Genomic DNA, 70,113 nt, shown 5'->3' with positions numbered 1-70,113 from the left:
CTCCAATGCCAACCCAAATGTCAACTGTCGATGGTTCTAGAGAGCTCTCCATGCCCCTGCCACAGCCTCAGCCATAGCTCTGAAGACAGTCGGTGTGGGACTTAACAACTCCTGTTCTAGGCTGAACGTGAGGAGAGGGTTTTCTTTGACAACCTATATGGGGGAATTGAGGCTCCCATCCTCTGGCCCCAGATCTTCTCAAGATCTAAAGCCCCTTGGGGCACCTGAGTGGCTCAGTGGTTGAGCATCTGCCTTTGGCTCAGGGTGTGATCCAGGGGACCTGGGATCAAGTCCCGCATCGGGCTCCCTGTAGGGAGCCTGCCTCTCTCTCTGCTTGTGTCTCTGCCTCTCTCTCTGGGTGTCTCTCATAAATCAATAAATAAATCTTAAAATTAAAAAAAAAAAAAAAAAAGGATCTAAAGCCCCCTGAACCTTCCATCCTTCTCTGACAAATCCAGGGACAATTTCCAAAAAGGTCATCTGAGGCAGAGTCCCTTCTTTGCCGGGGCTATAAGTTCTTCTTCGAGTCTAACCTTGGTCCCTTTGCGGAGGGGTGGAAGGGGGCAGAGATGAATCGCAGTTTCTTATAAACGTGGTGGCTTCTTGTTCCCCGACGACAATATAGCGGAGGAGCTCTGTGGTTCTGGCTCTGAGTCAGGCCCCAGCGCCTGGGCGTCCCCAGTGCCATCTCCCTCCGCCCCGCCCCAGACTGGAAAATCAGGCTCATGCCTCTGCCCGAGTCAGTGCTTCCCCTGCTTCCCCTCACGATCTCGCTTTCCCCTAAAGGGAGGTATTTCCTCGAAGCTGGGAAAAGTCAAGGGGGCAGAGAACTCACCCGGATGGGGGGGGGGGGGAGATGGGGAGGCGGACAGTGGGCAGGGGGCAGGGGTGGGGCTCCCCTGCTTCCCTGCCCTCCCCCTCCCCCATTCAGCCCAACTCCCCAGTCCTGCTCTTCTAGCTCAGGATGTGTGTGCACCAGAGTGCAGAGCTTGGTGTATGTGTGTGTGTGTGTGTGTGTGTGTGTGTGTGTATTCACACACTTAACACACATGTATGGTTGGTATTGGGGGTTGGCCCCCCAAGCCCCCAACGGTGAGAATGGGGTGGAGGAGGGGATGTGTCACACTTCTGGTGTGTGTATGAGTGGCACATATTTTTTCCACATGTGTGTTCTTTCTATGTTCCTTGTCCACATGTGCTCTGCATCCCTCCCAGGATCACAGGTCTGGTGGGTACCCACCTCCCCACCTTGCAGCCTGGCTCAGTAAACAATTCCCTTCCCCTCCTTAAGAGAGAAGAAGCCCCCTGCCTTGGGCCACCCAGAAGGTTGGGGGATTCAGGAGTCAGTGAAGAGGTAGGCACTTCCCATCTCAGAAACCCGACTCCTCCGCTACCCATGGTGGGGGGGGGGCCACCCCCAGCCCTCAGCCCTCAGCCACTGGGGCAGTTCGCTTCACGGACAGGTGGGCAGCTTCTGCAGAGCCTCCACCTTCCCACCTGCACAAAGGCTTAAACAGATGCCAGTCCTGACACCTGTTCCCAGACCCTAGGGGAAGGCAGGGGAGTTTGGGGAAAGCGAATCCCGGGGACAGTGTGGTTAGATGGCCTGAGTCAGCAATCTAGAACTCACGTGTGCCCACCCCCAGCCCGGGGCAGGCGGGGGTAATGCGGGCACCGAAACAGAAAGAAAGATGGGGAGACAGAATGAGAGCAGGAGAGAGAGAAACTGAGACAATGGCCAGTCAGAAGGAGAGTGAGGGGCAGAACAGGGACGAGGCTGGGCACGCGGGGTGGGGGGTGGGAGGGGGGTGCTGCGAAAACCCAGGTGATGGGGGTGTGGGCAGAGGGTCAAGGGTGCGGATGCCCTTTCTCTTTCTTCACTAGCAGCACAGAGGCGCCAAAGGTCAGCACTTAAAGAATCTCAAGAAGGGGAAAGGAGGCTTAATGATAAAGTCACCCAAAGGGTAAGCCAAACAGGGGTAGGACCCACCCTCTTTCCTCCCAGAGCCGGCTCCTTTTCTAAGCCCAGGAATCAGGGAATCAAATGTGGGGAGGGGGAGACCAGGCAGGGAGGGTGCTCAGTTTCAGCCTTCTCGATGAGATGAGTGAGGCTGGAGGGAGGGGACTGGAGACTTGTCATGACATGTACTTGCATGGCAAGTGCTCTTCTTCCTTTGAGATGTTACAGATCAATAAAAATAGCTAAACTTTCTAAAGGATGCTTTTAGCCCACTTTATATAATATTGAGATGAAGGGATGTGACCTCCTCCCTTGTGGATGCACAGGAAGGAGGAAGGAGGAGAGGGGGCCAGGAATGTTTTATTATCGAAAAGAAAAAAAGACGGGATGCTCTTATCCAGGCACCAGCTGGGCTGCCCAGCTGACAGGCCCTGCCCAGGGGACCCGTGGTGCCCAGTCCCACCCACAGCAGCCGCTGGGCTCCTTCCTGGCTCCCTTGAGAATTGGAGCTGGAAGAGCAGATTGAGAGGAAACCCTCTGGGGCACCTGGGAGTCCTCATCCTTGGCGCCCCCCTGCCCTAAGGGGTTGGACGAGGCAGTCCAGGAAGGGTATTACCCCTCACCTTGGTGATCCCCCAAAGCCCGGGGCCCAGGGACAGGCTGAGACACAGTGCCTGCAACCCACACCATGTGGGATCTCAGATCCCATCCGAAACAAACCACTTTTCCATCTCTGCCTCCGACTTCTCTGAAAATTTGGGGGGCTACTATGAGGGGCTCCCAACCCCTTTAGTCATCCTAAGAGGCCAAGCTGAATAGCAGTGACTGATACTCACCCAACCACAAGCCAATTTTGTGGTTTGAGTTGTTTTCAGAGGAGCAGCAATGCAGCAGCGGGAGGCCCGGGGAAGAGGGAAGGGGGTGACTCCTGGACGCCCCCCTCCTGAGGGCCCTGCCCCCACCCCACAGATGCTTGAGGAAGGCTTTGTAGCCACCAAGAACATCTCGCTCCCTCATTCCCCCCCATGCCTGCCCGGCACCTTGACTGGAACTTGACTGGTTCGGTTGGCTGCTCCCTGCATCTAGGATGAACACTTCTCTTCCCTTTTCATTTCCTTTCACTTCAGGGTGTTCTCCCTTTCTTTCCTTCCCTTATCCTTTTCCTTTCTTCCCTCCCTCCCCCTTCCTCCCCCTGTTTCCTCTTATATGTGTGTGGCAGGAATTATTAAGGAGCCATAGCGAACAGAGCGGAGGCTGCTAGAAGGTATCCCAAACGTACATGGCCTGCCAGGCCCCCAAACCAAACCTACAGACGCCCAGGCCCAGCCTCCAGCTCCTGCAGCTGTGGTACCCACTGCCCCCCAGTTCTGAGCAACATCTGTTCGCCTCCCTCAAGTGCTGAGGAAAGATCAACATTAGCAACAAGGGATACTTCCCACAGAATAGATTTTCGAAGACTCTCAGAAATAGAGAAAGCGAAAATGTCAGAGCCAAGAAGGAAATTAAAACCACCTGGTCCAGACCCTTCTTTTTCTTTTCTTTTTTCTTTAGATTGAGAAGCAGAAGCCCTGAGAAGTGATGCAACGTTCGTTCCCAGACCATGGTTAGAACTGGAGGTCCTCACTCTCAGAACGCGCTCTAACCGTCTCCCCTCACCGCCCTGCAAGCCGTAGCTTCTCTTGCCTGCAGTCCACAGTGTGGATCAGACTCTGTCCTGATGACCAGGGAGAAAGAATGAGCTAAGCAGGGCCAGGCAAGGCACAAGGAGGCAGAGGTTTATGGTTTTTTCTGGAAATACGCGGGCTTTCTCTTTGTCCTCTTCCTCCTGGAAGCCTGCCTAGATTAGCTATGGGCCTGTCACCCTCCACACCTGGTGGCCACTGCCACAGTAGGGCTGCAAGGGTGAAAAAAAGATGGGCCTGTGTACCAAAAGCAGCTCTAAGCTCTGAGTGACGGGGAAGGAGGAGAAGTGAGAGGGGAGGAAGTGGATCTGGAGGGGAGGCGGGGTAGTGAGAGAAGGTAGGGAAAGGAGGCACCCCATGGGGAAAGAAGCTGCTCAAATGAGTCACAGCTGCTCAGGTGCAGCCCTCCTGGGGGTGTCCATTTTCGTTTAAACTTTATCATGTGATTTCTACAAAGGATCATGGAGTGGCGGGCTGGAGCCATCTCAGACCAGTTTGAAAGAGCAGATCATACTCCCCTCTTTCCAGGGCTCGGTGCCACCATGATGGCAGCTCAAACTGGAGGGCCAGTTGTTAGACATTTACTGGCACACCACCGGATAATGGGGTTGACTTCCAAACCAGGAGCATACGCCTGTGTGTGCATGTTGGACTTCGTGCCTGTGTCGGTACACACCGTTCCCAAGGTCCACATGGGGTCATACGTGAATGGGAGGCAGTGCGTGACTCTATCCCCGTGGCACCTGGACATACCCGTGTGTCACTGTGTTCCCAGTTCTGTGAGATTCTGTGTGTGTATGCCGTGTGTGTCGGGAGGAGTGTGTCTCTGCAGGTGGGTACCACTGGGAGCCTGGTAAGTGAGGAAGGGTGTGCGGTGTGTGTGTGTAACTAGGCCTGTCGTGTGCCTTGTGCGTCTGGGACTGAGTGTGACAGAATGAGTCTGCTGGACGGTGGGGAAGAGGACCACATGTGCCTGCTGTGGGGGACTAGGACAGTGCCTGAGACCAGAGATGCATAAATCTCAGAGTTCTGACGATTCATGGTGAGTGGTGGCTGACCCCTCTGCCAGGTCCCCCTCGATCCTCTGCCTCTGTCGCTACCAGTCCTGGAGAGAGGGCGATGCAAGGCAGGTGAGGAACTCTGAGCCCAGGAGGGAACTGTCCCCTTCCCTGCCCCTCACCTGTTTTGCCGGGTGAACTATCCCCTTCACACCGTCCCCTGTCCCCTGATCTTTTCTGTCACCTCCCAGTCACAGTTTGCTTCTGCCATTTGGGGAGCAGGAGGGGTCAGGGCCTGCAGCATCCCCAAGGCCAAGGGTCCCCGGAAGGGGGTGGGGCAAGATGGGGTGGGGGCAGGCACAATCAGCCCCATCCACCTACCTCTCTTTGGGCTGAAAGACAGGGCTAGGTGTCCTGGAGCAGGGGCTCTGGCTGGAATGACACGGGCTCCCTGCATCCCTCAGGCCCTCTGCGGAGCATCTCCACTCAGCCCCTCTGCTCCAGGGAATGTGGGTGGGTTCCCACTCCCCCACCCCCCTTGGGAGGGTGCCGGGTCACCACAGCTGCTCCCCCTCCTCCCATCCCTCCCAGGTCTGAGGTCGGAAGAAGGAAAGCAAGACAAGACAATGGGAGGAGGGCTGAGAGGAGAGACCCTGTTCTCACCTGTGGCTTTCTAACTCAATTCCCATACCCATTGCATGGCTTGGGAACATATGTCTCCTGCCCCTGAGCCTGCCCTTCTCCCTCCCCCACCTCCCTGGAGTCTTCAGACCCCCCACCTCCTGCAGCAGCAGTCGGTGACCACCTGTACTGCCCCATGTGGCCCAAAACCCCAAGCCTTCCAAGGGAGGGAGGCATCTACCGTGGAAAGCATCCAAGGAACCAGGTCCCTCTGTTCACCTGGGAACTGTGCCCCCAGTGTCTTCACAGGAAGTTCTTCCTAAAGTATACCCTCACATGCCCTCTATGTGCCCTGCACTGTACTGGCGGGAAATCGGGCCTTCTTTCCATCCCAGCCAGCCCTGCTCTTTCAGGTGAAGCTGGATTGTCAGCCAGAAAAGGATCAAGACTCCAAAAACGAAAACAAAATTGTCCGCTCATCCCTGGCGCTTACCTTCTCTATACACTCCATTGGCCCCCTGCCCCCAGCCACCACAGAAACCCACAGGGCATTGGAGCCTTCATCCCAAAATGAGTCAAGGCCCCTCAGAGGGGTTGAAGTGGGGCACAGGAATTTCCCTTCATGTCAAGCGAGGGCTCTACTTAACACCAACCTCTGTCCAGCCTTCTTGGCTTGTGGGGCCAAGGTTGGCTTCTCTACCTGGAGGGGTCAGATCTCCCGCAGGCAAACCTGGCTAGTCCTGGAAACACCTTCCACCCTGGCCTCTGTGAACACCAGATTTACTCCCTAAGTTTGGTGTTAAGGCAGGAGGAGAGGATCGTAAGTATGGGGCAGCGGGGGGGGGGGGGGGGGGGGGGCAAGAAGCGCTGAGGCCCTCTGAGCTGTCCTTGGCACCTGCCTCACCGCCATGTCCCACTGTACCCTCCACATCTTCTTTCCAAGGAAGCAAAGGAAATAGAAGCTTCTCCCTCTGAGGCCTCAGAGGACTCAAAGGGGTGCTAAGAGGCCAGCTGCAAATCTCCTAGCTCTTTCTTTCTCCCCTTGTGCTCAAGAGAGCAAGAAGATTTTTTCCAACAGGGAGGGAAGTGCTTGGAGCGGGGTAGAGGCTCCAGGGCCTGTGGGGATGGCTGGCAGGAGTGGAGGCAGCAGGCGGTCCGGCTGACCCCTGTGGGAGCTGGCATTTCCCCCCCTACCCTGCCCCCTGCACTGCATATATTCTCTCCCTCCAAAATAGCATCTCTGGAGGGGGGAAGTGGGGGGGAGTTCTCAGTTCACTGTTCGCTCCTTCCCACATTGTGTTCACAGCTCTCTGGGCTGTCTCTCGCGACCTGGTTTCCCTGCCAGGCCCTTCTGCTCTGCTCCACCCTCACCACTTGGCTCCTCCAGGTCCCAGGACCCCTCTGGCCCAGAGAGAGCCGCCTCTCCTAACTCAGCCCATCTCCTGCCAGCAGGCTATGGCTGCACGGCATTCCTTATCTCATCTGAGACCGAAGTGAATTCCATGCACATAGATGAGCACCACATGCATTTGCAGGAGTCCGTTTGGTAGTCACCGGGGCCAGGAAGAAATACGCCTAAATGGCACAGTCCTGGTCCTCTTCTCCAAGGAGCTCGCAAAGGAGAGGTCTGGCATGGGAACCACCTCCAAGTGAAGGCGGACCACAGGCCTTTCACAGAGCTGGAGGTCCCCTCCCTCAACCTGACCTTGCCATCGACCAAGGGCCAGAGTCTCACACTGGACCCTGGTCCACCTCATGCCACTTCTAGAATCCACTCGCAACCTCCCCTGCTATGGTTTGGACTATTTCTCATGCAGAACCTTCCCTTGAGCAGCTCCCAGGTTGGGAAATGGCCAGTCTGACAGAGCAGCAGGACACAGCCTGGAGAGAACAATGTTGGCCAGAGCTGGGGTCATGAGACCCCATGAGAGCTGTGAGAGGGCCCCCAGGGAGAGGGTTTCCCAGAGGAGGGAAGGGTGAGGGGACTCAGTTCCGAAGAAGGATTGAAGTAGCACCTGGCATCTGAGGTGTCTGAGCCAAAGGATGTGGGACGTTGGGAAGGGGTGTCGACCCCAATCTGAGGAAGGAGGAGCGACCTTGGGTGCATTGCCCCTGCTGGGGGGCCAGCTGTGCGGCTGGCAAAGACCTGAACTCCTGCGTCCCTCCTCGCACTATGGGAGTGTTGGAGGCAAGGAAAGAACCTCCAAGAGCCCCCCAGGGAACCACCTTCCCCCCTTGTTATTTCTGGCTCCATTTTCTTGGTCAAGAAGGGTGTCAGTGGTAATGCAAATTAGGAGGTGTTGGCCAACACCCATCCTGTCCCCACTCCCAGCCTCTCCCCTCCCTCCCCCCATGCCCACACTCACACAGCCAACTGGAACATCTGCAAGGCACGCCTGGTGCCCTTGCCCTTGGCTGAACTGGCACAGAGGGTGGGTGGAGCTGTGGGTTCTCAGGGGTTTCTGCCTCTGCCACAAGGACAGGGCAGCCAGCAGATACCAGAGTCACCCCCACCTTCCTGTGCCAGCTCCTTCCAGCCCTGGACTTGGCCAGGCCTCACTGGGTCATTACCATCTCTATAGACAGTCAATGCCCCCAACCAAAGGCATCTCTGGGGCTGCCACAGACAGTCTGCGCTGCAGCAGCGCAGCGCACAGACTGGCACACTGGTGTATCCTCACCAGCACCCTCCCAGCCCTGAAGGTGTGGTTAGACCTTAAAGGCACTTGGGCAATCCAGGGGCACAGTCTCGAGAGCCTAGAATTTCTCTGGAATCAATACAGAGAAATCGGAGGAAGGGCAGGAACAGGAGCAGGGCACTGGAGGATCTATCACGGTTCCCCGACAGGAGCTGGCTCCTACCCCCAGACACCTTGTCCCCCCTCCTCCCCATTAGGACTCTCCTGGTTCTCAACGCTTCATACTTGCGGCTGACCTCAATTCTTCCTGGGGAAGCCAAAGTTGCTCTGTTCTTGTCCTTGCTGAGGGAGAGGTGGGCCTGAGGGAGTTGTCCTGCTCCCCCCTACCCTATATAAAGATGTCACCCCCTCTGTTTTTCTTCATTAGTCCTCATCAGCAGGGTGAGTTGTTTCTCATTAACACGGCTGACTCACCCACACACCCCTCCTCTTTGTTAGCGATCAGCTTCTCCCCTGACACATACACACACACACATACACACACGGGCGCGTGCGCTCACATGCGTGAGCAACCCCCCCCCCAACTTATGAAAGGAGCTGTTTTGCTCCTCAGCGGATCACATGATGGACCCAGGAGAGGGGCAGAGGTCTCCATGGCCTGGAAGACCTGGCTGGAGATGCTGGCAGGAGAGGGGCAGGAATGCAGGGTCCCCAGAGATGAGGCAGCTCGTGGGTGAGGGAGAGACTGACGGCAGAGGAGCCAGAGCTGGAGAGAATGTGACTGGTGTTGACCCTTCACTGGACACTTGAAGATGGAACCATGACGGTTTGGTTCCTGTGAATCTCCTGACACCTACCTCATCTGCCCCTGGGCCTGTGCTGGCAAGAGCCAGTGGGTCCCTTGGGCGTCTTCTCCAGCCTCAACAGAGGTCTTCCCTCCACTTTGCTCCTGTGCAAGTTGTCCCAGCCTCATCTTTCCAGAAGCCTAGTGATCTGGATCCCTTTGCTCCCCACACTCTCTCAGGCCCTAGTGCCCCCCACTCCCATTACTCCCACAGATAAGTTGTAGCCCGAGTAGCCACCACCTTGTCTGATCACCATCTTCCTTGGCCGGAGGACAGGAGTGTTGCCAGGGCTCCCCAGCCCTCCTCCAGCTTACCCATCTCTCTTGTCCTCTCCTTTGTGTGTGGGGGGCATTAAATGAAAGGCTGAGGTTCTGGAGGACATCCCTTACCCCAACTTCCCTCCCAGCCCCCAGCCCCCAGCAACTTCCCGCCCTGCACCCAAGCCTCTTCCCAAGTCCCCAGAAATCAAGGAGACAAACTACCACAATATGCACCCTATGTCCCCACACACCTCTCACCCTGGTGACCGGAAAGTGTCCAGGCTATGGGATACCTGGATTCTCCCTACCTTCAGACATGCCGAGGACCAGAAGTGGCTACCCAGGTCATGTCCCTGCTTGTAGTTCATTCCTAGGTCATCCCTTGCCCTTTTCTTAATGACTGGGATTTCTCTTTGCTTCATGTCCCTGTACCACCCCCAATTCACGTGAATGCTAGCAAATGCGTCCCGAGATCCAAAGATGACCCAAACACAGAAACCCGGGTGCTGCCTTCTTCCCCATGAGTTGACTGGGATGGAAGAGCGCCAAGATGCACTGAGTGCCATGTTCCAGAACGTTCCAGAACCTTCTTTCGCATGGTTTATGAAGCCATGTCCCATAGGGATGGCTTTTCTCACCTTCCTTGGCACTCAGGATTTGGCTGCAGATGGAATCAAGGTTGGAAAAACTTTTAGAAGCCAGTTGTAGTTGTTAACTGCAAAAAAAAAGGAGCAGGGGAAGCTGGAACATCTCCCTGTTGGGGTTTGGACTTGGCACTGAATGGGGAGGAATGTTTGCCCTGGATCTGGAGCTGAACCTTGGCCTTCGATGAGCAATTGCCCCGTTTTAAGTGAATCCTTGGCCTGAAGGGGTCACGTGGAAATGAAAGGCACCCAGAGTTGGTGAACAGAGCTCAGGCCTTTTCTGCAGACAGAGGGCACAGCCCTGACTGGGGCAGAAGTCACAGGCTTATGACCTGGCTTTGACTTCCCAGGTTGTGGGGCTTTCAAGGCAGCTGCTGAGCCTGGAGCCCAGCCTCACCACTGCTCTCAGAGCAATAAGGACGTGGAACCCGGATTCTTCCTTTCTGAGGCCCAGCCTGGTTCCTGCCATGCAGAAATCACTGGATGAAGACTAGCTGCTACTGAATCCCCAAGGCTTCGGAACCTCTACCTATCTACCAGACCTGCTGGGAGGGAAAATTCAAGAGTCCCTGACACTTGCTCAGGGCTGGTTGGTGCTCTGTTACAAAGACACCATCTACTGCTCTATACCTGTTTTATTTTATTTTTATTTTTTTAAAAATATTTTTATTTAGTTATTCATGAGAGACACAGAGAGAGGCAGAGACACAGGCAGAGGGAGAAGCAGGCTCCATGCAGGGGGCCCGATGTGGGATTCAATCCCCGGACTCCAGGATCACACCCTGGGCCAAAGGCAGGCGCCAAACCGATGAGCCACCCAGGGATCCCTCTATACCTGTTTTAAATAAACTCCATGTCACAAGTCATTGGTGGCCACTTGCATACCCATGTCTCCACAATCACCCTAAAATATGGATGGATGGCCCATGCATCTCCTCCTTGTTCAGTGCCCACTTTGCTATGGTTGTGGTTCCTTGAGAGTTTGCAAAACCTCCTGCTACCAAGGGTTTTCTCCCCCACCCCCAACCCCCCACCTCAGCCATGGAGGGCACAGACCAAGAGCAGATGGAACAGGTAAGTTTTATTTGGATTTCAACTTGTTCAGAGAGCTCAGGGGCCCCCACCTCCCTCTCCAGGCCCCTTCCCCTTCCCCCACCCTAGGGGGACACTCAAGGTACAATGCCATGTGTCTCTGGAGTCCCTTGGCCCCTTCCTGCCTGACACACCTCTTCACTCCCCTGCACTGAGGAAGAAGGGAGGGGTGTGAGGAGGCGGGGGAGGGGGGCCTGGAAGTGTTGGATCAGAATGGGACATGCACTGACAGTAGCGCCCACTGCCACCGGCCCCGGGGCTGAGACCTGGGAGACGCTCGCAGTGGTGGTAGTGGTAGGGGGGAGGTTGGATTCATCGTGGGGCAGCAGGCTCTTGCCGCAGGAAGCTCCCCACCTCAGCCCTGGGGACCCCCTGGCCTCCTGCTTACCCATCCTTCTGAGGGTACAACTCTGAGGTAGATTTCACAGAGGGAATGTGGGTCACTGGGGGATGGAAAAGGGGTTAGCTCTTTTGAAGTTGATCTCCAACAGCACCCTGGGCCCATCCGCAGGTTCCGGCCTGGGAGGCAGGGCTGATGACACCCACCCAAATAACAGAGGCCGAGTCACACACGGGCTCCAGGGCACCCGTGGTGTCACCTGTGGTATCAGGGACCCGACTAGGGTAAGGGTGGAGGGGGGCATCTGTCTTAACAATCTGTGTCCTGGTGCTAGGGGGATGTGGGGACCTGGGAGGCTGGCACAGATACTGTCCTGGCCTGGGGGTCACGGTGCAGGGTGTCCCCTGTGCCCCCTGCCCTCAGGGCAGCCTCTGCAGGCTGAATCCTCCCAGTCCTGCAGGGTCCTCCCTCTCCACTCCCACCCTCCCTATTCCCCAGAGGAGCAGAGCATGAGGAGAACAGGACAGGCCTGCAGGCAATGGCCAGAAACAAGATGCCTCCTTCCCCCAAGGGGGCCCTGTGCCAAGAGCCCCAAGCTGGCCGTGGGATGGAGGAACCGGTATCAGTGTACAAGGCAGGCTCCGGGCCCCCACAGGGACTCCCTGGACAGAGCACAGCCTGAGGAAGATGGACATCTGGGGAGAGGCTGGGGGAGCGCCCAGAGTCCTATGACACCCTCCCCTTCCCCTGGGCCCAAGCACTAGACATCTTCTTGGATCCAACCCTGTCTTGAGAACGGAAAGGCAGAGGGAGAGGCTGGGTGGGGTAGGCCCCTCCCCATCCCAGCCCAGATCCCTACCTCCCCAGCAGAAGCCAGGGAGCTGGGGAGAGCCTCGGCTGGCCTTCCAGGAAGAGCCAGGGCTGAGTGGTGCCTAGACCAGGGAAGACGGCACACACATGGACTCAGTAGCTAGTGGAGGTATCTGGGGGTCGCAAGGGGCAGGGGCCCCCCACGAGATTCATGCAGCATTCAAAGTGAGTGTTTGGGGTGATGAGAGAAGATGGAGAAACAGCCAGTGGGTGGGCGAGGCACCCTAGATCTTGCTGTTCTCCAGGTGGGAGTCAATGTGTTTGATGAGGGCATCATCTGGGTACCCGACGGGGAAACCTAGCTGGCAGAGGGGGCAGCTGCGGATATCAGAGCCCACTGTCTCCATCAGCAGCTGTGGAGAGAAAGGGGAGTCACTTATGGTCCCCAATCCTCCCTCGTGGTCCCCACAGCCCAGCCTGCCCTTTCCTGAGACCCAGGGAAGGCAGGGCTGTCACATGCAGAAAAGGTCTGCTTACCCTTTGTTGGGCACCATCCCTCCTCCACCCCCCTCCCTGCACCTTCCACCAGTTCAGCATCCACTCCCCCAACCTAGGGCACAGGACCCCAGTAGGTGTGTATGCTCAGCCTGCCAGGGCATCTGCAATAATGAGGGAAGCCAAGACCCAGACATGCCCCCAGAATGACTAAGACACGGCTCCCAGATAACTCAAAGCAATGGATAATCCCAAACAATGTATAACCCAAAAATAATTTTCTATCTGGCTTTAGAATATATTTTGGTCCTTCCAGGTGGCAAGGGTTGGCTCTGACATTCAGGAAACTCATTATTTCAGTGAAATGATAGAGCCCTGAGACAGACTGTCTTCTAGGACAGCCGGGAAAGAGCAGCGGCTCTGAGGCCAGATGGAGGGAACTGGATGAGCAGGCCTGTCCTCGCGTGGGCCCAAGACCTGTGGCAGTCATCACGTCCTCCATCCCTAGTGTAACAGCAGAAGGCTTTCGGCTCACTGTCTCGCTCTCAGGAACCCTCTAACGGATTTAGGGCATATAATCACTGCCCTCATTTGGCAGATAAGAAAACCGAGGATCAGAGAGGGTCAGTAACTTGTGCGCGGTCTCGCAGCTTCTAAGGGGTGAGGCCCGGAGTGGAATCCAGGCCCACCGCTCTGAGGCCCAGGCCCCACCCATGCGGGCACCGCGGGCACAGACCGGCGCGGGCCCAAGGGAGGGAGCCCCTCGCGGGCGCCCCACTCACGTTGATGGACGGCCAGGACTGCGCGTGCTCGGCGTGGGCGTAGGCGGCGGCCGGCGCCTCGGGGATGGGGAAGCCCGCGCAGAAGGAGGCGCAGCGGATGGTGCCCGCCTCGGGGCTGGGCGGGCTGGCGGGCACGGCCCACTCCTCCTCCTCCGACGGCTGCTTCTCGAAGCGCAGCCGGATGCCCTCGAAGGCGCGCCGCGGGCTGAGCGGCCGGCCGGGCCCGTAGAGCTCGCCGCCGTAGGCCCGCGGCTTGGGCAGCGTGGCGGCCTCGGCCTGCAGCCAGGGCGGGGGGGCGCCCGCGTAGGCCGCGCCCTCCGCCAGCTCCGAGTAGCTGCGCCGGCCCTGGAAGCCCGCCTTCACGTGGTGGCTGGGCGGCTTGGCGTAGGCGCGCTCGGCCGGCGTGCGGTCGCCCGGCGGCGGGGGCGGCGGGGGCCGCGGCTGCGGGGCCGGGCAGGCGGGGGGCCCCGGGGAGCGGCGCTGCGGGCTGGGGGGCTGGCAGGGCGGCGGCACCGGCGAGCGGCGCTGCGGGACGGGCGACGGGCAGGAGGGCGAGGCGGGCGAGCGGCGCTGCTGGGGCGAGGGGCACGGGGGCCCGGGGGAGCGGCGCTGGGGGGCGGGGGACTGGCACGGGGGGCAGGGGGGCGCGGCGCGCGCGGGCGGGGAGGGCGAGGGGCACTGGGGGGCCGGGGAGTGGCGCTGCGACAGCGGCGAGTGCCTCTGGCCTGGAAGAGAAGCGGGACGGGGCGGGTGGGTGGACGGACGGTGGCGGGAGAGCGGGCGTCAGAGGCGGGAGCCGTGGCCGCCAGCGCCCCGCTGCCGCCCCCCTCGGACCCAGCTCCGGGCCTCCCCTGCCCCGCCCCAGCTCAGCCCCAGATCAGCCCCAGCTCAGCCCCATCTCACCGCCACTCCGGGCCTGCTCCTGCAGCAGAGTCCTCAAGATCCTCCCCTGCAAGGAACTCAGCTCCCGAAGCCGGCCCAGCTCCTCAGTCAGCTCCGTGTAAGCCAGCGCCAAATTCACCCTAAAAGGCATCCCCAGGCAAGGCTTGACTCTGAGGTCAGAGGGCAGGGAGTTGAGGAAGGGAAGGGAGGTGGCTTTACTGTCACCGCTGTGGAGGGAGAACTGGCTGTGCCCCAACCTCTGGCTCTCCTGGGGCCCTCCTACCCCAAGGGAGAAATCCTCTTGGGCTTTACCGTCTACCTCAAACACTGCCTCTTCCAGGGAGCCTCCCTCTCTTCCCAGTGAACCTTACCTTAGGCTAGGGCTGTGGCTCCCAGACCACAGGCTGGGGAGCTCAGTGATTCCAAGGGGTCCCTGAATCCATGTGTTCACCAAGCACTGCCTGTAGCCTGAGCACATCTGATACAGGTGTATGTGAATGTTTTTCTAATCTATGCAGAAACTGTGGTGACAGATTCACCAAAAAAACGGCACTGAATTTAGAGTGGCTTTTAGTTAACTGTGAATTTTCTCAAAGAGCGAATACTAAAAGTGTGAGTACAAACTGTGTGTTGGGGGCAGGGGTCCGTGAGGAGTCCTCACCATTGAAAGGCCGGGGACCCCAGTTTTGTACCGCCTAAGAAGACCCCCTTTCGTAAGTAAAGACATGGCCTTCTGGCTCGGCAGAGGAGCCAAGTGATAAGCTTAAACCCAAGTCCACCAAGTTCTCAGTCCACTGCCTCGCATCCATGTCAGAGCTGCCCCTAAGAGTGGTGCACCTCCCGGGATCTCCAGGGAGTCCTTCACACGGAGGTCTTTGTGAGCAGTGGCTACATACCGCACACCTCCAGAGGGTGCCACGCACAATAAGCACTTATCAGAAATTGCCCTGTTCTGGAACTGCATTGGCAGTTCTTCAAAAGGGAGCATTATATCACTGTATTTATATTCCCAGTACCTTGCCCAGGCCTGGCACCCAGAAGATGGTTGGGAAGTAAAGAATGAGTTAAGCCTCCCTATCCGTTTGCCTTTCTTCTTCCCTTTCTTCCTCCCACTGCCTCCTGGGCACCCACCTGCGTGGAGCTGGAACAGGCTCTGAACTTAGCAAAGACTTCACCCACTTCCTTTTCTCTTCCTTTCTCTTTGGGTCACTCTGACCCAGGACTACAGAAGGTTCTCTCTCTCAGCACTGACCCTCCCCTCTCCCAGCCTGGGCTCTACACCACCAGGGAGCCCTTCCTGACCTCACATGCCTCTCTGTGGTCGCCTTGTGTCACTGCTTTCATCTCTGTTTGGGGCTTGGACACACAGCCTGCGAGGTGGGGGCTTGGTTTCCTTGGATCTCCTTGCTCCCTCACCAAGTCCAGAAGGGACTCCTGAACTTTGTGGAAGGTAGGGCTGGAGGGAAGTGGCAGGGAGAGGCTCAGCCACTCCAGAGGATCTACTCCCAGGGGATGCCCTCTTGTTCCAAAACCTGAGGAGCCTGTCCCTATTCTGATGTAATGGTCATGGGAGAGAGGATGTATGTGCAAGGGAGGGAGTGAAGGCTGGAGTGAGGCCAGTTGAGTGTGAGGAACGGGGTGTGTGTGTGTGTGTGTGTGTGTGTGTCCCTGGAGGAGAGAAGGGGAAGTCTTGAGGTTAGGGCTTCAGAGGGCAGGAAAAGCTGAGGTGCAGAGGGTAGATAATGACTGAGCTCCTTCACTCTGCGCTCTCTGCTCACTGGCTGGTTCTCTCTTGCTAGTCCCCGGGGCAAGCTGGGTGATGGGGGAGGCAAAAGCCCCTCCCACAACAAAACTATTTTTAACCCATTTGGGCCAAAGCCAAATTATTGCAAAGAGGCTGGGATTCTGGGGGATAAGCCCACTTCCTAGGGAGAGGGCTCACTACCCATGTGGGGATGCACAGGGATGGAAGGGAGCAGAGAGGAGGAAGTCCTTTGGGGAACCCTGGCCGAGGTGCTGGAGGCTCAATCCCATCACGTCTCAGCCCTCATGTGATGTGTCCTGTGTTCCCTGACCTTAATCTCATGGGTCTTTGGGAAGAAATGGCATCTCCCCCATCAGACCAGAAGGTCCAGCCTGCGTGTCCCACGTTAAACTGGGGACTCCCCAAAGACAGGCTCCCCTCTGCAGACTGGGCAAGGAGCTCTGTCTCCCCATCAGACTGGGGGCTTTGGAGCACCATGCTGACCCCTCGGTGGTGGGAGCAGGAGGAGGCTCTGAGCAGGGCACTGATGGGAGCATCTCCCCTCTGACTAGCAGCCGCTAGTTTCTCTCCCCATCCGCCTATACTGCTGTATCTCAGTGACAGATACAGGTCGTTGCCTTCACACCCTGGTTTGGAGATCTCACCTGCCACACTCAGTTCCCGGGCTCCTATCTCTCCACTTGCCTTCCTCCCCTTGTCAGGAGCTACCCCAGTTCCTACTGCCCTGCTCCTGACACCCTCCTCACAGAAAAACAGACAGGCCAGCAGGAAGTAGAGGGAAGAAGCCCAGAGCCCCGAATGCCCAGCCCCCCCCCCCCATGCTCTGCCCAGGTACTGGGAGAGGGGGCTGGTGAGGGCAGGTGAGGATCTTCCTCCTGGAGCACCCGGCAGCCTCATGGGCAGCCTCACAAAGATGTCTAAGACTCCCCTGAGCAAGGTGGTGGGGCCTGACCTCCTGACATCCCCTGGCCCTTAGGAGCTTCAGGACCGCCCCTATCTTCAAGCATCTCTTCCCACCTCAAGATGCACAGGCCCAGGCTGCTAAATTCGCTAAGGACCTGAATGACTCACGTTAGAAAACACTGCCAATTCAGTGGAAAAAAAATCTCAACTTCACAACACAACCAAGGCTTGCGCACATGTACCTGAATACACATTCCATTTCCTGGCTTCCCGGCCCACACCTGAATGCTAGTTCCCACCATCACGACTGTTTGGGAAGCATGGGTCAGGTGAATGGCAGCCGATCGCTGCTCTGGAGCACCTTTTTATCGCTTAAAGTATGGGGGAAAGTTCTATCTACATCTCTAAGAACCTGGGAGGGACCTAGGGAGAAAAGAATGATAGATGATCTTTATGAGTGCTTGACACGGGCCTGGCATCATGCTAAACAACATTCCTGAATCTTGCCAACAACCCGACAGTGTTGCCACTCCTCTCTCATGTTACAGATGACAAAAGTGAGGCTTACAGAGTCATCAAGCTGAGGAGCAGTGGAGGTACTGAAACAGAGCTCTGGCCCCCAGGCCACTGACTGCTAAGCAATGTACTGCCTTCCAAGAGGATCAGGAAGGGGTGGGGGACAGGAAAGTGGCAGAAGGGAAAGATGAGGAGGCAGCGGCTGGGGAGTTCCACAATAGCCTGAGCATCACCACCCCTGCCCCCAGAGAGAAGAGGAAGGTGATAGACATTATGGGAAGATCAGGGCTATTAAGAAGCTGGCTCAAGGTCACAGAGCCGTGGTGGCACAAAACAGGGATTCAGACCTGCTCTTGGCACCTCAGCCTGCTGAGCTGGCACCTCAGAGGAGCCAGAGTGCAAATGACAGAGCTGGCAGGAAGGAGGACTCCCTCCGCTGCAGATCTTTCCATCCTTCATTGATTTATCCTTTCATTCATTCTTTCCACGAATAATTCAGGGATCTCAAAATTTCATCTAGAAATAATGATCTTTATGGTGATTGATTGAGCAATTGAGATGAGGACAGTCAGGAACCAGAACATACTTCTCTGCTGAGAGGCTTTTCTACCCCAAACCAACTGTGAGGCACATGGACTTGGTGGTGCCTTCCAGGGAAGTTCACTGAGTGCCCATGCTGGGTGGACCACCATGAGGGCCAGCGCGGGGCCATGGGATTGGAACTAGGGATGGACACGAAGCCACAAGCAAGGCTGGGGTCAGGCTCAGATGAGGGCTGGGGCTGACAGTTCCATTTTCCATCAGATCAGGACTGTGGACACAGCTGGGGTCAGGACGAGGGGCAGGGTTAAAGGCAGGGCTGGGATCAGCGTCGGGGTAGGACTGGGGTCAAGATCAGACCAGAGCTGGTCCTGGGGTTAGAATAAGCAGCTGACTCAGGCTCGGGAGGCCAACAGACATCCAGCATTCCCAGCCCTTCCAGCTTTGCCCAGAGCTGCCCCCCACCCCTGCCAGCTGCTCCCAGCCAGCTCAGCCTCGTGGGGGACTTTAGGGACCAAACTTTCCACCACCCACGGGCACACCCAGCATCAGTCTTCCCGCCCGACCCTCGGGGAGGGAACCACAGGCACCCGGCCGTGGAGCGGACTTGAGGTTGCGGGCCACGGGGAGGAGGAAGTCGCTCTGCAACAACCCAGTGCTCTACCACTTCCTTTTAGGCGCCTTGAGCCCCTCCACTCTCCTCAACCAGCTATGACTCGAGGTCCACAGAGCCCCTGGCTCTTCGTGGCAGCCCTGCCACCTTCCCAGCACAGCTCGATGTTCGCTGCATCTGGAAAGCCTCCCCAGCTACCACTCAGCCCAGCAGCTCGCACTGGGCTGGGAACCAGAGGGCCGGTGTGGGGAGGGGTGGGGCACATGCATCCCAATTTGCCCAGGACTCAGGACCATCCTGGCTCACACCACTTGCCCCAGCGTAATTACTAAGGTTTTGAAATGTTTACATGTTGAAAATTTCACTTTCAGAACTGATCAGGTTTGGTCAAAAAAATCATCTGATCATCCCTCGTCCGAGAGCCTCCTACCTGAGGAAGAACCTGAACCAGAAAGATACCACAGAGGTACTATCGGCTCATCTGCTCAGGACCCACTTTGTATTTTCACACTTAACTTCCTTGAACCTCAGTTTGCCCAGCAGTAGAAGGGGACAATGCCCCCGCCACATCCTCTGGGAGAGGATGAGTTTGTAGGTAAACTGCCTCACCTAAGGTCCTGCATGGACATGGACATGGACGAAGAATCAGGAGTGCCCAGGACACAGGTGGATGAAAACAGAAATTCAATTTGATTCTTTTTTGGAGGTACCAACCAACTCAATGACTCTGGCTTAAGAATGAAGGGAGTGTACACCACTTCCCATCCAGGAGACTGTGGGGAAGAGCTGCTCTCTGCCTTCCTGGCAAGGAAAGAGTCAGAGGCAGATTCAAAGCCCACCAATCCCTCAGACCACAATGAGAGCTGCTCCTCACCCTTGGGGAGTCCCAGGGCTGCAAGTGCTCAGGGGTTAATTCCTGTGAGCACCCTTGCCCTGGCTGAAGGAGATTTGAAAGAAAGGAAGTAGGGAGGGTGAGAAGCGTGAAGGGGGAGGCCCTGGGCCTGCTGGTTCTGGGGCATGAAACTAAGTTCAGGGTACATGGGGACGGGGGTCTCCGACTTCCGTCCTGACCCACCCCACACTGCCCTTGACCTCTGTGCAGAGTTTCCATCCTCTCTCTCCGAGTTCACACTTCTCCCCCACCACTAACCGCAGCCCACGCAGAGGCTTGTGGGCGGAGAGAGGGCTGTGGGGGGGGGGGGGTGGCGGAAAAGAGCCAGGGCTGCAGCACTGAGCCCCCAACATCGGGGGGGAAAGCAAGCCCTATGGTTCTCTCCCTCATCGCTCACAGTGAGCCCCCATCTTCTCTCTGGGAGTCCCCCTCCGTCACTGGGCCCTCACTGTCTTCACGGGCCTGCCTACTTGAGCCCCCAGCCCCCTCAACGAACCCCAACTCCACAATTTCCCCTCCGCCCTCAGCACTAGCCACGCCCTCAGAAGGGCCACACCAGGACCTATGACTGAGCTGGGCTCAGAGGGGAGGCAGCTGTGGGTTCTGCGCACCCACCTTGACTAAGACCCCCCCTCCTCCTAGGGTCTTTACCTCCCTGTGCATCCTAAGGAGTAGGCTGGTCTTCACTCTCACCCTCCCTCGTCATTGCCTTTGGTCCCTGACTGACCTCCAACACCTCTTCTTCTGGGACACTCTGTCCCTTGGGCACCAGCCACTAGGTGCTGGGCTGACCAAATAGCAGGGCAATCGTGACCGGAGGTCAGACCGGGAGGGTGGCAGAATGGCTTGGTCTGGTCTGGACAGCCACTTTCAGAGGTACACTAATGACCAGAGCTGGCGGACTGGGGACTGGGGACTGGGATGGGAAGGACTGGAAATCCTTGGGGCCCAGACTGCCTCACAAGCCTGTCTCTTCAGCATGGGTAGGACCACTGCAGGGAGAGTAGAGGGAATTAATCGCAGTGGCAGTATAAGGGAGGATATTTTAACAGGACTCCCAGAGTAAAACTGGCTGCCTTAGAGGTATCCAAACTGAGACAGGTAAGCATGTTGCAGGAACACACAAGGCTCCCACAGATGGGCAGCCTGGATCCAGGGATTTCCCTCGCCCCCCTGTGCGTAACCTAGCCCTGCAGTCCTCTCCTAAGAAAGTCCACAGGGACAGCTCCCACTAGCCTGGATGGTCTGGACGAAGTGGAAGGAAGAGGAGGGGCTGCTGGGGGAAAGTGAGCTGAGAGCAGGTGACTGAGGCTTCAGGTGGGAGGACAGGGGAGGGAGCACTCGGGAAGCAATTACCAAAAGGAGCTGAGTTTATAAGAAAATAAAACTGCTGGGGGAGTGAGGACTTCCTCTGAGAATTAACTCTTGCCAAGCTGGGGCTGTCCAGAAATGCTCTGCTTGCAAAAAAGTGTGAAGCTTGGCAGGCAGAGCCTGGCTGGCTCTGGGGTGAGAGGTCCAGAAGGCACCGATGCAGAGTCCCAACCGTCGGGATGGAGGGGAGGAGCCGGAGGTCACCTCTGGTAAGAGTGGCTCCGGCCAGCCCCTGGGCAAAGCCAAAGCGCAACTTCCTCAAGCCAAAGGGATGGGGTGGGAAGGGAAGGGAAGGGGCTGTGCTGGCCACAGGGGCAGGCAGCATGGACGCTCTGATCTCTACCAGCACCTTATGGGAGGAGTTCTTTCTTTCGCTCACTTACAGCCCTGGCCCCTTGGAATCCACCATTCCTTCTTTGGCCTCCCACCCTTATCACCTTCCTCTCACATCTCTCAGTAATGACTGACCTCTGAGTCTACAAGGGAAACCTGGGGTCACAGAGCTGAAGTCGGTAAAGCAAAGCCACTCAGCATCCCTGGGAGGATTCAGAGCCTGGCTGTTCAGATTCCAGCCCTGCCAAAAAAAGTCCTCTCTCTGGATTCCACCAGCTAGAGGAGCCTTCACTGCTGGTCTGCTAAGAGGGGGTTGGACTCACTGAGCCATAAAAGGCTCTGTGCTATAACTTTTGAGGCAAACTAGGCTTCTAGAATGTGTGTGTGTGTGTGTGTGTGTGTGTTCTGAGTTTGGGGACATGGGCTAGGATGGGCTCTGAGCCTCAGCCACAAGCTAGGGTGCACCCGCTGCACAGGCACCCCAACACCGCCTAGCAGCCTAGCTGAGGGATCCCACCTACCAGTCCCACAAATTAGGTTCTCACACCCCACTACTATCACAGCTCCACCCAGGCCCTTACCCCAGGGTGCAGAGAGAAGTGAGGGGTACCCCCAGGTGGCCAGAAGCTGGGAGGAAGGTGAGAAGGAAGCCTGCTGGAAGGAGGACCCCTGAGGTCCTGTAGCTGGGGATACTGTGGGATGGAGACTTCATTCCCATCCCTCTCTGGGCCCTGGCCCTCCCCTCCAATGAAAGTATGGAGCCTGTGCCACAGGACTGGTTTCAGGGGAGAAGGCTTAGGCGGAAGAAGGTTTGTGCTCTACTTCTCAGAAAGCGGGAGAGGATGAGTTCAGGGTGCGGATGTGAAAAGCATCAGGCTCACTATCAGGCTGCCATCGCCCTCTCTCTTGCTGCCCAGTGCTGCCCTAGAGGCCCCCACCATTCGACTCCCCACTGATGGAGCTCCATCCCTACTCCCTGCTGCCCTTCCCTCCCAGCTGGATTTCCAAGGGACACCCCAGCAGAACAGGCTCTCATTCCCCTCCCTGCAGCTACAGAACACAGTAAGCCCCTCTTCTCAGCCTCAGCTCTCTCCTGAAACAGGAAACAAGGCACCACAGATCCTGAAAGAGACCACCTTCTTCCTCCTCACCAGGGAGGGAACAGTTAACCCAACGAACTAGCCTTGTAACTGGGAGAGAAAATGGGGCCCCAGAGAGACCTAAAAACTCACCACGGGACACAGAACACAGCAGTAAAACTGCTGAAGAAATCTCTCAGCCCCTGATACCTCACGGAGACGTAAGTTTGGGTGCCAGAAGAAAGCAAAGGCAACATCCCAGAACTTCACCTCCTTCCTGTAAAGGATGCAAAGCCACACAAGCCAGCCAAACCCCACTGCCCTGATGCTAGAAAACAGGGCCTCTGAGCAACACAGAACAGGAGAAATGAACCAAAAGGGGGACCTGGGAAATGTCGTCCCCAGGGCACAGAGATTATTAAGAGAGAGAGGATTTCAGATGGGACTTACTGATCATCCCCGACTCTTTTCACCCATGCCATGTCCCGCTCTGTCTGATTGGAGGCAAGATCCTAGGAAGGAAGACTGAGGTCAGATGCCAGATGCCAACATAACCTTGCCCACCCCCCCCCACATACACACACACACCGCCGTTTACCATTCCCAGGGCCAGTCTATACCCAGTGAGGAAGTCCTCTAAAGGCTATTTGCTGCAGCCCCCAGGCCTCTATGGAGCTCTGGGCAGGGTCCTAGGTGCCAGTGCCCCTGCCCTTTACCTGGGCCCGGCTCTCTTGCAACTGCTTCAGCTCCCCCTGCAGCCGCTCGCACTCAGCCTGGAGCTGTTCCTCCCGAAGCTGAGCCCCCCGGGCCTCGCCCTGGGCCGCCTCCAGGGCCTCTTCCAGCCGCCGTCGCTCCAGCTCACTCACACTGGCTGTGGGGCCTGGCCAGCCTGCTACCAGGAGGGAGGATAAAGTCAGGCTAGGTCTGGCTGCTGGGACCCTCCACTGACTCCCAGAGCAGAAGAGATTGAAACAGGTGAGCGTGGCAGCATGAGAGATCCAAAGGGGCCAGCCAGAGGCCAGGTACCCCAAGATGCCTCTGCTGAGAGCCATAAAGAAGGAGGGCCTGAGCTGCTGCTTCTAATCTTCCTGGAGGCCAGGGACAAAATGATACTGTGGCCTCATATAGGGCTTCCCGGGCCACATTCAAATCTCCAAGCATCCTCTGGCCTCTGCTAATCAACACCTAGGACAGGATGGGGATTCTGAGTACAGGTGCCCTCTGCTGACACACACGAGAACTGCATGGGGGTAGCCAGGGACAGCCGGTGGTAAGGGAGGGGGTGTTGATGGGAGACACTGGGTAAAGGAACAGGTGGAAAAGAGGGATACGGTAATTAAGGGAGAAATTTAAGACATTATAGTGGGGTGTCAACTATCAATCCCAGAAGGGAGAGGTGTCCAATGATGCTGAAACGGGGGGGCAGGCTTGGGGACTCTAGGGCAGGAACATCGGGGGTCGTAGAGATCTCACCGTGACTCAAGCCAGATCCTCCTCTCAGTGCCAAGTAGTGCAGGTCCAGATCAGCACACGGTGGGCCAGGGGTGGGCGGGGGGCTGGGGCTGGGGAAGGCAGCGTCCCGGAGACTTTGCTGCTGTCGTAGCTGCTGTTCAAGGCCACAGATCTGCCGCAGGTGGGTCTCCACCAGGGCCCTCTGCGGGGAGAGACAAAGGGGTGGGGTCTGTGCGGGACCAGGGAACCCCTGAGGGCTTCACAAACCCAGGATTCCCCCACTTCTGGGAAGCCATCCCTCCTAAACTGAGCTGAGGCCCCAAGTCACACATCCCCACTGCACTCTAAGTGGCCACGAGTGTGAGGTCTTGTCTCCCAACAACTGCAATGCAGATGTTTCTGGCTGTTGCCCCTTTGCAAGGTCAGAGTTAATGCCTCTTCCCCGTCATGAACACACGGGACACTCAGAAGACCATAGGACCCCTCCGTCCAAACAGAGCCATCCCCTCAGAAGCGTAAGGACTTCTATTTCCAGATGTGACAACCATTCTGGACTTTACCTGTCTCATCTATAACACGGGGATAACCACACTTACCTCGTAATTTTGTTATAAGCATTAAAATTAGTAAATGCATTCTAAAGTGATCACATCAGTGCTTGGCACACACTAAAGGCCATGTAGAGTGTTTATGATTCTTAAGGCAGAGCATTTTTACACAGATGCCCCGGAACAACTCAGCAATGCTGTTACCATGTGCCCTTTTCAGGGGAGGGACAGAGGCTAAGCGACTGGATCCAGGTCACAGGCAGGAGTTGGCAGAGACCGTGCGCTCTGACTCTGACGCCTGCCCACCTGCTCACACACGTGGCCATCCCCCTACTCAGAATCGCACACCCTCGGAGACCCATCCCAGCAGTCACAGAGACCCAAAGACCTCTGCCCTCACTCACACAGCCTTTCAGGCACAGTGCCCCAGGCACAGAGTCAGCCCAGCACAAGACCCAAACATATGCGGAGGCCCAGTCTGCTAGGCTGCGTGGCCAGGGTGTGCTGGGAGTCACTCGCAATTTGTGTGACACGCTCAGCTCCACTCACCAGGGGGATGGGCACTCAGAGACACACAAGAACCCAGAGACACACACACATGTAGGGCTGCACACCGTCACATGACAAAGGTCACACCCTCAAGCACCCCCAGCTCCCTGGGCCTCACCATCTCCCCCAGCTCGGTCTCCAGGTCGCTCTTCTCCACGCAAAGTTTCTCATAAGCCTGGATCATCTCCCCAAGCTGTTCCTCCTGTTCCTTATTCTTCTGCAACTGTATGGGGCCCGGAAGGAGGGGAGGGCATGCCACCGTCAGGCCATCCTTGATGTGGGAGCCCAAGAGCTCCCCGAGCCTCCCGCCCACATGGCCAGCACCCAGTGGAGGGGTGGGAGACGCCCAGCCCATTCTAGGGGAGACTGCGGCCACCTCTGATCAAGGAGACAGGGGCTGGGGTGTGGGGGAGGTGTTAGAAACACCGTGAAGCAAGGAGCTCAGGGAGCCCAGCCTGGGCTTACCTCATGCTGGAACTGGTTGAGCCGTTGCTGCAGGCTGACCTTCTCCATCTCCAGCAGGGAGCCATCCTTGATTTCATACAGGGAGAAGCCGTGCTCCTCTCCAAAGTCGTTGATCAGCGGGTACTGTGGGCAGGCAGGCCCTCAGGAGAGCTGGCACCCAGCTCCCTGGCCGGGCTTCAGCCTACGGCGGGCCCCCACCCCACAAACTGCCTTGAAGTCCTGGTCTCTCCATCCCCTGCTCACACGGGATCCACACAGCCTGGAAGCATCTCCCACCGACCACAACTTGAGATCCAAGGTCCCACCCCTTCGGCCATCAGGATGCTTTCCTGACCCTTCCCATCCCTCATGGGAGACCCTCAAGTTCCTGAGAGTGTGGATCCTGGACTCTCTTTGGGATTCCTGGCCCTTGGCGGCCCCCATCCCAACACACACACAGCCAGCCCCCCGCCCCATCTTCTCCAAGTTCTGACCTTGATCTCGTAGACTTTGAGACGGCGTCGGAGGGTGGCATTCTCCCTTTCCAGGCCTCCCAGTCGCTCCTTGATGTCCCCATAGGCTGTGATGAGGGCAAAGTGGGAGGCAGAGCACATGTCCCCCCCCAGCGAGGGGTCTCCTGGGGCATCCAGCCACACCTCACTGGGCCCCAGTGCCTCCTGGGTCAGGATGCTGATGTCATCTTCAAACATGGACTCCATGGCAAGGGCCCGCGCCTCGGCCCCCACTGGGCCTCCTGGGAGAGCAGGAGCAATGGTGGAGAGGGCAGCCTGGAGATTGTCCCTGATACCCCCACGAGCTGGGCCGAGGAACGCTGTGGCCGGGAATGCTGTGGCCCGCCGAGAGAGGCAGCTGGGGAGCTCCCATCCCATCTCCTCCCCAAACTACTAAGCCCTGTCTTTTCTGCGGCCTTTAGGGGAAGGGGCTACAACCAGCCAAAGACTTGGGGGTTAGAGGAAGGCCAAGAGGGCCAAGTAAGCCAGGCTGCCAGCAGCAGGGGAGAGTTCCTCCCAGAACTCAGGGAGACCTGTGGACAGGAAACGACTGCCTTCCTGTCAGGACCCTGCCAGGGACTGCCCTGATGTACTCCTCAGCCCCCCTTCACCCCCCCAGGCCTCAATTCCCCAAGCACCTCCCCCAAGTACCTCCAGGCCAAGTTCATTCCCGGCCTCTGGCGCACCCCCCCTCCTCCCTAAGCCCCAGTGCTTCAGGGAGAGTCAACCCCACCACAGCCAGGGCCGGCCTCTGTGGGGACCCCACCCAACTTCCCAGCTTCTTCCTGCAGGATCCCAGAGTTCAGGAAAAGGAAGTGCCTCCCCCACTCACACCAGAGCTGTGGCAACCCTCCAGGCCTTCCTCGCCTCTGACCTGGGACCCACAGGAAGTCCTCCCAGAGTGTCAGAGGGAACAGCACGGTGGGGAGGAGAGGGGAGCCCTGCGAAGGGGCTGCCCAAGAATTCCCTAGCCCGCCAATGTGTTCCAACATAGGGGAATGGGGAGCCCTGAGAGGGGGCAGGAATGACTCAGGGCTCAGAGAGAGTAGGCGAGGGGGTGCGTGTGTACTTCTCCCGGGCCTGTTTATGAATGTGTGTCTGTGGTTGGCATGTGTGGGGGGGAGTGTGTGTCTGTGAATGAGTGTAGGTGTGTCACAGTCAATGAGCGCCTTCGCAGGGCTGCGGCTGGGGGTCGGAGTGGAGTTGGGAAGTGGCCCGGAGGCCGCGCGCGTGTGTGTGTGTGTGTGTGTGTGTGTGTGTGTGCACGCGTGCGTGAGCGTGTGTGAAGGGTGGGCACGTTCGGGGCCGTGTGTCACGTGAGGCACTATGGGAATGTCCGAGGTGTGTGTGCGCGCGCGCCGGGGCGTGTGTGCGCGTAGGAAAGGGGGCTCGGCTCGGCGTGGGGTGCGAGTTGAGACAGTGGGGTCCGCGACCTCCCACGGCCCGGCGGCAGGAGCCTGGAGTGAGGAGGGCTCAGGCCTGGGCCCCCACCCCCACCCCCACCAAGTACCAGGCAAACGCGTGTGACCGGGTCTGAGTAAGGAGTGTGTGCGCGTGTTTGTAGGGCCGGCCCCACCTTTAACCCCTTGCTCCCCGGGCAAATCCCCTCCCCCAACTCCGCCCGCCAGCGCTCACCACACCCCCTAGCCCCCAGCCCGCCACCTCGGGCCCAGCCCCACCGGCGAGGGCTCCGTGCCCTGGGCCGCCCCACAGGCGCTGCCCTCCTCCGCACTGCCCCCCGGCCCGGCGGCGCCGGCGGGGAGCCGCGGAGGGCGGCCGGGGAGGGAGTGCCCGCTCGGCCCCGGGCCCCTCCTGCGGCCCCTTTAAGGGCCGCCCTTTAAACCCCTTTAGCTCGGCCGACAGAAATTGTCGCCCCTCCCCTCTCGGGGGCCGAGACCACGCAGCCCCCTCCCCCACTGCCGGCCGAGCCCCGGCCCCCAGGCGGCCGTCCCCGGGCCGGGGAAGGGGGCTCCCGAGGCGGTGCGGCCTGAGGAGCGGCGGCGGAGGGGGAGAGGGAGGGCGGCGGGGGGGACGCGGGCGGCCGGCGCCGGACCCTTCCCCTCCTGGGCCCGCCGGGGCCAACTCGCGGCCGAGCGCCCGCCCCCCTCCTGCGGCCCACCCTGCGACCCCGGGGCCGGCCCGGGCGCCGCTGCCCTCCCCCCGCCCCAGCCCCGCCGGGGACTCACAGCTGCTGCCGGTTCCTGCTTGTAATCGCAGCTTACCCCCTCCGCCTGCTCCCTCCCCAGACGGGCACCGGTGCCCCCACCCCCCTGGCACCGCGCTCCGCTCTCGCCCTGTCGCCGCCGCCGGGTCTCTCCCCACCCCCCACCCCTCCCCCCAGCCCCCCTCCCTCCCGCCCGCCCCGCTCCTCCTCCGCCGCCGCCGCTGCCTCCTCCTCCTCCCCGGCTGCTCCGGGTTTCTCCAGCTGGGAAGGCGCCCGGGACCCCGCGGCCGCCGCCACCACCACGTGGCGAGGGGCGGCCGGCCCCCGCGGTGCGGCGCGGCCTGGCAGCGCGCCCGGCGCCCCCCCTCCCGGCTCCCCGCCGCGCCCGGCCCGCGCGCTCCGCGCCCCCTCCCCGACGCCTCCCTAACGCAGTGTGGCGTGGCGTGGCGTGTGTCGGGGGCGCCTGCGGCCGCGCAAGGGCTCGGGGACTCGTGGCGGCTTGCGTGGGGGCTGCAGGGTTCGGGGCAAAGGGAAGCGATTTATTTGGGTTTGGGTTTGGGTTTTGGTCTTTGCCCTCTTGAGAAGGAAAATACTAGACTGACTCGTCGCGGCTCTTGGGAGCGGTAGCCTTGCTCTGAAAATAGATGCATTGAGCATAGGGTCTAATCGGAGCGATTAGGGTTAAATTTGTTAACTTCTTCGGAAGTGAGAGTGAACTAAGGAGGTCAAAGGTTCCTTAAGGAAGGGAAACCGCTTTCCTCTTCCTAACACAATCCCCTCACCCCCAGGCCAGTGAAATGAAGAAATGGCACATTTCGCCCTTCCATAAAGATTATGGGAGCACCTGCCAAACTGCTGGGCAGGAGACACAAGTTTTTGCTGTTGTTGTTGTTGTTGTTGTTGTTTTGCCACTTTCCCACTGTGTGACCTTGGGCAAGTTACTTAACCTCTCCAAGCAAAGTTGGAGATAATTCCCAACCCAGGCAACCATGGGAGGAAGAATGGAGAATCAGAACTAAAGGTGCTCTGTGAATCCTCAGGAGGTGTTAATGAGTCATTCCGATTATTCCTTGATGGATTAAAAAACGTGGGCAGAAGCATGGTCAGCCTGGCTGCAGGTAGTGAATGATCAGGAGAAACTCCGAGGGACTCTGGCTGACTCCTGACAGGCCAACCCTGGAAGCAGGGTGTGTAGGCTTTTGGTAAGCTCAGTGTTTAGCTGTGAAGCCTCTCATCTGGAGGGAAGGTTCAGGCTGCTGGGAACCAGAGCCTACTCTTCTGGGCCCTGGAGGGAGGAGGGATGAATGTGGGAGGGGGAGAAGAGGAAAGAAAAGGCTTCTTCCTCCTGAGCTTTGAGAAGCAGCAACAACAGCAGCTCTGTAGGGAGAAGATTGGATTTAGGGGTGAGCTTGTCCTCCTGGGAGAGCCAGCAGGGGCTGTGGACTCTACTAGGAGGGGGATTCTCAACTGGTTTCCTTCCTCCTCCTCCTACTGGGTTCCTTTTATAGTCTAGAACAGGAAGGCAGGTCAGCTACTTGCTCTCTGAGGCACAAGCTTTCTCAGAGCCATGTGGGACAATCCACCTTGTCCTCTGTATAGGAAGGCTACTGGGCTAGGATGTCTATTGCCCCACTAATCCCGAGGGGTTGGCAGGTGTTACCTTCCTTAATGCTGCACAAGGTTCTCTTCTGAGGCAGAGGACCAGGCAAAAGATGAGAGGCTAGGCTAGAAGTTATGGGGCTGGCCATCCACTGCACCTGTGAATCTGGCAAGCCCTCCCTCACTGGAAAGGGTAATGGTTCCAGGTACCCATCTGAACACTCACTCTACAAAATAAGTTGTCCACTGTTGCTGCTCCTGGGCTGCTCGGGGTACAGGCCTAGGTCTCAGCTATATGGTTTATCCTGAGTTCTAGGTGGTTGGTGGCAAAAGCCCAACAGAGATTAGGCCTGGTATAGGTGATCCTAAAATGCCACTGCTCCCCTATCTGGACCTGATCTCATTGCATTCTTCGTGTTAAGGTTCTGTTGTGCCAGACAGTTCTGAGAGCAGGGTCTGTATCCTATCCATCTTCATATCCCCAATGCCTTGAGAGTACCTGCTCACTACACATTTTTTCTGGAAAGACTTAAAAAAAAAAAAAATATATATATATATATATATATATATATATATATATATATATAGTTTTGGTGCTCATTTTAAAAAAGATTTTATTTTTAAGTAATCTTTATACCCAACAGAGGGCTTGAACTCATGACCCTGAGATCAATAGTCACAGGCTCCACCGACTGAGCCAGACAGGCACCCCAAGAGTTTGGTTTTTTCGTTTGTCTCTTTCTCTCCCTTTTGTTTTTTGTTTTTCTTTGTTCATTTTTTTTGAAGTTTTTTTTTAATTTTTTTATTTATTTATGATAGTCACACACAGAGAGAGAGAGAGAGAGAGAGAGAGAGAGAGAGAGAGGCAGAGGGAGAAGCAGGCTCCATGCACCGGGAGCCTGACGTGGGATTCGATCCCGGGTCTCCAGGATCGCGCCCTGGGCCAAAGGCAGGCGCCAAACTGCTGCACCACCCAGTGATCCCTTTTTTGAAGGTTTTATTTATTTATTTGAAAGAGAGAGAGAGAGAGAAGGAGCAGGGGGAGGGACAGAGGGAGAGGAAGAAGCAGACTCCCCACTGAGCAGAGAGCCTAAGGTGGGGCTCAATGTGGGGCTTGATCCTGAGACTCTAGGATCATGACTTGAGCCAAAGGAAGACAATTAACTGACTGAGCCACCTGGGCACCCCTCATTTGTTTTGTTTCTTAAATTCCAGTACGAGTGAAATCACACAGTATTTGTGTTTCTCCAGTATTCTGGTTTATTTTGCTTAGCATTATACTCTTTAGATCTATCTGTGTTGTTGCAAATGGCAAAATTTCATTCTTTTTAATGGCTGAGTAATATTTCTCTGTGTGTGTGTATCCATTCGTCTATTGATGGATGCTTGGGCTGATAAACTAAATGTTTAAGGGTAAGAAGTGCTCTTGGTTGAATGAATAAATGAATGAAGCAGTATGACATGACTTTGAACTAGTTAGCTCACCTCTCCAGGCCTGTTTCTTTATTGAGAAAGCTGGGGATTGGTTTGAATGCCTTCTAAGCACCAATGATATTATCAGGGCTCATCATAATATTAGAGACAGGGAAAGGCAAAAACCTTTGATGAAGAGGGGAAGTGAGGTGGGATGAAAGTAGAGGGTGTGGTAGACAGCTGGTCAGGCCCAAATGGTAAAATGTTTCTTTTTCTTTTCTTTTTATTTTTTTTCCAAATGGTAAAATATTTCTAAATGGCATTCAGAGGCCCAGGAGGAGAGCCCACAGAAGCAGGGCCGATTGCCCTTGCGTGTTTCCTCCTTGGAAACTGTCAGGGAGGGCCTGTCTCCCATTCCCGGGACTTTTGCTCTGGAGGAAAACTCTGTCATTCCTGTCCTAACCTTGCCTGAAAAGACTAGGAGGAGGTGGCATGAGCAGCCAGCAAAGAGGCTGAATCAAAGTAAAACCCAGAGGGGCATCCTGGGTGGCTCAGCGGTAGTGCCACCTTCAGCCCAGGGCGTGATCCCGGAGATTCCACTCCTACGTCGGGCTCCCTGCATGGAGCCTACTTCTCCCTCTGCCTGTGTCTCTGCCTCTCTCTCTCTCTCCGTCTCTCATGAATAAATAAATACAAAATCTTTAAAACAAAACAAAATAAAACCCAGATGACTCCAATAGAAGCAAGCGGGCAGGAAAATTGATTAGACACATGTGACAATGCAGGCTCCAGGTGCCATCTTAGCCGTCCGGTGCTAAGCCTTAGAAAATTAGAGTTCTCTGCAGAGCCATCCTGGGACTCCACCTGCAGCTACTGGTCTTCCATCAAATCAGAGGTTTGGGCAATGATGGAAAGACTCATTCCTTCACCAAATTCCCAAATTCCTGTGGAGGTAGTACACATCCTCTAATCAAATTAGCAAGGCTGGGATCCCTGGGTGGCGCAGCGGTTTGGCGCCTGCCTTTGGCCCGGGGCGCGATCCTGGAGACCCGGGATCGAGTCCCGCATCGGTCTCCCTGCATGGAGCCTGCTTCTCCCTCTGCCTGTGTCTCTGCCTCTCTCTCTCTCTGTGACTATCATAAATAAATAAAAAAAAATTAAAAAATAAATAAAATAAAATAACTATTTGTGCTTCATATTGTCCATGACTGTATTTATTTCTGCTGTTTCCCAGATTGTTTTTTTCTGGATTATTATTATTATTATTTATTTTTTTAGAGATTTTATTTATTTATTTATGAGAGGCACAGAGGGAGAGAAGCAGAGACACAGGCAGAGGGAGAAGCAGGCTCCATGCAGGGAGCCCATTGAGGGACTCGATCCCGGGACTTCAGGATCACAACCTGAGCCAAAGCCAGATGGATTTTCAGGATTTTTAAAAATGATTATAGTGAACTTCTGAATACTACTATTTGTTATTAGTCATTAGACTGTGCACTCCATCAGAAGATTCGATTTACTTCATTCATTGCTCTATCCCCAGTGTCATGAACAGTGCTTCACGTACTTAGTAATAGTTGTTGATAATAGTAGTTAGTAACAGTGCCTGGCACATACTTAGTAATAGTAGTTAATTAGTGCATTTTCGTGAGGCACTGTGCTAAGAACTTCATCTGGGGTATCTTTCGTTGGGATCTCTATCTTACAACCAATGAACCCGAGATCAGGAAAGTTGAAGAATTTGCCCAAGGTCATACTCAAAAAATTATACAATATTTTGAAGGACAGTGCTCATTGCTATGGAGAGCTTATTCACACAGAGTCATTTCTTAATTCTCTTTCTCTCAGGATGGTGACAGGCTGCCCCCTGCATCCAGAGCACAGGCGGCCCAGTGCCAAAGCTGAGATGTACTTTCCCTTCAGACGAGGTACATTTCACATGGAGGAGAGCTCAGCTCAGGAACTTATGGCCTAGGAGCACCTGGGAGAGGGAACAGCTCAGGCTATGCTGCCCAGGACCAGCTCACAGCACCGGGGTAATTCAGATGTGGAGCTTACTCAGCAGCCCTGTGGCCTTTCTGGCTACCAGGCACCACCAACGCCCCTCCCCTAGCCCTGGTTCCCAAAAAGCTTCTAGCTCAGTGGGAAGACAGAGAAGTATGAGGAGATGGTTCAAACTCCAAGTGGGAGGAAAGTTGCCGTTAGGGAAAAATGCCACCCCCAACACCTAAATTGCGAGTTTGACCACTCTTGAAAGGTTTACCGTGGATCTCTTAAGGCAGAATGGCTTTGTTGTTGAATTCCAAGAACGCTTCATCCAGGGCTATCCCTGCTTGCAGTGTAAGCTCGCTGGGAGCAGAGGCTCATCGCTCATCCTCTAACCCACATCCCACGTGGTTTGTGACAGAGTGGTTTGTGACAGACAAGTGACAAGCACAGCCTGTGGAGTCAGCACTGCTTGCTAGCCCGCATGACTTTCAGCAAGGGTCTCTCAGCCCCTCTGTGGTGGTTTCTTCACCTGTAAAATGGGACTAAAATGGTACTTTTGTTACAGTGTTGATGAGGATTACTTTTACTCCTCTGTGTAAGATGTTTGTTACAAGCCTGGATTGGGTAAATGCATGAAATAGACACCATGTGAGGACTAACTCTTGACTAATCCTGTTCCTATTCCTCCAATTAACCTAAGGCTAAGAGGCTAGCCTGAAATCATCCAGCAAATGAGGAACCGAGGAAGAGCTAGGAGCTCAGATCTCCTGAAGCCTGCCATTCCAAGGTTTCTGGATGCTCTGCCTTTCAAAGGCTAAGTGATGCTGTGAGACTCCCAGAACTGTACTGACAAGTATTTATTGGAGGTCTCCTATAAGGCAGGCACTGCTCTAGCCTGGGCATACAGTGGTAGGACAGCCAAGGTCACTGCATGGGGGGTTACTTTATAGTTGGGAAAACTGGCAATAAGTAACAATTTAAAATACTCTTAGGTAGTGCTGTGAAGGAGATGGATGGTGCATCATGAATATGGACAGCAGACACTTGTTTTGTGTCCCTAAAATGCTGACAGCATGTGTCTAGGGCAAGTATGAGAAAAGCTTGGGTTTTGGTATCTGACAGATGTGGCTTTGAATTCAGACTCCATGTGACCTTGGTCTGACAAATCAGTGCCTCCTTTGTCATCCGAAGAGGAACAGGGATTGGTAAGGTTGCTTGAGAATTGATACATACAACATTTTCTGTGCTTAGTGTTTTTCACTTCTGGCAAGTTGGGCTGTAAACCATGGAGCTGGAAACCCTCGATGGGGCCAGGTGGAACTGTAACTTCACTTAGTACTATGTGTTCTTTGAGTGTTTGTTGGGGAGGGGGAACATGGGACGTGGGAATGGGGAGTTACAAGGAGAACTACTGAAAAGTACAAAAAAAGTTCCAGGGAGCAGCAGCCCCTCCCTGCATTAATGAACTGATAGCACTTTTTCTCAGTGCACCTTCAGTGGAGAAATGTTCTTGGCCCACTGCCATAGCTCAGGATTTATTTACTTATTTATTTATTTAAAGATTTACTTATTTATTTTATTCAGAGAAAGCGAAAGAGAGGCAGAGACACAGGCAGAGGGAGAAGTAGGCTCCATGCAGGGAGCCCGACGTGGGACTCGATCTAGGGTCTCCATGATCACACCCCGGGCTACAGGCAGCGCTAAACCGCTGCTAAACCGCTGCGCCACTGGGGCTGCCCCATAGCTCAGGATTTAATGCAGTCTTAGAAGAATTACAAGTTACCCTTTATAACCCAGTAATCTCCAAAACTGGGCATAGAAATAATATATTAGAACTCCTATTTATATTTACTTTTTCATATAATTGCTTTTTGATATCTATTTTTGTGTCTTATGTTTCACAATATAGGAGTACAGTAGTACAGGTATATAATTTATAAATACATAGGGGTATGCATGATCAAAAATTTCTGACGGGGGTGCAATCAGAAAAGTCAAAGGCCACGAAGAGGGCTAAGGGAAGAAAATTATGGTCAGCCCTCATTTTACTTGCCCAACATAAATTAACAAAGTGCATTATTTCCAGAAAGTAGCCTGCAGGTACCACTATGCAACAAAATGAAGGAACGGACCTAGTTTCTTATATCCCAAGTTAGTGTTGTTTCCATTACAAATTTCTAGGGGGAAAAGTGGAAGTAGAAATTAAATACACACTGCAAGTTATGTAAAAAGCCAATATTGGATGAGCCATTAAGCAAACCAGATTAGCCTGAAAAAATATGCACAAGACAGAGGACGATCTCCAGCGGCTTCAGAAGCACTCTGAACAGAAGCCTCCTCCACACAGCTTGCTCACTACCGCACCGAAGGCAAGTCGTTCATTCATTTCCCGACACACCGCGAGTCCATTTTTAAGACAGATGTGTCCTTCCTTTCCCCAGCTCACACACACAGCTATCAGCATCGCACACTCCAGCTTCTTTCAAACCATTCATTTCACCTCCAAGGTGACACCATGTGGAACCAAAAATGAAGCGGCAAAATGTTGAAAATAAAAATAAAGCGGACTTTATTTAGAAGATAAAGGTGGTGGTATCAGTTTTGGTTAATAAAGTTGGGCTCAAGTGTTTTAACAGGTCTTTAATGCCATCACAGACTGGCATGCCAAGGGCATTCTGAATGCCAATTACAGACTGAAGTTGTTTCGAAACCAAGATGCTATCAAAAGCTGATGGAGTTGAGATTTCTCTTAAAAGTCAGACTAACACACTTCTTAAATATCAGAGTGACTAGATTACTTGGTTCTGAAAGTGAAAACACTACACTGAGCAATTCCCCTCCTTCTCAAGTCCCGAAGGCAACATTACAATTGCCTCTGACAGTCAAAAAATTTCAACATTTCAACGGGAGCTGAGGGGAACCAGGAAAATGAAAAGCAAAATTAATAAATGTAATTGTAATTGATATAGGCAGCTGCCACTTGTGGCACACCAAAGCCTAGTCTGATGCCCATTTTCTTCACATTTGCACTGACATCTTCCCAAGCAGACGGTAACTACATTCTTGAAGGAATGTGCCAAGACTAGGGTGGGGAAGGCCCAGTGAGTGCACAGAATGTGTTTTTGCATCCAGTTGCCTTAGGTGGTACAACTGATTAAGGACAAATCCCCACTCTGGAAAACCCACTGGCTAAAGGTAACTGGGAGAGAGGATTAAATGCATAGCCAGTGTGGGACGCCTGCAAGGCACCAAGACCACAGTCCAACCAGCCCCCTTTCCTCTTCTCCATCATTGGATGGATCTGGGAGAAAGCATTAACAGCACTTGTCAACTGCTTCCCTGGAACAAAACATGACAAAACACACGGAAGGTTTTGTTTCCATTATGGTTCTCGGTGTACTTTATTCTCCTGCTGTCTAGCTAAGCAGCCCACACAGGACAGAAATGGGTAGCACTGAGGAATGATCAGATTTTTTTCTCCCCAATATTCCTGCCCCCTCCCTAAGCCCTGACCAACCCCTACCTATCAGGAATGGTTAGTATATCATCCTCTCCTTAAGAAACAGCTAAAATTTCAACAAGGCATTAGAGGGTCAAGTCTCTTCATTGTTGGGCTTAGGAAGTGGTGCAAACTCTATTCACAATGGAGTCTTTCCTTCAAACACTTTTTTTTTTTTTTTTTTTGTACACTGGTTCATAGATCGGCACTTGACTTTGAACCTGGCACCAAAAGGCACAATATCTGATACCCTGTACAAGAGCTATTAGAGATGCTGCCATATGGATGAGAACTGAGCCAATCCCACTTATGAATGGAAGGCTTGGACAGGGAAGGGGAAATGGCAAAGAGAAAAACATAAGCCCACATTTTTTGCTAGAATGGAAATGAAAGTGGGAATTTAAGGTCTTGTGTTTTAATCCTCCCAATACCAGGAAGCAATTAAAAATCTTCCTTGGGGTTTTTGAAAGCAGCGTATTCAAAATGCCAGCAAAAACTCAATAACTGCAAAACCAAAAGGGGATCAAAGCTCACTTATATCCCTCCTTATTGCTGAAAGATTCTAAAACCAAAATTCAGGGTGCCCTGTTCCCTTGTAAAAGGGAAAATAACTTAGTCTCATTTATGGTTCTCATAGCACATCACACTTTAAAAAATATATTAGTGTGTGTGACCAGGGGAATGTTTGACACCACTTTAAATCTTCACCTTCAGTGGAAAAATAAAACCCTTTTCAAGTGCCATTCTCATCACAAGAGTTCTAGTATATATATATGTGTGTATGTGTATATATATACTTTTTTGTTTTCTAGGTTAGTTGGTTTTGAAGTGCAGCAAGAGACCAATACCGCATTGTAGTCAATCAAATAAAAGAGAACAGAAGGCCAAGCAGTTTCCAAATGGTTATTTTATCAGATTGTTTGAACATTAAATTTATCCTCGTTTGCAATCCAAAATAGTTACCTGAAGTTTTCTGTGTGTGTGTGTGTGTGTGTGTGTGTATGTGTATGTGTGTGTGTGTTTACTTTTATTGTATATTTGTTTTCTAAACTCTTTGGCACAATTTTCTGGGGGTGTTCAGACTATCACGATACATATTAGGAGAGAACTTCTCTTTCATGCTGCCAATTCTGAGCATCTAAATTTTGGTTTATTTGGATTGTGGCTTTCTTTTGTTTTTGAAGTTTGCGTTATTTTTGTAACAATTGTATTTTAATTTGTTCTAGATCCTCTAACTCCAGAGTTTTCTTTTTCTCCCCCCTCCCCCCCACTTCTACATTCACAGTTGAACCATATTATTAGGAAAGGCGCCTTGATGAAAAGATCAGGATACGGGAGCTCTGACCATTCGTCAGTGTTTTCCCTAGAAGATAATTAAAAAAAAAAAAAAAACCAAAAAACAAAAAAACAAAAAACAAAACAAAAACCTAAAGAGCGTCTTTCCTTTTTTTCTTTTCTTTTTTTTTTTTCTTTTTTTTTTTTTTTTACACATCTCTTGTGCTGCATCAGTAGACAGAACTTCGGTTAGTTTTATGAAATGCAACATCTAACCCCTTTTTTCTGGGAAAAAGAAACTGCAATGACTTGAAGTTGAGAATGTGGATACCGCCTCACTCACACGCACTCATTCTCAGACTGTAAAGAATCCCTCAACCCTCCTTTTAGCCGGCACGCATACAGTACCGTGTGGCAAAGGTACACCAAAGGTGGGCTTGAGACCCAGGCTCCATCTTTCTTATCAGTAGCAAAGGGCAGGCTGCCTTTTACAACAAAGCACCACAGCTGAACCCAGTCCCTCCTCCTCTCCCAAACCAGTCACTCCACTCGGCACCGGCCAAAAGACAGAAAAGCTAGTTCTAGCCTCTCCTGGGAAGAGATAACTTTCTTTTCTAAGCAAGTAAATCCATCGTTTTTCTCTTTTCCAAGATGGCCGACGTTATGGTTTTCTACGAAGTCAGTGCTTACTTAGCTCACTAACAGCGCTGCTGTTGGCGGCTGCGGCTGCTGCTGTGGCAGGATTTTCAATGTGGTGTGTTTTCAAGCCTCACTCACTCATCCTCTCATTCCCAAACATTCAGCATCCGTGCACACTCCTCACTTCCGGGTTTTTCAAAAGATTGGAGATTTCCAGTGGGGGTCTCAGGTTATCATCCCAATGGTAACAGATCTAAAAACAGATGGAAAACAGGTCAACTTTTGAGATCACAGATAACCAGGAGAGCCAAATGCTTTTCTGATTCCCACAATCAAATGCTCATAAGCCCAAAATGAATCTGTCAACTTCTCAAGGATTATTTTTCTTGTATTCCTATGTGCCAACTACCTGCTCTCATTAGCACCTACATTAGAAGGTGGCAGGGACACTAAAAAGATAAAACTCAAAATAGTGTTTTACTGAGATCTATGGAGTAAGACAATGAGCATGTGAGAGGAGAATAAATTAAAACTACATATAAAAGTAGGGGTCAGACAACTCTTGACTTGGGACATCTTCTGCAGAGCCACACAATGCCTAAAAGCATTGCAGTAAAAAAAAAAAAAAAAAAGTAAAGAGCAGGAGGAAGGGAATAGAGAATAGAAAAGAGAATTCTGGGAAAATACCATTACCAATAACTTTATTAGGGCCCAAAATCAGTTGGGGACTTCACTGACTTCTAGTTACATAAGTTCTCTTCTTCATCACCAAGAGGAATCAAACACTTGGCTCAAGGAAATACTGAGGATGCCCAACCCCTCCACTAGTCCAAGCCTAAGGAACTAAGGCTTGGCTCAAAAGGACTTATATGGGAGAGAGTACAAAACAAAACACCAAGAGAAAGGCATCCCTTGTTGGAACAGTCTGAAGAAACTGTGCCTCCTCCCCAAGAAAGTGGAAGAAAGAGGGCAGTGGGGACAAGCTCTTACCAAGCTTGGTTCTTCAGTTTCCTCAGTTCTTTTGTTGCCCATGTAGCAAGGGTTTTTGCTTTGTTAGTCTTCGATCTCCGTCCTTCTGTTAACAGTTCATGGATCATTGGCCTAGCTTCTACTAATTTCAGTACATCCTTTCCAAATGCTGTACACAAGTCCCTGTGCAAAATAAACACACCTAAATGAGCTCCTGGCCTCATCCTGCTTTCCTGTTTTGAGCCAGTGCTAAGCTAATTGTGGGTCTCCTAGGATTCGCCTAGCTTTTAAAGTTGGAAGAAATTTTAGGGGAAGTCAAGCACCTGATTTCTAAAGACGTGAAAAATGAAGTCTAAAGAGACAGGATGACTTATACCCTGAGGTCCACAACTAATTCGTGGTTCTTTCTTCTAATGATACTCAGAAACTTTCAATAGGGGAGGCTAAACATAGGCAATCTGTTGACCAATCTCAGAATATGGGATGGACACACATCTGATGCTACTTCTATACCTCTGAGAATTTACTTTACAGACTTTACCGAAGAGAAGTTAGAAATCTGGAGGGTCTGGGATGAGACTAGAGCTAAGGTCTAGAATGAATGATCACCTGTGAGAACTTGAAACAGGACACCATGGATTCTATTAAAGAAATAGCCATACCAAATAAGTGGGTAATTACCATTTAGGTTACTCTCAAAAGTTCTTTACCACAGTTCTTCTCATTTTCCACGAGAAGTTCTATTCAGCTGTTGGAAATAGGATATAACCTACCCTATCAGTCCAGCAGCACAAGCTACTACTCCGTCTGTATGATCCTCATCTCCAGCAATGTGGTCAATGAAAGACAGAATAAATTCTACTCTGGGTTGTACCAGCATGACATCCGCTATAATAGAAAAAAAAGGTCTGATGAAGCTGCCCCACCTTTGGTAGGACTATATACCCCATTTCAAAATTTCCAAATATATTACCCCGATTAGGCAGGTTTAGGCTGGAGAATTAGTTGCATATAGTTATATCAAACTATTCCTCAAATCAAGAGGTCATCCTTCACGCTAACAAAAGAGGCAGATACTCCTCTTATTATAAGCATAGAAATAACAAATGGAACCTCTCCTCTAAGTGCATGACATCAAAAGAGGTAAAGGACAAATACTTCCCCAATCAGTAACAGAAACATCACAGAGAGGAAATGTGCTCTCTCAATCCTCTAATTCAACTGCACTGGAAGTGTGTATGTGTGGTGTGTATATGCTCAACAACTGCCACTCAGGGCTCATGTTGATATGACTAGCACCAATAGCCTTGCTGGATCCCATTCCTTATGGTGCTCAAGAAAGATAAGACAAAGTAGAGGAAGCGGGGCTGAAATAGCAAAGACTGTATCTTTGGATACTCTTCCAAAGCTACTTTCTTCATGAGGGTACCATTCCTTCTCCTTCTCCCCTTCTTCTAAGCAATAGGTGCTAGTTCATAAGCTACAGAACCAAAGACACAGCCCATTTGGCTACATGAACTCTGGACTAAGTCCACTGGGTTTTATACTCAACGGTGCACGTTTTCCTGGTCTCCCTTCAATCCCTGGACAATTCCGGTATAGGCCTCCAAGCAGCCTTCTCTTAGCTCATTCAGGTAGTCCACCATGTCATAGTCTGACTGTAAAAGACAAAACAGAATCTCCATCATACCAAGAGCCTTTAGTTGTAGGATTGTCAGAAATCCCATTCATCCCATCAGGGCTGGACATAAAAGACAACTTTAAGCTCACCTTGTCCACCTGGGCTTGGGAGGCCTGCTGAAGAGTATTCAAGACAACCTCTAGATATTTTTTAAACTCTCCACCAATAGCAAGAGCAATATCACCAAACACTGACAGAATCTGTGGTTTCACAGACCTGTGGACATTTTCATTCTGACCGGGGCAGGGGAGAAAAAGAGGGAAATCAAATTAATTAAAGCCAAAATATTCTGTCTAAAGGTTAAAGAAACATTTTTAAAATAATAAAACTACTAATACACTGTACAGACCTTAAGGACATACCCAAAAATTAACAGTGGCTATCTCTGGACAGAGGAACTACACATATATTTTACTGGCCTTCCTGCCTACCCTGTTCCACGTTTTGTTCATGCCTTCCTTTAGTTAATTTTACAACCTTACTTTGTAGAATCACATTGTGAAAATGAAAATGAATGATTTTCTTCATGAGGCTAAGGCCAACAACATCCTGGCAACCCGTCTGTGCCCTCACTTCGTTTTTAATCATCTTTCCCAATTTCTTCAAACACTAGTAAATTAGACTATGTGTGTAGACACTCACCCCCAGGTTTTCCAGCAGGAGCTGCATCACCTCATCACAGAAAGGTAAGATATTGGACTGCAGAGCTCGGCATAAGTCTCCCACTAAGCCCACAGCTGCCAAACAAACCTGCAAAGAGTCAAGGAAATGATCTCCGAAACAGAAAAGGCCACCTGCAGGATAAGGCCATTATTTTTATTTGGCCGCTGGTCCTTTATCACTTGAGCCTAGAGCTGAAGAAAAAAACACATCTTCCTCCTCAAATAAGTTAAAGTAGGCCCCATGCACAGTGTAGAACCCCATCGCAGGCTTGAACTTAAAAACCCTGAGATCAAGACTCAGATGCTTAACCAACTGAGGAGGCACCTAGGCACCCCAAGTTCATTTTAACAATCCATACAGCAGAAAAAGAGTGAAAACTCTTCAAGATATTATTAAGAAGGGACGGAAATGACAATATTCACTGGGAATGATGATGACAAGAGCTCAGTGGTTTAAAAAAAAAGGGGGGGGGGGAACCTTTTTTCAGGGTGCTAGGTTGAGGCATCTAATATCCTGCTTTTCATGGGCTACTTTTAGTTCCACAGCTGGGGACAATACAGAGACTACCTGGACTTTGAACCACGAGGTAGTTATCAGGAATAAATAAGAATATAAAGAATATAAATATCCTTTTAAAAAGCATAGATTACCTGGTACTCAGCATAATTTTTCAATCCAATGCCCAGGAAGGGTTTAAAGGCCTCCATGTACTTTAGGAATTCACCACCCAACACTGTAAAGAAACAAACTATTAGCATCACAGGGTATCACAGAAGTGAGCAAAAATAACCATGCCTGCTCTCTCAAAACATATTTATCCCACTCAACAGGTTGGGCAGGTGAAGTGTAAGTTAACTGTGGATTCTATCATGAAGACAGGTTATCTCAGACAAGTCAAATTCCTAAGTGCTAGAAGGGCCTAACTCTTATGTCCTGAAGATAATGCCAAATCTCTAGAGTGGGATTTCACTTTGGCTAAACCCAACCAGCCAACCAAGGGTTTTTTTTTTTCTCAAGGGTTAATTTTGAATTGGATGAGCTAATAACACTGCCTCTTTGGCTACTCCTTCATCTGTTTACACAACATGTCTTCTCTGGCGGCCAGCTTTAAAACAGGGTCCATTCTTGGGCAATTCCATCAAGGACTTATTTAACAAGCTAGCCAGGGAAAGCAGACTGGACTTTTTGCTCAATTAACCACTCCAGGAGCCAAAGTGAACTTCTGTGCCCTATCAGGGTAGTTACATGTGGCCAGATCAACTCTCAGTTGAACATATGCTCCTAATGCTAGAAATAGGTCTGGTCCTCAGGTAACAGCTTTGGTCATACACCATCCAGGCCAACCCTGAAGAAGCATCTCAGGTTTCTTAAGAGCTCTTTAATGTGCTTCTAATGGCCCTTCAAAGAATCTTAAGCAGACATGGATTCCCCAACGTGATTTTGTAGAGTCAAACATAGAACAACCAGAAGACCAGTTAATTCTTAGAACTCTCAGTTTTTCACTCCATCCCATATGGAGCATGAGGATGTGTCAACATGGAAGTTCAAAGTATTATAACCCGAACCAGGAGGTACCAAGTGCCAAGAAGAAAATAGAAACCTTTGTTTCCTCTATCCTTGGAAAGGAGCCAAATCTCAATAAAGCAAGTAGACTTTCAGAGGAAAAAGGAACCCAACAAATAAGAGGTAGATGATAACTGTTTTCCCCCAAAAAACTCGTCAATCTGAGTTGCGGCTGGCTCTCCATTTATTTCAAGGAGAGCAGCAAGGCACTTGTGCATAAATTTACACTTACATTCAATCCAATTTTGCCCTCAAGTCATGCCTCAGTAAAAGAGAAGACAGGACCATGCTTTCTGTGATCAAAAGTGCCCCATGGCTGCTGGAAACTCTTACATTCTAAAGACATTCCCTGCCCGATTTTGGCTCACTGACCTTCCACCAGTGTGCTAACTGCCATTAGGGCATCCTCTTGCACTCCCCCAGACCCAGCTGTGCTTTGGAACATCCTCAACAGGGAGGCCATGACCACATCAGAGATCTGCAAAGCATCTTGATGTTGTACTTTCCGGAGAACATTCTGTGAAGTGAACAAGAGTTCAGGATCTGTTGATTCCAAACCCTCCAATCAGAATGCTATATATATATATACATATATATATACCTTTCTAAAAAATCAATTAAGCCCTGTGACTTTTTTTTGGAAGGGCCAAACAAACACACTTTTTGTGCTCAAAAGCTTTCGCAGTGTAAATCTTCTGCAACAAAACATACATTTTAATACCCCTTCTATTTCCCAATTCAGAATGAACACAAGATAATCTACCATGGTACATAAAGCTATCTCTTCTCCATTTCATTTATGTCTGACACACCCATCAGCAGTCTCCATATTCTAGTCTTCTGGAAAGGCAGTTGAATTTCTTTCAGCTTTAAAGAAGGACAGTTTATATAGTTCTTACTCATAAAACAAAGCAATCCTTCCTGTATCTTATTTACTGCTGACGGTCAAGAAACAGTTCTGGTAAAATAAAGCCAACCTGAATTCCCCTAATTCAATATTCCTCACACCTCCCTCCTTACTCTTTAATTTGTTTCAACTAATGTTACCAGATCATTCCTGTATTTGATGACTAAGGAAAGATCTTAACAGTCAAGATATTAAAAAAAACAGACTGGGCTTTTTTTTTTACGTTTGGGTAAGAAAGAGAAGGGAGATGTACAGGGAAGATGACCAAGTTAGCATCACTCAATACTAAAACCTAGTATCCCCCTAAGCGATAGACAAGTTCTAGGGTTTCCTGATCTTTGGTAAAAAGGGGAACAGCACCTCAGTCACTCCATCCAGGAGTCCAGTCATGAATGAGGAGTGATTTTAGTTTTTCCAGCCTCCCCTCAAAAAAGTCTATTCTGAACAACAGGTACTATAAAGGATTTAAATTATAATAAAGTTTCCAGTAGGAACTGTTGTTTCAGAATATGATGATAGAAACTCAAGGCTATATTTTTAGCTGAGTGAACCGCAGCTGGAAATCAGATCTGACTGGGCTACATTTGGACAACCCAATAAAAACCAAAGACTAGAAGCTGCCAGCACAAAATAGCTGTACAGCTGGGAGGACTGTCACAAACCAAGTAGTTGCCTTCCCTACACTGTGCAAAAGACAAAGTCTGTCTTTATGGACAAAGAAGAAAGGAAAATAAAAAATCTCTCTCCCAATCAACCACAGATGAAGACCTTTTAAGAAGAGTTTCTGATCAGCATCAGTAAGTGATAAAGCACCATCATACCTGAAGAGTGGCACAGAGCAAAGACTGAAGGTCATTGAATTGGATCCTGTCGGATGTGCTCTGGATGTGGGACTACAAGGAAAAGAACATCGTCATATTCTGAATAAACACCCTCTAAAAGAGTTCTAAACTCCTTTAGTGCTTCTGTTTTTGCTGGGTTTGCCAGGACCATTAAATAATCTTTACTGATGCTAATGTCGAAAATAAAAAACTTACATATGTGTATGGTGTGATGCGTGTAGGAGTAAATTGGGATGAGCAAAGCAGATTTTTAATGGGAATATTTTGTATAAGCCTTCTATCTTTCTGAAAAAATACATACTTCCACGTAAATGTCAATACCACGAAGAGAGCATATGCCCCCGACACACCAGCCTCACACCAGCCTCACCTCCATCTGAAGCACCTGCTGCAGTCGCTCCATGATAACCAGAGTAGTTTTCTGAACCGCGGGATAACAATCCTTGGCACTGTTTTTCACAATTTCCATCAGAGATTCATATGCAGAACTCCTCAGGTTGTTCTGGTGTCCATCAGGTCTGTAAAGAACACACAACAACAATCTAAAAGTCTTACCCGAAAAAGAATAGAGTTGTTATGACGTAAATCTTGTCTCACAGAAAATAAGGAATCCAGAAACCAATATGGTTGTAAATATGGTTGGAGTTTGGCAACACAATACAACCAGGAACCAAATTTTCAACTACTGAGCCAATGGCTCTATTTACTATGGATCTCCAGGCTTGGTTACACTTTAGAATGGCTCTGTGGAAATGGGACTAAAATTATGGGGGAAAAATTAGTTTAAATAGCTGAAGCACTCATGTGGACAACCAACAAGGATGCCTGACATGCTAAGAAAAAGATAGCTCAACTTTCTTCATTCATCTTTGAGATACTATTATACAGAACTTTGATCAGAGAAGTAGAGATAGAACTAGTTAAGTATGAAGAGTTTATACCCAGCCTTTTTCCTAATGGTTTCTTTTGAGCCAAAACCAAAATAATTAAAGGTTGTCCCAACTTACAATCTGTTAAAACTACATTTCAGGGGCTCTTGGCTGACTTAGTTGGTGGAACACATGACTCTTGATCTTGGGGCTCTGTTTGAGCCTCACACTGGGTGTAGAGATTACTTTAAAAAAAAAAAAAAACTCAAAAAATTTCAAAAACTCATTTACAAAATAATTGTATTTAATGCCATATTCTTCATCTATTATCAAAAGTGTTGGGGTGCTTGGGTGGCTCCGTTAGTTAAGCATCTGCCTTCTGAACAGGTCATAATCTCTGGGTCCTAGGGTGGAGCCCTGCACTGGGCTTCCTGCTCAGTGGGGGGAGTCTGCTTCTCTCTCCCTCAAATGAATAAAATCTTTTTTTTTTTTTTTAATTTTTATTTATTTATGATAGTCACAGAGAGAGAGAGAGAGGCAGAGACACAGGCAGAGGGAGAAGCAGGCTCCATGCACTGGGAGCCTGATGTGGGATTCGATCCCGGGTCTCCAGGATCGCGCCCTGGGCCAAAGGCAGGCGCCAAACCGCTGCACCACCCAGGGATCCCCAAATGAATAAAATCTTAAAAAATTCATGGAAGCTATTTTTCTTATACTATAATCAAATAATTCAGCTAACTGTAGACATAGCAAAATGAAGGGACCTCTCTAGATTAATCCCTCTCACCTTTTTTTTAGGAGAGAGAGAGAAGGTAGGGAGGGAACAGGGAGAGAGAATCCTAAACAGGCTCCACACTCAGCTTGGAGCCTGATGCATGGCTTGATCCCACCACTGTGAGATCATGACCTGAGCTGAAGTCAAGAGCGGGAGGCTTAACCAACTGAGCCGTCCAAGCGCCCCAAATCAATTCCTTCTTATATAACTGTTTTCTGACTTTACTTGTATAGCTGAACATTCTTTTTTTTCCAGGATCACGCCCTGGGCTGAAGGTGGCGCTAAGCCACTGGGCCACTGGGGCTGCCCTAAGATGAACATTCTAATGTAGACATAGTCTATAGACTATTTTCTAGAGTCTCTTTTTATTTAAAAGTAATCCCTAAGCCCAACATGGGGCCTGAACTCACGACTCCAAGATCAGGAGCTGCATGCTCTAATGACTGAGCCAGCTAGGAGTCCCTTTCTCTTACTTAAACAAATCATCTACTATAGGATTCTTTTAATGCTTCCTACTACTATGTTCCCAGGATTAGATTACGTGCCCCTCACACAGGGCAGAAGGAGCAGGATGCAGATACCCCCCGTTTCTGTGTAGTATCCGTCACCTGTCTGTGGTTTCCAGGAGCTTCTGAACTATGAGTTCAAAAGAAGAAGATAAGCAATAGGTAGCTGGTTCTTCCTGATCATCAGCCACATCTGCAGCTTCATAAGCAGCTTCAGCCAGACTAGAGAAGGCCTTAAATCCAGACAGAGTTATTAGTATTAGTCCTGAAAAGAACCCTACCCCAGGATAACCTCATTTTTCCTTAACACACCACGGGCAGTGTTCCTTTCCAATTGATCTATGAATAAATCAATGCTAACAAATCCTCAACTTTTTCTGTCAAGGTCATCTCAAGACCATCTCTTCACAGACATCCTTAAAACTAAGTATTTGTTTATTTATTTATATTGTTTGTCCCATCCCAACTCTCTCAGCTGCAGAGTACTTTCATCTACCACACACACTTGCCACTACTTCTTTTTCCACTTACAGAAAGGCTTTTAGCCCCACTCCCCTTCCTTATCTGAACTTCCTCCCCCACACCCTCAAAGGTCCCTAGTGAACCTTCAGCCTGTACTGACTCAGCACTTGGGCCGCCTACCTTCCTTCTCTTTTGCCCCCTTCTCAGCAATGGTACTTTTTGTAGCCAGCAACCCTCTAACTTAATCAAAATTTCTTGTCCCCAGTCAACTGAAGAAGAAAACCAGGTCCTGATGGTTTTCCCAATGGGTTAGTATGACTGTTCTAAGTGGTTTGGGAACCAGTCACCATGAGTCAACAGCTCCCACTGGCTCATGCAATTGGCATTCCTCCACATTTTAAGTAAAGAAATTAGGAAGGAGATGCTATTCAGAAAAGGCCTTCCAGTGAGGTAGACCCATTTCTCTCCCAAACGTCCTATGTTCTTGCCAAGGGCTCAGCCCTGCTCCATTATCTCAGCGCGAAGAAAAGCCCTTACCCAGCACACATTTGAAGCCACTCGGGGTTCAGCACTGAGGCCCTCAATCAGACACTGCAGCAGGGGAGTCAAGTAGACATCATTGATGGCAGCTTCAGGGAGCAGTTCACAAATTCGGCCCACAGTCCACGCAGTTGTATCTCGAACAACTACACTGGGGTCTTTCATTAATTCTATTAGGGTGGGCATAGCCTGCAGATACAGCAGTTATTAGCAAAGCAAAACAAAGATTAAAATTCATGTTTACTGAAACGGAAATACTGATAGTCACGATTTCTAAAAGTTTTATTTAAATAATCTCTATACCCAATGTGGGGCTCCAACTCACAATCCCTAGACCAAGAGGTGCATGCTCTTCCAACTGAGCCGGGCCAGACGTCCCTTGATGGTTGGGTTTTAACCCAAAGCACCAATATAGTTTGTCATTTTAAAAGACTGTCATATACCCAAAAGTCTAATAAAATCAAAGTAAAAAGGGAGAAGCACCTTAGCTCCAATCATGATTTCAGGGTCCTGGGACCAAGCCCTGCTACTGGGCTCGTTGGTCTGCAGGGAGCCTGTTTCTCCCTTTCCCTCTGCCTGCCAGACTCCCTCTACTTGTGTGTGTGTTTGTGCGCTCTGTCAAGTAAATAAAATCATAAAAAGTGAAAAGGTGAAACAGTCCTCTCTTCACCAAATCCCAGCATAGAAGCTTATTAAGAGTCTAGTATGAATGCTTTTATCAGCCTTTTACTGAATCACTCAGGTGATGCATCTAGATGCAGCTGTGATGGCATCTGGCTGTATTTCAAAAGGCTGAGTTCCATACACTAAACACATTACAATGGACTCCTGTATCACTTGTAATAGTAAAATAAACATAGCATTTTCACAATAGTTTTCATTACATAGATATCATTTTGTCTTATGGACAAAACCATCACATTGCTAAGAATTATGGGGAAAGTTAATGATATAGCAGTAAGTGAAAAAATAAGTTTTAAGACTACTGGCCACTGAGAACTCTATCCTGTTGCACATACATATATGCACACAGAACACTGCTACACAGGTAAATACTAAGAGTTAATAATGCTATTCCTAGGCAATGGGATTAAAAGTGACTTTTTCTTTTCAGCCTTTTCTGAAATTTTCAAGTCATGACTTTTGTAATAATAATTTTAAAGAGTCAAGAAATACATCTTATCATTCCTTCACTGACAGCAAATAACAATCCAAAATAAATTTGGTGCGTGACTATGTATAGTTTTGTTTTTAAAATAGAGGCACACTTTCAAGGAAAAAGTTCAAACAATAAATACTCCACTTTCCACCCTAAAACTTCCTCAGCTTCACCTGGATAACTAGTGGTTTGAGCTGATTGGGCTCTGGTCCTTCCAAGATACAGCCAAAAGCCATGACTGCCGCATCCCGGTACCGCCAATCAGGGTTCTTGATGTGTTCTTTAATGAAGGGGAGGACATGTGGGACGATGTCATCTTCACAGCAGGTGGCCAGGAGCATGAGGCAGACGCCTGCTGCTTTGCAGGGGTTCCAGTCATCGTCATCATCATTCTCATCCTGACAAGAGAGTTTGGCACTAGTTAAATTTATGTTCAAATAATCACTGTAATTCAAAAAAAGAATTACTAACTCAAAAGGTCTTTTGACTACTCCCAAATGTTATTGGAACTTAAGTTTGAGAGATATAAATATAATATAAAACCCTTGTATTTTAATTTCTTCCACAAAGATTCATCACAGCATGGTCTTTGGTAAGTAAGATACATAGAGGCAAGTCCTATTTAGTACTATACAACGAGATGGACCAAGTTTACTATGTGCAACAAGAAGGATGAAACTTGAACATATAGAAAGCAAAAGGCAGAACAGGAAGATATGCTTATGATTCCAGTTCTATGAAGTCCAAAATCAATAAAATAATCTGTGGTGGTAAAGGGGAGGGAATGAATGAGGAAGATGAAGGCATGAGGTGGCTCCTGGCTCCTGGTGTACTAGTGACTATTACAGTTCAACAGGAAATTAAACGGAAAAAAAGATTCCATTCAGATCTCCCCTGAAACTAGAACTCAAGGTTCATCTTCCTTATTGTGGCTACCCGTACTACCTAGTAATTCAAAGTAGGCTGCCTTGGGGTGCCTGAGTGGCTCAGTGGTTGAGCGTCTGCCTTTGGCTCAGGTCGTTATCCCAGGGTCCTGGGATTGAGTCCTGCATCAAGGCTCCCCTTGGGGAGCCTGCTTCTCCCTCTCCTTGTGTCTCTGTCTCTCTCTCATGAATGAATAAATAAAATCTTAAAAAAAAAAAAAAAAAAAAAAAGCAGGTTGCCTTATGCCGCTTCAGAATATTATATACCTAAAGAACAATTTGTTTCCAAATACGAAAACCACAATATACAAAAGTGAAGATACTGAGGTTGAAAGACACAAGAAGTAACTGTAAAACTGAACCAGGATATGAAAATGAGAGGACACCCAGTCCATTTCAAACCAAATACATCTTTACTTATATCTTTTGAGATTGTTATACCGAAGAATCTTTCCAAACACCATACCAAGGAAAACTCTGATGCCCAAAGTCAAGAGAGAATGACAATCAAGATATACTTCACATAAAAGAATTTCTATATTTACCCATTAGACTCAAATCTTCATGAAGTCCTGTTATTTTTATTTTGTCCTGAATCTCATTGATGTTAACAATCACAGAAGAATCAGAATAACTCTTTCTTTTGGTTTTGTTTTGTTTTTGAGACAGCGCATACCCATGTGCAGGGCGATGGGGAGTGGGGGTGGGGTAATCTGCAGGTTCCACACCAAGCATGGAACCTGATGCGGGCTTGATCTTATGACTCTGAGATCATGACCGGAGCCAAAAACCAAGAGTTCAATGCTTAACAGACTGAGCCACTCAGGCACCTCCAGAATAATTCTTATCTAACCTCATCAAGATTTTATTTTTATTTTTATTTTTATTTTTTATTTTTTTTTTCTCATCAAGATTTTAAATGTATATACATACTGTGAACTCTTAAAAATAATCCAAATATTAGCAGATACTTGAGTGGCCTAAAACTACCACATGCCTCTTGCTATGGCAACTTTTTACTCCAACTTTTATAGCACATGTCTCCTGCATTACTTTGGACATGGTACAGCATTCAGGAATCAGCGTGTGTAGCTTGTTCACAACTAAGGCTGAAACATTCAGACCCAGCTCTCCTTCGCAAACAACCCAGAGCCTAGAGGATCTTAAGAGATCCAGCTCGGCTCTTCCCAGTCATCTATAACAAAACATGAACCAGCTAAAGAGTTGCTGAGTTCCTTCATGGAAATTGTTCCACAGCAAACCAACCCTCCAAAATATCTTATGGCTTACCCTGCTAGATTTGTGAGGTAACTCACCTGTTTAGTTAGTGTCTGTGTGAGGATTGGCACCAGGTACTGTAGTGCTCCCTTGGCATAAAACTTGCTGGTGTGCTCAGGGGGTCGTCCTTGTTCTGCTGCCTGAGGAGAAACATAAAAGCAAATTCTGGACAGCAGCAAACAGGCTGGTACTAGAGGCATACAATGAGAGCCACCCAGGGGTTTGTACAGAAATACACAGAGCAAATGTAACATTTGCTGTGATCTTTGGAGGCGCTCATTTCTTTGGTCTACTTCAATGGGATTCTTTTAGGCCATACATATCTTCTACCTTAAAGGACCAAGGCAACCTTAAGAACTACATTCCTTTTTCACAAGCTCAATTCATATTAAGAAGCTGTCATCTAACTAACCTTTGGATCAAGAGATGTACTAAGTTTACGTAATGATGCCAAAAATAAAACTGGTTCTTAAAAGTGTGCAAGATGGTTAAGGCTGGAAAAAAAGCTTGAGTTCAAAGATTACAAAGTGTAGACCTAACCCCTTTGTCTATAATGAATTCCTTCACCAGAGTTAGTAAGCTGTCAATTATGCATCCCATGCTTGCATGAGGACTTCCAAAAGGAAATAACTCAGCGTTGGACGTCACCTTGTTAAATTGTGACTGCCTGCTGCCCCCTTGTGTTCATGGTAGTAACATCAACATTTATAATAAATCACGTCTGGCTGATCCGTAAAGCATGAAATGCCTCATTATGGGTCTGTCTCCCTCCTGAGGGGCTTTGGCTAGCAGAGAAAGCAAAAGCTCTACAAATGGAGATGCCCTCTAAGCCCATGCAGAATAAAGCTTTCTCAGAGGAGCTGAATACCCAAAAGGGAGCTATGTCAGACAAATAATTCTGCTGCACCAACTCTCTCCCAGGCTCACCTCGGAAGCCTCAATGGCCAAGTCCATTTCCTCATCACACACATTGGACCAGAATTCTATCCCTTGTAGGGCCACTTCATCAATGTCACTTTTCATTGCTTCAATTGTGATCTTTAGAGGGAAAGAAAAAAAAAATGACATACCAGACACCAAGTAAGTGCTGGTTCAAGTTAGACCCCCACTTCCAACCACAGACATTCAAGTGTCAAAAATGTACATTTATGAAAGCTAGGTCTGAATGAAAGGTAGAAACAGAAAATAGATTTTAAAAATATACTCTTCCCCACCACAAAGGAAGCCCAAGTCTTCTTGGCACATTACTAATGGCTTAAACATAACACTCAGACTCAAGGAATTTCCTTGGTTTCGTAATACTAAGTAAAAAAATTACAGAAATGACAAAACATCAAGAATGATGGGCTTTGCAACTAGCTACATGCTAACATACATAAAATAGAAATACTTACAGCAAAAAGAGCAGGACCCATATACGTCTCCATATACTGATAATACAATGACATTATCTTTACCAGATTCTGTAAGGCAGCCACTCGTACCTTTTACAAAAAAAAAAAAAAAGTATTAATAATGTAGTCTGACAAAGAGAACTACATCACACAAATGGGTCAGTAATCTAAAGGGCCAACTGAGGTACATTTGGGTTATGTCAACATTTCTTCAAAATTAATCTCTTAAATTTTTTTTCACCATCCTTGTTTATTTTTCTTTTCTCTTTAAAGGTGCCTCTGGAACCTATGGAGGGCTAAACTCAGGAATGCTATTCAGACTAGATGTTAGTCCCATCTGTTTGGAGGATCAAGGTTTAAGTACACCAACAGTAAACCTATTTCAATGGCTACAATGAAAAACAATCACTTGTATAACTTACAGCAATTAAGTAGCAAGGGTGATCAAAAACCATTTCTTCCTTAAATCTTTTCAGAGGACGTAACTTCCATTATGTTAACTAAGTACAATTTTCCTCTCTTTTATGAAGAACAGTATTAGTCAAACCTTATTTCTGATGTCACCTGATTCCCAGCATTTCAAACTACTATGCTAGAAATGGCATTTCCGAGAGATGGATTTTTCATATGAAGTCACACTTACCCTTGTATCCGGACACTGTGTGGCTTCACAGACCACCTGCATAATAAAGTGCCTTTCGGACTGCAGGAAGAAAAAAAGTAAAAGATAATAAGAAGAGTACAAACCATATATATGAAGATTGCTAGACTATTCTCTTCAGAGAAAACCTTGCACTCCCCATCAGCCCATAACCATGAACCAATCAAGCAGCTTTTCCCTGACACAGTCCCTACTATATGACCTGCCCTCTAAAGAGGTCCCTATTTTTTTTTTTTTTTTTTAAGATTTTATGTATTTATTCATGAGAGATACACACAGAGAGAAGCAGTCTCCAGGCAGGGAGCCCGATGCAAGACTCGATCCTGGGAACCCAGGATCATGCCCTGAGCCGAAGGCAAACAACCAACCGCTGAGCCACTGGGCATCCCAGACCCTAATCTTTTAATCCCCAAAATGATCTTCACTAACAAGACTCCAAGGAGGAAGTAGACAGGAAAATGTAGGTCACAGGGTTTAAATATAAATGGTTAAAAAAAAAAAAAAAACCCACAACCCTACATTAGGAAAACCCACTTCTTTATATTTAAAATCTAAGAGAATTCGAAACATCTGCTTTACTTAAAAATTTGTTTCCTGGGAGGTGGCAAATCCCCACCAATCATGGTAAGACACAGGAGAACACAACAATGAAGTGATTTGCTACTATCCTAAGTCTTCTGAAATCTAAAAGGAAAGTCTGTTTTCTAAGCAATTAGAATTACAATTTGCTTTGGCTTCTTAGACCTCCCTACTTTGTCCACAGTAAGACCAAGAAATGGCAAAAAGCACAGCTAAAGTGTCAACAAGTATACAAAAATACTTGCAGACCACATACAATCCAGTGATTCCACTTGATGATAGACCCAAGGGAACTAAAAGGAGGGCCTCAAAGATCTATTTGTCCACCTACATTCATAGCAGCATTATTCACAAGAGTCAGAGGATGAAAGAAAGCACCCCAAAGTCCACAGACAGATGAACGGATAAACAAAATGTGGTATATACACAAAACGTTATTCAGCCTGAAAAAGTTAATTCTGACATAGGCTACATTTATGAACCCAAGATATTATGCTTTGTGAAATAAGCCAGTCATAAAAAATCAAATACTGTATGATTGCTTACGCTTAAATAACGTATCTAGTGTAATCAAATTCATAGAAACAGAATGTAAAAAAGTTGCCAGGGCCTGGGAAGGGGAAAAGAGGGAGTTGGTTCTATGCATATAGTTTCAGTTTTACAAAATGAAAAATTTCTAGAGACTGGCTGCAAAACAACATGAATATGCTGAACACTATTGAACTATACACTTAAAAATGCTTAAAATGGTAAACTTAATGTCATTGTAGATTTTAACACGAATAAGTAATAGGCGGAAATATTTTCAGACAAGATAAGCTTTGTTTATATATTAATTTTCAAAAGCATCTTCCAAGGAGTTAATTAGCCCACAACTTCTACAATTTTTTAAAAATCAAACTCTATGCCCAGGGTGCCTGGGTGGCTCAGTTGGTTAAGCATCCGCCTTTGGCTCAGGTCATGATCCCATGGTCCTGGGACCGAGCTCCACATCAGGATCCCTGCTCAGCAGGGAGCCTGCTTCTCCCTTTCACTCTGCCACCACCATCACCCCTCTTTTTCTCTGTCAAAAAAAAAAAATAAACTAAAAATTCTATGCCCAACAAGGGACCAGAACTCAAGACCCCAACCCAAGGATCAAGTTATATGCACACCAACCAAGCCAGCCAGCCCTTTTTATTTTTAAAAAGCTCTACAACTTCTGTGTTTAAGATTTTATTTATTTGAGGGAGAAAGAGAAAATGCAGGTACATAAGTGGAGAGAGGGGCAGAGGGGGGAAGGAGAGGGAGAGTCTCAAGTAGACTCCATGCACAGCTGCTGAGCACAGAGCTCTCCATGGGGCTTGATCTCACAACCCTGAGATCATGATCTGAGCCAAAACCAAGTCGGAAGTTCAACTGACTAAGCCACTCCAGTGCCCCAATTTGTTGTTTTTTTGTTTGTTTGTTTTAAATCCCAGAGCGTACCCACACTTTGATCTGCAAGAGTAAAAACCTAAGCTTAGAAACACTTCAGATCACATTTTCCCACAAAGCCTCATGAGAAACAGCAGACACCTACTCCACAGTCACTTCTCACACAACACAAATCTTAACTAGAATGGAAATGAGTGCACCTAAACCAGATGGTACTTTCTAAGCCACAAACTTAAAAAAAGCAGCAACAAAGAAACAACTTTCATTTAACTCTTACTCCTTACCTTCCAAACCTACGTCTTTTTGTCAAAAGAGACTTACCTCTTTGTCAAAGTTTGCTTTGGTGAACTCCAATGAGTTCAGGAGTGCATTTGTAGCCGCCAGCTTCACATTATTACTGGGCTCTTCTTTCCTCATCCCCTGGATTATGGCAGTCAGAATCTCATTGGATTTATCCTGTAGCTGCTCTGGGTCCTGAAACAAGCAGAGAAGTGCAGTGAGTAAAATAATGAGCTCATGACTAATCAGCAGTCCTTTTAACTGTGAAATCCACTCGAGTGAGTATCATGACTTTCTCTGATCTTTTTCCACATATTTCCATTTAGGGACAAACCACCTGCAAAATATCCTAGGGCCTGAAGTCCAAAATTGAACTGAAACAAGTTAAACTCATCAACTTCATCTGATTTCCTAGCATAATGACTCTGGGCATGAGGTAATGCTGGCTTTTTCTTCTCCGTTCTGTGCAAAGGGAAAGGGCAGTCTGATGTTTTTTCCAGGCCATCTGTATCAACTGAAGTAAAGCTTTTGAAGGCCAAAGATCAATGCCTGAGCACAACACCTAGGCAGTCCAGGTCAAGTGTGGACTTCTTTGCTTCATCAAGTCTATATGTGGAAACAGACACCAAGGTGGTAACCTCAGCAGCAGCCATAGTCCCAGGAGGGCTACATTTCACAAACTGCTGTGCCTCCAGTGGCTAAGCCAACTACAGCAAGAGCTGGCAAAGTGTTTCTGTGAGATAGTAAATAAAAAGGAAGACAGCATCCATGGTACCCTGAGGACATTGAGAAAGGGATGGGGTCAGGGATGTTCCACAACAGAACACATCTTCTTTTAGAAATCTGGAATCTATACCTCTCCAAGCATACAGATTTCTTTGTTCTGAGCTTGTGATCCTCAATTCTCTTTAGTTTAGGGCATGATGAGCAATGTGAGGATCAGTTAGCTATCCCAATACAGAAGTCTAGATTAAATAAAGCAGTCCTACTTGCAAAATACTCTGTTGTAGCTTGGTTTTCTCCATCACATAAAAACAATCCTAATACCAGGCAAGTCACAACTAGAGGGAATCAGCTATCTAAGTTAGATACAGAAGACCGTACTTACTATATCTTGGCAAATGTAACCAATAGCTTCCAATGTCGACTCTTTCATGTGCTCTGTGCTGTTGGGGTTTGTGACATTGGCCACCAGCTGAGGAATGAGTTCTGGCCACTGGTTCACCGGGATCTCTGCACAAGCAATACCAGCCACACATTGTGAGGCAGAACTAGGCCGGTAAGTTTCTGTGCCCAAAGTCTGCAAAACCTGCGCGCACACACACACAAAATAAGATGAAAAGTATCAATTACTAATATTATTTGAACATGTTTTGCCTACCACCACATCTCTTAGAACAGTCTGAATTTTCTGCAACACACAAAATTAGAAAAAGGTATATACAATATAGTCTGCTATCAAAAAAAGAACCACCAGCTTCACTAACCAACACCAGCACAATGTTGCTACAGAGCAGAGCCTAGAAAAGAAATCAACCACTCCCTACTACCAAAAGGACTTCTCCAAAGCCAGACATCTCACATCAATGTTCAACAAAATAAGAAAGGAGTCAGAAGGAGATAATGTTAGAAGGCAAAGAAGACAAAATTAAGCTTCTAGGCTCCTTGCTAGAGGTACAATGGAAGGATGTTCACAGCCTTGTTTTGTGGATAGAAAATGTGGGACTTCAGAATGAGGCTAACTCCGGGCATTCAAATGGGTCTGATTCACAGATCATAGTCTAGCCTGATTCAAGGAAGAGACCCGTTCCAACCTATGAAACGTGGAGCAAGCCTTCTTCCCTATGGTCAATGACAGGTTAGCACCCCACAGTGACTTTCATACAAAGGCCTTGGTCAGGGAACATCACCCCACTAGATGCAGATACAAAGTTACTGATGTTACTAACACCTAAGAATGAATCCTTATTTAACTTTCAATCTGGAAGGATTTGTTCTGTTTGCCCAAGAATCAGAAAACTCTTCTCTCCACCATCAACAGATATCAAGAACTAGTTAGATATGTCAATTAAAATGAGATCCGCTTCTCATTAAGCAGGTCTTGTTTGAAGAGATAATCATACAAGGATTTATGTAAAGGGGAAAGGCACAGGTACAGATAAAGGATGAAGCCACAATTGACCCAAGGTTAATCATTACCACAATCAGCTAATTCAGTCAATGAACTAAGAATCACCAGTCCACTCAAAAGGCAAACAGTTAACTGTTCCTGGCATGAACACAGGACAAAGCGTAGCTGCCAGATATTCAGGCCAGCTCTGCTGACTGGGTCAGGTCACTTAGTAGCCTGCTTTGTAGCTAATAATAATGAACTCCCCATCTTTCCCCCATACAGTATATCATCATCCCTGCCCGCCCCCACTGACAAGAGCTCTGCCCAGTAACAAACTGTTCTGATTGATCGTAAATGAAGGTTTTGCTCTCTAGGGTTACCAGAGCCAGGATGACTCTTAAGAAAAACTGTTATGTGGAAGACATGGAGCACGGAGGTAGGGATGAGATGACCAGTCTAAAACAGCAGATGCAGAACAGGTATTAACCCATGTCTGACTGAGAGCTCCAGGTCAGGGTGCCTCTATACTACATATACCACACCACCTCCTGGTACACGTGTGGATAGCAATGAACCCCACTGTATCTTTATCTTTCCTCCTTTACATTGCTTCTGGAAGACCCCTAGTTAGCATTACTTGAGGTGATTTACAGACCACAAAGGTCGGTTTTTGTTTTTTTTTTAACCTAGGTGGTAACCCTAATGATAACAGTCAATTACCAGAAATAAGAGAAATAAAGGAGTGACTCTAAACTGTGTCCAAGACCCACATTTCAAAAAATAAATAACCATCAGCCCTGAGAAAGTATTCATTACCAGAGCTGCTGTGAAAGGGAAAAAAGGGTTATGATTAACTGCTAATTTTCTTTCGTGCAGAAGGGTTCAACAACACATACGCTAATTTATTCAAATTTTAAAAAGTCTTAAGACTGATGTGCCAAAGAGTCAATTACAGTTCCAATCACATCTCATTTACTATTGCATAATTTCAGCAAGATAAGAAAGTGAATGGGCACTACAAGCACCAAGATTTCCAGTAACTGACTGATGGAATAAACCTCAATCATATCAAATTACGAGGAGAAGATTAAAATGTTTTTACATAAGCAGACTTAATGTGGACAGAAATTGCTCTACATATTCCAAAGAAGATTCAAAATAAGTTGGCTTTCAAAACCTAATCATGAGTACCTTCACACAAGACTAGAGAGAGGAGTATTTAACTTGAAAGAGAAGTTGTTGCCCTAAGAGGCACAAATCTACCAAACACCTGGAAATAGCCAAGTATGATGTGTATAACCATGACATGTGCAACTACACATTTAGGAGTCCCCCAATTGATTTCCTCTCAAATACCAAGGATCAACTGCTTGACTTACCATTTTCTATGCCTTATGCACATAAGACAGACTGCTAAAGAACCTCATTAACTGGGGAGTGCAGAGGACATTTGTCCATGTATTCTAAGTATCTTTTCCTGTAGCTAGAATTACGGATTTTAACTCAACAACAGTCACATGACCTCCATGATACAGAGCAAGGGACATTCAATTTTCCTTAAAACTCATCAGTCCACTCTTTAAACACCCTGATTAAAAGCCAGATATTCCTAAAGAAAGTTTTTCATAATTTACTAAATAGAAAAAAGCACCATTAACATCATATTATTATTTCACAAACTCTTTGGCTTAAAAGGCCCAAGAGATCATTTAGCTCCTCTTTAAACTCCACATAGTGCCATGCCTAAACCATTAAACAATGAAAATTATCTACAGCACAAGTTCAACAAGAGCCAGGACTGATGAGAATGAAAAAAAATCATTTAGGAAGACAGGAATATTTAAAAAATATTCCCAAGCCTCACTCCAACAAAACATAATCTCTGGAGGGAGCTTGGAAATATATTATTGTTAGCAAATACCCTAACTGATTCTCATACTTCAAGTTTGGGAACCAATTTGTATACTATGTCAATTCACCAGAGATTCTACAAATTCTGGCAACCAATTAAAGTTCCCTAAAAAGCTGGTTTACCTTAGCTTTAAAAAATAAAAAAAAGATTTTATTTGAGAGAGAAAAAGAGCGTGCACTCACGAATCAGAGAGCACTAGCACAGGGGAGAGGCAGAGGCAGAAGCAGACTTCCCACTAAGCAGAGAGCACGATTCCAGGACCCTGTGATCATGATCTGAGCCAAAGGTAGACGCTTAACTGATGGGCCACTCAGGCGCCCCTACCTTAGTTTTCTGAAAATAATTCCAATGCATTCATTAATGGGAAATGATGGCAGAGTACAGACAAGCTGAACTGAGAAAAAAATTTAAGTCAAATACAATTTTTTTTCCTTCAAGTGAAGCTTAAGTCTCAGAATAGTATTACACTGTCAGCTCTATCTCATGTAAATGACAAAAGAACTGACCAAGATGTTTCTTTTAGGGGGTCCAGGAGAGGATGGGGAGGTGGGGTGGAGGACGAGGTTTCTAGTTCCCAGAGGCTAACAAGACTTTAAAAGAGAATAAAGTTACTTACGTAATTCTTAACTTCCCGTCGAGCATTAGCATCAATTGCAAGCCACCTCTGCTGATATTGTGCCTTGATATCTGGATCTTTAGATGTCAAAGAGTTCTTGATTTGTAGACCAGCTGCAACTCTGGCAACCTGACTGTTTCCTGGATTTGCCAGCACTCTGGACAGTTCCACAAGGAAAGTGGGCTATTAAGAGAAAATGTGTTTGTGAATGAAAGTATCTTTGGAATTTCACCAATTAAGAATACCTTATAGAGCACCAAAACACTGGGGGAAACTTAAGTTTTTTAGAACATATAACAAACATCTTGGAAAATGCTACAATATCTACTTCATAACTCCTATAAAAATGTTACATGGTACACAAGTCATCCATCTTCTCATGCAGCCTCAGCATTTAACCAGAAGGTACAAATTTTCCTATGAACATCATTTTTAGTCCTCAAATCTTCATATTAGATCTCCTAAAATAAATTAAGTTTGACAATCTAGTAATTAAAGGATTCTTCTATTTAACAATGCCCAACAATAAATATGTTAAATGATTATGTGAAGACAAGGTAGAGAGTAAAATTTTCTCGAAATTAAAAAAAATCAGTCTGAAAAGAATAATAATTAGGGTGGCTTTTGATCTCATGTAGGCAGTTAATCTTTGATAACAGAGATAAATACTTACAAACCTAAAACACAGATTTAGGAGGCTAGTCCTCTGTTTTAGCTTTAAGTGTTCAAGGAGAGAGAAACACTGAAAAAAGACTTATAGATGTGATTAATATTAGAAACAAGAGAAAGTGAGAAGATAAAAATGCCAAGACAAATTTGCCAGGAAAAAATATTTTACATTTAACAGCCAACAGTTAACAGGCTCAAGGCTCCCATGCATTTTGAACTTGAGCTGTCCACTGAACATACAGTACATTTCTGAAAAGCTTACTGAACGTTTCGTGATGCGCAGGTCCCCAAAAATGTTTAAAAATTTTAAGACACATTCATCTTCCCTACAGAAAGCTCTGTCCAAATGGAAGTTAACAGGAAAAACCAAAAGCAGATAGTTTCTTACCACTAACAAGTCTTGCAATCACAGAAGATAATTCTTAAAAGTTTTATTAATTATGTACCACTAAGGAATGTTAAGAATGTCAGAAGATAAAACGTTAGGAATAGAATAAAAGGCTTCTTGTAAAGCCTTTGAGCAGAGGCAGAAATAGGAATATATCCCAAATAGAAGTATTATTGGTCTTTACTAGCAGAAAAAATCCTTTCTACGGAAACATAAGGATAAAAAGCTAACTAGTAAAAACCAGTGCCAAAAAAAAAAAAAAAAGGTCATTTAAGGCAGTTTGTATAAAAGCCTTGTCACTTTTTTGCTTACATTTCGTCTAGATAACAAAGGAACATGTTTGGTTACAATGTTATTTAGGCTTATTACCTATTACCTTTAAAAGATGTCAAATACCATCCACCCTTCCATCTACTCCCCATCCCCTCCCCCCATAAGAGGGACATCAAAGAGAAACGACACTGGTACACAGGCTGTTTCAACCAATCCATCCCACATTTTTAAACCAGAGGCCCAGTCTAGCGGATTTCTCTTCGTTTTTTTTCCGTACCCCTTAAATTTGAAAATAGGATAATGAGGAACTTTCCTCTGTGATTTCATCTGGAAACAGGCCCGATCAAGGAGGAGTCTCAGCCTGCTGTATGGGTATAGATTCAGTCTCTACCCATCGAAGTAAAAAACAAAAACCAAAAACTAAATAATCCTCTAAACGAATACCCAGGAAGCAAAGGGAGAAATATTGCCGGAGTGTGTTAGGAGGTACTCGGGTGCCAGGCCTGGCCATGAGCACAGTACCAAGGGGCATAGGAAAGGGTAGACTCTGGGAAGTAAGGGGGGAGAACCACAAGGGCCACGGGACAGGAAGGAGAAGCCGGCCCGGGTCAGCACAGGGCGGGTAGCTGGGCGCCGAGCTTCCACATGGCCCCTAGGCCCGGCTCCCCCACCCCCACCCTTGCTGAACACGCAGCGCCGCGCAACCTAACTTCCCTTCCCTCCCTCTTTCTCCCTCCCGCTGCACCGCCGCCCTCAAGCCGCGCGGCGATTGGGCGGCAGTCACCCCGGCGCGCCGCGCCATTGGCCAGCTGCCGGGGCCCGGGGCGGGACACACCCACCGGCTTCCCGATGGCGGGGTTAGGTTGGACCGGGGTGGGGGGGAGGGGGACGGGATGGGGCGGGGTGGGTTCCCGAGGCCTGGGCCTCCGGGAGGGCGGGAAGGCCCGCACGCAGGGGATGGGTGGCCGGCGGGCGGGATGGTGGCCGGCGGGGTGGCACGCACCAGGTTTTCCACGGCCGCACGCTCCAAGAACTTCTGCGCCGCTTCCAGTTCCAGCCGATCTGGGGGGGGAAGGAAAGTGGGAAGGGGACAGGGTCAGAGGGGCCAGGGCTTCCCCTCCCCCCACCCGGTCACCTCAGCCCGACCCCCGGCCCCCGCGTCCTACCGGGAGACACGGTCTTCTCGAGGATGGTGATCAGCTCCATGGCGGAGGGGGTGGCGGGGACTCCTCCTAAGACGACGGTCCGGCCTCTCGGGCGGCGGCTCTAACTGGGGATGGGGGTTGGGGGTCGGGTGGGAAGGGAGGGTGGGGTGGGGGGCGGGGGTCACCACAAGCCCATTCACCGGCTCCCTCTTGGTAGTCGCCCCGGCTCCCCTTCCTTCCTCTTTTCCTTCCTTCCCCCCTCCTAATTTGTTGCGGGCGGCGGCGGCAGCAGCTGCTCCACTGGCGGCGGGGGAGGGACCCCGGGGGTAGCTCAGAGCGCGGCTGGTGCTCGGGTGGCGGAGGGAGAAAGAAGGAAGGGGAGGCGGTAAGTGAACGGCGGCTCGCAGGGAGGGAGAGAGAGGGAGGGAGGAAGGCGGAGGGATATTCGGGCCGGACCTCTCCGCGGCGGCACCGCGCTCCCTGCCGATTGGCTGCCGCCGTGGCCACGCGGAATCCCCAATTGGCCAGGCGGTCAGCGTTGAAGGGCCGCCCTGCGCCCATTCGCCCGCTGGTTTCAAGGCCCGGGTTGGCTGGGCGGGCAGCGGAATGAGGTGCGCTGATTGGTCGGAGGGAGGGAGATTGGGGTGGGGCAGGCGAGAGCCGGCCGCTGATTGGGCTGGCCTGGTAAAGGCCTTGAGCGCAGACGGGCTGAGCTCCGGGAGGAGGGTGGGCCAAAGGCGAGACTCCGGGCCCGCGTGATTGGCTGGGACGCTAGACGTTGATAGGATAGGGCGCCCGGGAGAACTGGGTAGAGGAGTTCGGGGTCGGCGCCGCGGAAAGGCGGGAGGCGCCCCGCCGCTTCTAGAGCCCGGCGCGGGGCACGATGGGACGCCCCCGGGAAGGGGCGGAGCGGTGCTCGGGCTGCGGTTGGGGAGAGCGCCGTCACTCGGAGGGGCGTGTTGAGGAGCGTTTCGCGGGTGCTAGCGGGGGAGGGGGGACCGTTAAAGCCTTGCGCCGCGCCCTCAGGAAGCCGCTCTCATGGCCAGGCCTGCTTGGTACCAGGCTGTCAGCTGGGAAGGACCTTGAAGACCATGCGGCTCAACTTCCACTTTGCAGGTGTGGAAACCAGCCCAGAGAGGGTATGCAACTTGTCCGAGATTACGTGGAGCCGGTTAATGGCCTGCTCGGGACTGGCCTTAAGGCTCCTGACTGCCCTTGGCCTTCTACGCAGCCTCGGCTTCAAGGAGATGAATGCTCATGCGGTTGTGAGGCCTAGCTGAGGTGGGGTGGGCATTTGGACGCCCCCATCCATAGCTAGAAGGTATTCAGAGGAACAGAAATGTTTCACCCGGCGAAGGAACCTCTGTAAAAGGCACATGTGAACCAGAAAGAGTGTGTCTGCAGGCGTAAAGGCTTGCCTTTTTATTTCATGTCCTGCAAGAAATTAAGGAAAGTCTTTCTGCAGTAAAATGCACATAAAGAAGATGTGCATACATTGACTTTCTCTGAGATTGGTACATGGGCTCCTCGCGAAGAATTTCCTGATTTACTACATTTTCACCATGTTAAGAGTTAATCGTATGTAGCTGGTTTATAGAGCTCTTTACCATATAGCTTAAGCTTGCAGGATAACTACCCTACTCTAGCCATACTGGGAAAACCTAGGAGGGACTCTGTCCTTTTTTTCTTTTCCTTTTTTCTTTTCTAATTTATTCATGAGAGACACACACAGAGAGAGGCAGAGACACAGGCAGAGGGAGAAGCAGGCTCCATGCAGGGAGCCTGACGTGGGACTCGACTCAGGGTCTCCAGGAGGATCACACCCTGGGCTGCCCTGTCTTTTTTTTTTTTTTTTTTTTTAAAGATTTTACTTACTTATTCATCAGAGAGACAGGCTCCATGCAGGGAGCCCGACGTGGGACTCAATACTGGGACTCCAGGATCATGCCCTTAACCCAAGGCCGTTGGTCAACCACTGAGCTACCCAGGCATCCCAGAGGGACTCTGTCCTTGCTGAGAGGTTCCACCAAGAACTGGGAAAGGTTGGCTAGCTACCTTCAATCCTTAAAAGAGGAAGAGGTTTCTCTGCTAGAGAAGTGTGGGGACCATTCTCACCCCACCCCTTCCTATAGCTTAGCAGCCCTACTCACCCCAGCCTTTTGCCTCACCTTTTATCTAAGAGAGTACTGTCCTGTGTGTGTAACGTTATCAGGAATCAGTGAAGGTTAAATAAGACAACATCCAAGAAAATCTTTTGAGTTTCCTCGTGTGGCCTACCCATACTCCCAATAAATAATCCATATTTCCATGTCACTCCAATCCAACTTCCTCCTGCCCCCCAGCAGTTTGCTCCACATGAGAATATTAGTGAAGGCCATTTGGCTGGAATAAAATGCTGGAAAGATAGTATGTTTTGCAGCAAAGTTCAGAAAGTCAAAAAAACATAAGATCCTTGCCAGAACCCAAGTGAAAGGAATTTTTTTTTTTTTTAGTTGAACTAAGGTTACTGATGGTGCTGTCTAGTCTCTAGCCAAAGCACTCAGTGCTGTCCTGCGTTCAGCAAAGGCTAGTGAGGCACCATAACATGAGCGTCCAGCACACAGATTCCAGAAACTGCCTGCCTATGGTTCACAATCCAGCAGTGCCACTTCTTAGCTTGCGTGACTTACTTTGCTTACATGTAAAAATGGGGCTAGGAATTGTACATATTTTATCTAGGGCTTTTGAGAGATCTTTAAGTCAATACATGTGAAGTTCTAGGAACACTGCCTGGCATGCTATATATGTCATGTATACATTGGCTATTATGTCTTAACCATGTATTTTGTACTAAGTGAGTGGTTCTTGGTCTTTGGTCTGTTAGGAAAGAAAGATTTTAATTCATTAACCTCGCAAGCAAATGTAAAGTTTGACAGGTGCCAAAGAGTGACCCAATCAGGGCTCAGGGAACGTTTACCTGAGAAGGGGAAGAGTTATTCAGGTGGAGAAGGGAGCATGTGCAAAGGCCCTGTGATGGGAGGGAGTACAAGGATTATAAGGAACTGCAAGAGGATCAGTAGCTCCAAAGCACAGAGAACAAAGTTGGAATGTTGAGTAGATGAAAGAGCGTATGAGACTTTGCATGCCACGTGTATGATTTTGTCTGTCTATATCCTAAGAGCAAAGGCAGCTACTCAAAGGTCTTAAGATTGGTGTTATAATGTGGAGATTAGACTGGAAGGAGGAAAGAGGAGATGAGGGAGACCATTTAGGAAGCCATTGCAATAAGAGATGACACATGGAGAAAGGAGAAAGGTAGAAGTAATAGTGGAAATGGGAATAGATATCAAAATGAATTGAACCTGGTGATTGGAGGTGGCACTCATGCCTACTGGATTCCTGGCTTGCACTATGGAATGGAGGGTAAAGTGATACCCTCGCAGTGTTTCCCAAGTAGGAGTAATAGGAGGCCACGTGGTTTGGTAGCATGGAGAGGTACACAGGGGCTTCAAGTTATCTTGAGCTGTGTATGGTGTCCATGGGTTTCAATATGTTATTATCTGTATTTTTGAATGTCAAGAATATTCACATATAGAGGACAAATTCTGAAATTAAAGAGAAAAATTGGATTTCAGTCTTACTCTGCCGCTTCTTGCTGTATGATTTGGAACCTTTTGGGTCTGTGAAATGAGAGAATGTGTGTCCCGCCATTGGGTGATCTGAGCGTAAATGAGAGCCTCTCCATGGAATGCTCAGCGCAAGTTGGGAGATGTTCACTGATGTCTTTGCAGCAAGTGTGTTGGTGAAGGGACAACACCTGCTGGCACCTCCCTACCCAGTTACCCATCCCACGGGGCATTTGAGTGAGAATACCCACTGCAAGGGGAGAGCAAAGCAAACGAACCCAAGAGGGGTCAAACCCTGGCCTCCTCAGTGCTGGGGAAGAATGGAGGTGAATATGACACCTGGAGAACACAGTGCCCCCCTGCTCAGTGATGGGGCAAACTCCATTGCCATTTTCCTGACTTTCCATACCACACGCCTTTCAAGTAATTTAGAAAAGAGATCATTTGAGGGGCGCCTGGGTGGCTCACTCAGGTAAGCATCCAACTCTTGATTTTGGGTCTGGTTTTGATCTTGGGGTCATGAGATGGAGCAGCATATTGGGCTCCATGATCAGTGAAAAGTCTCCTGGAGGATTCTGTCCCTCCCCTTATTCGCACACTCACACACTCTGTAAAGTAAATAAATGAAAATAAAATTTAAAAAAAAGATATGATCATTTGCAGAAAAGCAGCGGAGATTTACTGCTCTTTCCTCTTCAATCCCCAGGGCAGAAATACCATCCTCATAAAGCAATCCTCTTGCTTCCCTACAGCCCTTCCCTTTGCTCACCAGGCTCACCAGCCTTATTGTTCCTTGAGCACACATCTATTCGTGAGTCTCTGGGACGTTGGTGTTTGCTGTCCCTGATGCCCGATCACTCTTCCCACAGTTGTTCCTTCCCATTTCTCTTCGTTCGGATGTTGCTTCTTCAGAGAGGCGTCCCCCAAGCACCCCATCTGAGGTGGTTTCCCCAGGTGCTCCATGTGACAGGTTACTATTCGATGATCTTTAGAACTCCTCAATCTCCAAAAAAATCTGTTGCTGGTGACTGTCCCCACTCTGGCTAGAACGTGCGTTTCACAAGAGCAAGATCTTGTCTGTCTTGTTTGTTGCTTAAAATTGTGCTTCACACCATAGTAGGTGCTCAAATATGTGTAAAATGGATGAAACAGTAAGCATGCAACATGTCCCTATGGCCTATGAGAAGTGACTGTCTAGTTGTGTTAAAGGTGTTTTATAATTTACCTCACCCTCTTTTCCAGTGTTATCCATACTGGCCTCCATGTGTACCGTTGGTCCAATCAAGCCAATCATGTCACAGTATCCTGCAGAAGTAGTTCATCACTCTCCTAGGCCTGTCCCCCACCTGGAATTCCCTCTTTAATCCTGTCTTCAAGGTGATACTCTTATTAATTTGTTTGTTCGACTATATTAATTTTGGGTCTCCCCTCCCCCAGCCATTTCAGATATAGCAGGCGACTATGATAATGGCTGTAAGAAAGGTATGAACCTGGGGATCCCTGGGTGGCTCAGCGGTTTAGCACCTGCCTTTGGCCCAGGGCGCGATCCTGGAGTCCCGGGATCGAGTCCTGCGTCGGGCTCCCGGCATGGAGCCTGCTTCTCCCTCCTCCTGTGTCTCTGCTTCTCTTTCTCTCCCTCCCTCCCTCCCTCTCTCTCTCTCTCTCTCTCTCTCTCTCTCTGTGTCTATCATGAATGAATGAATAAATCTTAAAAAAAAAAAAAAGAACCAAATGCTGGAACTAAATCTCAGAGTCCTGGAACTAAAATCTTAGAAGAACGGCACCTGGGTGGCTCAGTTGGTTAAGCACCTGCCTTGGGCTCAGGTCGTGATCCCAGAGTCCTGGGATCAAGCCCCATGTTGGGCTCCCTGCTCAGCAGGGAATCTGCTGCTCCCTCTCCGTCTGCCTCTACCCCTGCTCATCCTTGTCCATGTATGCTCTCTCTCTCAAATAAATAAAATCTTAAAAAAAAATAAAAAAATCTCAGAGGAGGAAGAGACACGTGGTTCCTGGCTTAGTTAAGAGAAAGCTTAGTAGACAGGGAGAATTTGAGTTGAACCCTGGAGTATTGGAGAGGATTAAGGATTGCAGGAAGGCTTCTCCAACCCAGGCTAATCTCTCTGCTTACTCATAATGTTATCTTGGGAAGGTTTATTTGAAGCCTGTGTCTCAGTCTCCTCATCTGCAAAATGGGGAGAAGAGTCTTAGCCAGGGTTGGCTTATGGGGATGAGACCTGTACAGTCACATAGGCACTTAGAAGAGCTGGTGCCTCACTTGGTTTAGTGTTCTGTTGGCACCATATGAAGTTGTTAAGAATTTTTGAACAAGGGGCCCTGAAAGTTGTGTTCTGATTGTGTTTCAAAGGGTTATTGAAAAGTCCTAGGAAGTTAATACATGAACGTTTTTTAGAACAGTGAGGGCCTGGCCTGTAATGAGGGTTTGGTAAGTGCTAACTATCATTTTTGATATTGGCATTGTTGTTCTCAGAACTCTTGTAACAGTACTGCTCACAGTGCACCTCGGGTTAGCATTTGAACAACCCACAAATATTTTTGAGTGCTTGCTCTATTAAGGTACCAGATGGGTCACAAAGATTAATAGCACAGTGCTTCCTAGCCTAGCTCAAAGAACAAAGCATGTGTTTTAAACATACTAATTAGTAATAAATAACATGTCAAATGAAGACTATAGTGATTTTAAAAGTTGGTTTTGGGGCCCTTCCTTCAGATAGTAGTTTTGTGGGGTGGGGGTGTCCCAGATTCTGTTCCCCAGGTGATATCAGTGAACAGGCAAGCTTTGTAACCCCCGGCATGAGCTCTAAAGAGGCCAGGTGGAACAGAAGGGAAAAGGTTGGCATTGGAGTGGATCAGACAGGGATTCAAGTGCCATCTACTAGCTCTGTTACACTGTTTAAATTCTTTAGCCTCTCAGTTACCTCATTTGTAAACATTAAAACCATACTTTAAAGATTAAATTTTTGGGGTGCCTGGGTGGTTCAGTGTTAAGCATCTGACTCCTGATTTCGATTCAGGTCATGATCTCAGTATCTTGAGATTGCCCTGTGTTGGGCATGGAGCTTGCTTGGGATTCTCTCTCTCCCTCTCTCCCTCTGCCTCTCCCCGCCTGCGCCACCTCTCTCCTTCCCACTGCCCATGTGCACATGCGCATGTGCTCTCTCTTTCTCTAAAAAAATAAAACTTAAAAAGATTAAATTCTTCAATGCTTGAAAAAGCTGAGAACATAGTGGATACCTAATTATGAGTTATTTCCTCTGGCAGGGAAGATGGTATCCCAGGAAGGAGCAGTCACAGAGGGCTTCCTGGAGAAGATAATTTACCCCTACAAGTAGTATATTTGGTTGGAAGAAAGGCTTCTGATCACACAGTCTAGCAACAGTCAAGATATTAGGTGGCGCTATTAGAAGAATGTTAGACCACAAAGTAATTGATGGGAGGAGTTGGTGGCTGATAGATACAGAGGAAAGGAAAGCTGGAAGGTGAGGCCTGGGTCTCCAGCTTGAGTGAGAGTGGGTCATTTTGGGATGCCTGGGTGGCTCAAGGGTTGAGCGTCTGCCTTTGGCTCAGGGCGTGATCCCGGGGTCCTGGGATCAAGTCCTGCACTGGGCTCCTTACATGGAGCCTGCTTCTCCCTCTGCCTATGTTTGCCTCTCTCTGTGTGTGTCTCTCATGAATAAATAAATAAAATCTTAAAAAAAAAAAAAGAGTGGGTCATTTAAAAAACAAGGTCAGGTATGGAAGCTCACTTGGTGCAGCAAGGTGG

At 49.3% G+C, this 70,113-nt stretch overlaps 2 protein-coding genes across 5 annotated transcripts; both read right to left on the bottom strand.

The window, feature by feature from the left end:
* Nucleotides 1-10,710: 10,710 nt before the first annotated feature.
* On the bottom strand, nt 10,711-27,891 carry TBKBP1 (TBK1 binding protein 1). Of its 4 annotated transcripts, none has more exons than XM_072747391.1 (10): nt 27,754-27,891; nt 25,550-25,809; nt 25,077-25,199; nt 24,730-24,834; nt 23,536-23,716; nt 22,779-22,954; nt 22,513-22,574; nt 14,072-14,190; nt 13,169-13,893; nt 10,711-12,304 (listed from the first exon to the last, which is right to left on the bottom strand). In XM_072747391.1, exons 2-10 carry the CDS (start codon nt 25,772-25,774, stop codon nt 12,176-12,178), a joined length of 1,845 nt encoding a protein of 614 aa, XP_072603492.1. In that variant the 5' UTR covers nt 25,775-25,809; nt 27,754-27,891; the 3' UTR covers nt 10,711-12,175. The 4 variants fall into 4 exon arrangements, with proteins under 4 accessions (XP_072603492.1, XP_072603493.1, XP_072603490.1 ...); XM_072747392.1 differs by having other exon boundaries at nt 22,779-22,951; XM_072747389.1 differs by lacking the exon at nt 27,754-27,891 and having other exon boundaries at nt 25,550-26,179.
* A 7,386-nt stretch (nt 27,892-35,277) lies between these two features.
* On the bottom strand, nt 35,278-63,319 carry KPNB1 (karyopherin subunit beta 1). The gene is made up of 22 exons (XM_025995809.2): nt 62,749-63,319; nt 62,586-62,644; nt 60,253-60,435; nt 56,720-56,920; nt 55,654-55,806; nt 53,320-53,379; nt 52,677-52,766; nt 52,210-52,320; nt 51,321-51,422; nt 49,255-49,479; nt 47,920-48,111; nt 47,023-47,153; nt 45,141-45,288; nt 44,750-44,821; nt 43,394-43,538; nt 42,109-42,191; nt 41,438-41,545; nt 40,885-41,028; nt 40,667-40,772; nt 39,888-40,002; nt 39,136-39,297; nt 35,278-38,398 (listed from the first exon to the last, which is right to left on the bottom strand). Coding segments are annotated over exons 1-22 (2,631 nt in total). The 5' UTR covers nt 62,789-63,319; the 3' UTR covers nt 35,278-38,397.
* Nucleotides 63,320-70,113: the final 6,794 nt, after the last annotated feature.

The sequence above is a fragment of the Vulpes vulpes genome, chromosome 2 (assembly GCF_048418805.1).
Source record: "Vulpes vulpes isolate BD-2025 chromosome 2, VulVul3, whole genome shotgun sequence".
Classification (NCBI taxonomy): domain Eukaryota; kingdom Metazoa; phylum Chordata; class Mammalia; order Carnivora; family Canidae; genus Vulpes; species Vulpes vulpes.
This window is presented reverse-complemented; position numbering and strand designations above follow the sequence as displayed.

Excerpts from the sequence above, each read along its gene's own strand:
- TBKBP1 (XM_072747389.1), bottom strand. The coding sequence starts at position 25,945 with ATGGGATGGGAGCTCCCCAGCTGCCTCTCTCGGCGGGCCACAGCATTC. Across the intron at positions 25,200-25,549 it reads TCAAAGTCTACGAGATCAAG|TACCCGCTGATCAACGACTT; the intron begins GTCAGAACTTGG and ends GCCTGCCCACAG. Across the intron at positions 14,191-22,512 it reads AAAAGAGTCGGGGATGATCA|GGTGAATTTGGCGCTGGCTT; the intron begins GTAAGTCCCATC and ends GATGCCTTTTAG.
- KPNB1 (XM_025995809.2), bottom strand. The coding sequence starts at position 62,788 with ATGGAGCTGATCACCATCCTCGAGAAGACCGTGTCTCCCG. Across the intron at positions 47,154-47,919 it reads TGGCTTCAAATGTGTGCTGG|GCCTTCTCTAGTCTGGCTGA; the intron begins GTAAGGGCTTTT and ends TCTGGATTTAAG. Across the intron at positions 44,822-45,140 it reads AGCAGGTGCTTCAGATGGAG|TCCCACATCCAGAGCACATC; the intron begins GTGAGGCTGGTG and ends TTTTCCTTGTAG.